Below are 71,596 nucleotides of genomic sequence, written 5' to 3'. Positions count from 1 at the left end.
GTGGGTTTCATCAACCTCTACTCTCACACTCTCCCTCAAACCTCTACTCTCACCATCAAGAAGCAATTGTCTGGTGTATCTTAATCTCCTAGTGCCAGACCTGGTCTCTGCAAATTTAGAGACTGGTTTTTGGAACAGATACATGTACCAGGACTGATTGAATTTGTAGGATTTTAGGTTTAAAAGTCCTTACTGAAATAAAGTTTGATTTCATATTATTTTGGAGTAACTCCAGGCATTCACCATTCAATGTGAATAATTCAATATTATTCTGGAGTAACTCCAAGGCATTCACCATTCAGAGAAAAAGACATTTGTTTTGTTTTGTTAAAAACTGAACTCAGGCTTTATGAAAGACACTGCTGCATTTAGAAATAATTTGCTGCATTTTAGGTATCTAAGAAAGGATGTTGTTTTTGGATGGTTATAGTATATTCTCTCTATTTTTATTGATACCCACAAACTTTTGACTATATATTTTAGTTATGACTAATAACTTTTTTCTTTTTTTTAAGATTTTATTTATTTATTTGACAGAGAGAGATCACAAGTAGGCAGAGAGGCAGGCAGAGAGAGAGGAGGAAGCAGGCTCCCTGCCTAGCAGAGAGCCCGATGTGGGGCTCGATCCCAGGACCCTGGGATTATGACCTGAGCTGAAGGCAGAGGCTATAACGTGCTGAGCCACCCAGGTGCCCCTAATAACTTTTTTTTCTAATTGCAAAAGCAGCATGTCCTCTGTAGAAATTTTGGAAAATTCAGAAAAGCAGGAAAAAGAAACAAAAAGCATAAACAAATAAATCACTCAAAAATCACTCAAAATTCCACCACCTAGAAATAACCATTGTTAACACTTGGTTTAGTTTCTCTTGGGCCAATTTCTATGTACATGCGTGTACAGGCACAAACACCCATATTATATATAATGTATTATACATAACATATATACTTATATACACTATATATTAGTATATATATAATATATGTACATACATATATAATCTTTATAATATATAATCTCTGTCTCTCTCTATATTTAACACATACACACACATATATAATAGTTATCATTTACTGAGTATGCCAGATACTTTGGTTTTCTTTTCATGCATATTGTCTCTTATAATCTTCTCAGTAGCTCTCTGAGAAGATATTATCATTCTCACTTTACAGGTGAGCAAATTGAGGATGACAGTGTTAATTTGTTGGCCTGAGGTCATTAGTTGGTAAATGGTAGATATGAGACACAAATCTAGATCCAGTTCTAAAGTCTATAATCAGCCATTATGCTATAGGACTGCCTGTCCATTTCTATATCTTCAATCAAACTGGAATGACTATAGATATAATTCTTATTATTGGAAAAATAATCTTGTAGAATATGTTTTCTATAACATTTCATATCCTTTACTAACCTAATTTAATGGCTTTATGATATTCCATAAGATTTGAAATAATAAGTGAATGAAATACTGTTTATCATACACTGCTTTGGTAAAAGAGATTTGGTAAACACTCTGATCTTTCAGACTTTCTGTCATCTTATTTTCTTAATCTTTTTTTCATATTCTACATAGTTTTCTCTTTTCTTGTCTATTACTACATGAACTATGTATTCTTTGCTTTTTAAATCCTATTTAATAGGGCACCTGGGTGGCTCAGTCAGTTAAGCAGCTGCTTTCAGCTCAGGTCCTGATTCCAGGGTCCCGGGATCGAGCCCTACATGGGGCTCCCTGCTTGGTGGGGAGCTTGCTTCTCCCTCTCCCTCTGCCACTCCCCTTCTTGTGCTTGCTCTCTCTCTCTCTGTTAAACAAATAAATAAAATCTTAAGAAATATATATCCTGTTTAATGCTTTGGAAGTTATATATCCTGTTTTTTTTTTAAGAAGACTTTTTAAAAAAAGATTTTTATTTATTTACTTGAGAGAGAGAGAGAGAAAACGAGAAAGCACAGAGGGAGAATGAGAGGAAGAAACAGATTTTCGCTGAGGGCAGAGCCTGATGTGGGGCTTGATCCCAGGACCCTGAGATCATGAACTGAGCAGAAGGCAGACGCTCAGCTGAGCCACCCAGGTGCTGGCCCATATATCCTATTTTTACTCTAAAATTGCTTACCTTGGGTGCCTGTGGCTCAGTTGGTTAAGTGTCTGCGTTTGGCTCATGTTATGATCTCAGGGTCCTGAGATCAAGCCCTGCATCCAGCTCTCTACTCAGCAGACAGTATGCTTCTGCCTCTCACTCTCCCTCTGTGCTCTCTCTCTCTCAATTAAATAAATAAAATCTTTAAAATAAAATTGCCTACCTTTGAATTAAAGAAAAAGACTTTCTGGGCACCTGGGTGGCTCAGTTGGTTGGGCGACTGCCTTCGGCTCAGGTCATGATCCTGGAGTCCCGGGATCGAGTCCCGCATCGGGCTCCCAGCTCCATGGGGGGCCTGCTTCTCTCTCTGACCTTCTCCTCACTCATACTCTCTCTCACTGTCTCTCTCTCAAATAAATAAATAAAATATTAAAAAAAGAAAGAAAGAAAGAAAAAGACTTTCTTTTCAATATCACAATGAAATAATAGCCCTTGATTTCTCCAGGGCAAGTTGTGGTATTTAGCACACTTTTATTTCCCCTCATTATTATTTATTTATTTAAAGTAAGATCTACACTCAGCACAGGCCTTGAACTCATGACTCTGAGATTGGGAGTCGCATGCTCTACTCACTGAGACAGCCAGTTACCCCTCCCTTCATTCTTTATCCTCATTCTTTCCCTCCCATGGTCCACCTCTCTCTGCTTGGTTTTAGTTCATGCAATCTGGCCTTTCCCACCTTGATTATTCTTATTGGAAAAAGAATTTTTTTTTCCACATTATTTATTTTCTCTTATGAGAGTCATTTTAGACACTTATTCAACAAAGATTTAGAACTACTTTGTGCTAGGCACTGTTTTTGGTAGTGGGGAAACATCATTAGGGAATTAAATGCTTACATTTTTGTTGATTGGATTTCCTAAATCTGCTCTATGTATCACCCACTTTTGTTCTGATTTTTCAAGAACTCATACTTTTTTTTTTAAGATTTTTAAAATTTATTTGACAAACGAAGATCACAAGTGGTCAGAGAGGCAGGCAGAGAGAGGAGGAAGCAGACTCCCTGCTCAGCAGAGAGCAGGATGCAGGGCTTGATCTCAGGACCCTGGGATCATGACCTGAACTGAAGGCAGAGGCTTAACAACTGAGCCACCCAGGTGCCCCTTTATGGTTTTTTTTTAAAAGTAAACTGTACCCCTAACATGGGACTTGATCTCATGATCCCGAGATCAAGAGTCACAAGCTCAAGTGACTGAGTCCGCCGGGCAGTCCAAATGAAGCAACTTTGAATATAGACCGGTGGTTTTTCTCCATTTGCTCGTCTTAACATAGAGAGGTCTCTGTGTGTGTCCAATTTTGGTTAATCTTTAAGTAAGAATTGCAGTGGGCTCTGTTAAAGATTGAAATGGGTCTGGGTGTATGCCTTGACTGTCTCTCCACCTGCTTTCACCTGGCCTTCAATCCTGAATAAGGGAATGCTCATGGAATTCTATTGGAGTGATAATATATTTTACTGAAATGGAATCTTGAACTGGCCCTTCCTTCTAATTGAGTCCTTTTACATTCTAACTAGCAGAAGTTCCTCAAAGTTTCTGGTATGTGGAAGGCTTTTCCTCTATGTTTTTTCTTTTGATCTTTTCTATGTAAATTTAGAATGAGGTGACTTAGAAGCCCGTGCTCACAAAGCCATTTTATTTAAAAAAAAAAAACCAAACCCACAAAATAACATATTTCCCCCATGTTAAAAGGGCGATTAAAAAAAAATACCTAAGACTCATAATTATATGTGGTTTTGAAATGTTTCAGAAAGGGTCTCCAACCCCATGTGGGAGTCAGGAGAATGGAATCTGATTGTGATAGGTAATTCCACTTGTGGCTTTGAACAAACGATCTGAACGTCAGGTTCTCTAATCTCAGATCTTCTTACGTCATAGTGTTGCAGGGAAAGCACCAGAAAAAAAGGAATGTGGAGCTCTTTGAACTGTTCAAAACAGACACTAAGGGAATCTGAGGATTTTTTGTTATTGTTTGAATGCTACGATGGCTTTGGGCACTTTCAAGCTAGCCCAAAGAATATCTGTTGCAGGGATAGCAAAAGAGGTCTGGCTGCTCTGAAGCCCAGATATGCAAAGCATTTCTGAAGTGTAGCTGGGAAGGAACACTGTTTTGGAAGCGATCATGTGGCGTAAGACCCACAAGAGTGGTAAATGTGGACCCACTTTTCTGTTATTTCAAATTACTATGCACGGCTTATCTGAAATTAATTTGCCTCTGCTTTTCATGAAAGTGAAAGCCTCTGGGTATGAATCATGCCTTAATAAACAACTTTAGTACTTCTGGCCAGCACAGGTAGTGCCTGTTGTCTTTGGGGGTGATTTGAAAGTGTGCAAAAAGAAACATCCGTACGGTTACCTTGGAAGTTTGAAGCAAAGATCTTATTGCCCCAGGGGAAAACTTCCCAGATTCTACCTCTTCACAGCAATGAATTCCTTCTGTATTTTATGATTCAACTTCTTTATGAAATTCTTATAAAATTCAGTATGAAATTTTCCTAATCATGGGGAAAAATACTGTCTTTACTAAGATCCGTGACGCTGCAGCTGTTTCTGCACTATGGAGATAAATGGCTCTCTATGTCATTTGTCTCAGACAAATGACTTCTTTTTTTTTTTTTTCTTTTTTAAGTAATGGACATGAAATGGAGAAATAAGAGTTTCTCCCTTCTGTGCAATGTTGTGCAAATTACACTTGTAACACATCGGCCAACACAGAACAGGGTACCTTGATTTGTTCAACAGTTGATGAATCCCCTCCCATGTACCAGACATTGCATTGGGAACTAGAGATACATCAGGAAACAAGACATAGTTCCTGCCCTCATGTAGCTTCACATCTAATGGGGAATACTAATCAATTATTTTATTTTACTTCCTAAAGATTTTTATTATTTGTGATTTATTGGAGAGATAGAGAGAGCATGAGAGAGGGGGGGGGAGCAGGGGGTGGGGGGAGAGGAGTCGAAGGAGAGGGAGAAGCAGATTCCCTGCTGAGCAAGGAGCCTGACAGAGGACTGGATTCCAGGACCCTGGGATCATGGCCTGAGCTGAAAGCAGATGCTCAACCGACTGAGCCACCCAGGCGCCCTAATCAAATATTTTAATTTGGGTAAGATGTCACGAAGGAAATGTATGGGATACAGAAACACAAATAAAAACAGAAGAGGAAAGATCTGCTTACATAGGGCAGGAAGGGAGTCTTTGAAGTGACACTGACATTAAGTTTTAGAAAGAGAAGGAAGCTGCTATGGGAAAAGCTGGAGGAGAAATATTACACCAGAACAAACAGAATGTGCTAAGGTTCTTGACTTGTGTAAAGAAGTGAAAGGCACAATGGTTGGTGTAACATGATGGTGACATTAACATGAGTCTGGAGAGAAAGAAACGCCATGATAGGATTTATATTTTAAGGTTACCCCACCTATTTTGCTAAGAACAAAAGTAGAGTGACCAGTAGCTTCGACTAGGAAGTAGTGGAGATAGAAAGAAGTAAATGCGGTTCAAATATATTTGTAAGTCAAGCTGATGGGACTTGTGAATAAACTATAGAAGATGAGAAAAAGAGAGGAGTCAAAGAAGATGCCTGGTTTCTGGATTAAGCCACTGGTGAATGGCAGTGTCCTTATAGCTGGAGAAGGTCAGAGAGAAAGGGGTTTGGAAGAAAAAGTAAGAGTTTGCTTTTCAGCCATGATAAATTTGAAGGAAGAAGGTATAGGTATAACAAATTAACAGTTGTGAGTCTGAGCTCAGAGGAGAGGGCTGGGGACAGACGTAAGGAATAATGCCGGAGGGATAGTAGTTTAGTCTTAGAGATGGGTGAGATCTCCTAGGAAGACCGTGTGAAGAGAGAAGAAAAGAGAGCTGAAAATTAAGTCTGGAGAACTGACCAGGTGAATAGCTGGGCTGCTGAAAGAAATACTGAAGGAGATGAAGAGGAGCAAGTGGTTTGAAGAGGAAATTGATGCTTTATCTTTGGAGCTTGAGAAGTTTGGGGTACTGACTGGATTCTTGTCATTTCTGGTGTGGTGTCCCAAAATGTATAGGTCCCCTTGTTAATGTTAATGCTCTATTAATATATTATTTTGTGATTCAGTCTTAGGATAACTGTGAATTTTCAGAATAAACCATTCCTAATCACGCCTGAATTAGAGTTTGGAAGAGGAGAAAAACGCCACTAAGATCCATGACGCTGCAGCTGTTTCTGAATTACGGAGATAAATAGTTCTCTATGTCACCAGTCTTAGACAAGTGGCCATTTCTTTTTTCGTAATGGATGTGAGATGAAGAAAGAATAATTTGTTCAATGTGTGGCAAGCACACTTTACTGATAGCACACAAGCTGAGGAGAATGCAGAGACACGACTCATATATTGAGCACCTACTAGAGCACCTATTGAGCACTGCGTTAGGCTCTGGGGATAACTCAAAGAATAAGGCAGAGAGGACTTGGAGCTTCCAGACTAACAAAGGAGATGAAAAAAATTTAACTTACAAATAAAATAACTACAAAGTGTCGCAAGAGCCATGAATGAAACGAACATGGGAAATAAGTGCAGGGTGCTACTTCAAATCTAGATTTTTAGGGAAATGTGCCTTAAGTAGGTGACATTTACTTCAGTTGACTCTTCAAGAAGGAGGAGTTGGTCCTACCAAAATTAGGGGGTGTGGCTGGCCACTGATGATCCACCAAATTGTTTTGTGCAGTATTTGTTCCTGAAAAGTTACGGTAGGTTGAATAGCTCATATTGGTGTTTCAAGAGTGGCACACCCAGGGCTGGGGAGGTATTGGGAGTGGTCTGCCCTCATGGGGAGAATTTTATCACTAACGTTGCTTCAAATTGAATGCATGTGGTAATAATAAAAAGTAGACTGACATTTAGTCAGTTTACTATGATTTAAAAATTTTTTACAGGCAATGCCCCTGTTGTGGGATGAATGACTGCCCCTCAAAAGATGTGTTCATATCCTAAACCCTGGAACCTACGAACTAGCATCTTATATGGTAAAAGAGTAAATGTTACCTTATGTGAAAAGATAGATCAAGAATTTTGAAAATGTATATCAGATGATCTTTTTAATTGATCTGAATACAGATATTAGACTGAGAAATTAAGTTACCGAGTTCTTAAGATAAATAGGTACATATTTTGATAGAGTTGTAACTGCAGAATTTGATGTTGTGTTGAGAGAAATGTTTCTTATTTCTAAGTTTGCTTACACCCAGGTAACTTAACCTAACTTGAGCTACATACCTGGCCTACATAGACATTTTGTATTTCCATTCCTGTTGTACAAGGAGGCCTCCTGGTAGCTCATGCTGGCCCTCTCAAGACAGGACTACAGTCCTGGGCCTGGTTATAAGTTTTGTTTCAGTACAGACCAGTGTTAAGGACACTCAAACACACTGAGCAAACTCATTAAATCTGGCAAATGACAAAATTCGAGTGTTTAAGAATATTTGCTAATTTAGGGTGCCTGGGTGGCTCAGTCAGTTAATTATCTGCCTTTGGCTCAGGTCATGTGATCCCAGGCAGGGTCCTGGGATTGAGTTCTGCATCAGGCTTTCTGCTCGTTGGAGAGCATGCTTCTCTGTCTCTCTCTCTCTGTGTCTCATGAATAAATAAAAAAATAAAAAATCTTTAAAAAAAAAAGAATATTTACAAATTTGATGAAGAATGAGGAACTTTGTATGCTATTAATCTACTTTCTCACCTTAAAGGCAAGTCCTGTACAATACGAACTTATGTTCAGAATATAGCTAGGTGATGACATCATAGCAAGCAGAATAGTTCTGATGAATGTTTTTATCTTTTTATCTCTGCAGTAGATAGCCTTGAGATGACCTTCAATGAGAGTGTAGTGTTCATACCTTCCTGTTATCCTCTCCCTTTTTCTGTAGATTGAACTCATTTCTTCCTTTAAAAAAAAAAATATATATATATATATATGTGTGTGTGTTTTTATCATTATTTATTTATTTATTTGATAGGGAGAGCGAGAGAGAGCACAAGCAAAGGGTGAGGCAGGCAGAGGGTGAGGGAGAAGTAGGCTCCCTGCTGAGCGAGAAGCCTGGCGGGGGACTCAATCCCAGGACCCTGAGATCATGACCTGAGTCTGAAGACAGAGGCTTAACCGAAAGAACCGCTAGGTGCCCCTTGAGTTCTCCCTCTTGTTCTATGATTGAATCTGAGGGAAGACAATTGTGTTGTGTGCTGCCTTTGGAGAGACCTCCAGTCAACAGCCCGTACGGTACTGAGGTCCTCTGTCCAACAAACCATAAGGAACTGAATCCCGCCAAAAACCACATAAGTGAGCCTGGAAGCAGATGCTCCCAGTAATTTCAAGAGAGCCAGAGGCACCCAGCTAAGCAGCACCTGGATTCCTGATCCTCAGAAATGATGAGATAATAAATGTTTGTTGTTTTGAGGCACTAGGTTTGGGGTAAATTGTTACACAGCTATACATAACTAACACAAAACCAATCACATAACTTTTGAAATGCTAATTTTAAAACATCAAAAGAGAATGGGTGGGGATAAAATTGATATGTTGTAGCTTTCATGGCTATACTATTTATTTTCTTATAGCTTCTTAGGCATTCTAATCACACTGACAAGATTCCTTATTAGTGGTTAATTTCATCTGGTTTATGTGGAGTCTTACCAGTTTTATTCTTAGGGAGTGACCTTTTATACAACTTCTGGATGCATTTAATTATGGACTCCAACAAACTGAGAATACGTCCTGACAACTAAATACTTATTGATTCATTCAAACATAAATTAATTTCATCTACTGGGAACTCAAAAAGGAATCCAAAATGGCAGATTAATTCTCTTGGCCTTTTTTTTTTTTTTTTTTTGGATTCATGTTCATAGGATAATTGGATATTGAACTCATTCATTTTTTAAAAAGATTTTATTATTTATTTGACAGACAGAGATTACAAGTAGGCAGAGAGGCAGGCAGAGAGAGAGAGAGGGGGAAGCAGGCTCCCCGCTGAGCAGAGAGCCCGAAGCAGGGCTCGATTCCAGGACCCTGAGATCATGACCTGAGCCAAAGGCAGAGGCCTTTAACCCACTGAGCCACCCAGGTGCCCCAACTCATTCATTTTTTAAAAATACTTTCCTTTTTTTAATAAAAGGAATAAATGCTCAATGTACAACATTTAGAGAAAACAGAAAAGCAAAAGAGAAGAAAGTAAAAGCCAACTCTGCACGTGCTATTTGAAGAGGACTGCTATTAAGACGGAATGCACTACTGCTTTTAGCTGACATTTGCCTTTTTCTTCAACATAATAAGACTTTTGGTCGCCATTAAAAGTCTGAATTTTAAACAGCTTCTTGGACTGGTGGCTCTTATCTATCGGCTTGTTTAACTTCAGCACCTGTCTCATCCTAAGTTGTTTTTTTCAGAACTACCAGCCACCTTTATCATGAAGTCCCATGAGTTTTCCCCATACAAACTCAGGGTTTTCAGCATCTTCACTTTTCAAACAAAGACATTAGGGAGTGGAGAAGCAGATTGGCAAGCCTCTTCTATGTCTTTTCCAGTGCTGCCTGGAATCAGTTTATTGACCACTTCTTTCAGATCATGTGTTTTCTCCTCTCAGGTCATGATTTCCATCATCTTCCCCTGGATTTGGCAGAACTGTTGGTGCTTAGTGGGAGAGGTCCAAATCTGATAATTTGAGGTTTTCTTTATTTTCATTTTTGTTTTTTAAAGTAGGCTCCAAGCTCAGCGTGGAGCCCAATTTGGGGCTCAAACTCATGACCCTGAAATCAACACCTGAGCTGAGATCAAGAGTCCAATCCTTAACTGATTGAGCCACCTAAGCGCCCCTGATAATTGAGATTTTTAGTAAAACCAACAACAGAATAGATAGAGAAAATAACCATTGGTAGTCTTGACATCAACATGGGCTTCAACCTCAGTCTGCCATTTTTGATCATGGAGCACATTATGTCACTGGTAAAATCCATGCCATGGAAGTTAGTCAGGCAATTTTTGCCCTGAACATCTTCAGTAATTAGCTTGGATTTTCTAAATGCAACTTCATCGTGCTGCAGATCAGCAGGGCTTACTCAAAAACTCCACCCTTGAGGCCATCAAATGCAATTTTCATTCCTTGAGTGCTCTAGACTAGTGTTTTTATTTCTTATATTGAACACAGCTGGTGCTTTCACATCATACTATATTTCTAGAAAATGGATTAGCCACTTTCTTCTTGGCAACCTTTTTGCAGCCTTTCATAAAGTGCTTGCTCTTACCTACTGTCATAGTGCAGCTCAGACAGCCAAAGGGCTATTTGCCTATCATTTCAAAAACTGGGAAAACACTCTATTCTTGGTTAACTTGCTAACTGACTTCTCTGAAACTGAGTTTCTTTAATGAAATATATCTGAGAGTTTATCTTGATATATCTAATATTTAATAATTTGGTATCACTAATATTCGATATTTGACACCACTTACTAATATTATAAACACTATACTCAACAACTTTGTGTATATTATCTTATTTAAACTTCACTACACCTTGTGAGTTAAGCACTAATATTACTTCCTTTTTTCAGCTGAGTAAACTAAGCCTTAGAAAGGTTAAATAATTTGCCCAAGCCAGGTCACTAAGCTAAGCAGTTTCAAAATAGAGATCCCATCTCATTTTTGTCTGACTACAGAACGTAGACTATTCTGCTGTAGTTTCTCCCTCAAACTTTTCCCATAATACTTTTCATAAAAGCAAAATGTCACTTTTTAAAACTTTCATATTTAGAAAAGTTGTCATATTCCAGTTATTAAGAGACTAACCTAATTTACCCATACCTCTGTTCAATTCCTTTGAAAGTTTTTTGAAGTTAGTGTCTCTAGGCAAAAATATTAAGATCTAAAGGAAATATACATGAATAAAATTCTTTCCCTGTTGAAATAAAACAGTGGATGTTACTAGTGATTTGCCTCATTTTGAAACTGGAACTATCATCAGAAAGCCAATTTCCATTTATATAAAACTACATGATATTGTTTCTGATTATAATTTCTGTAAAGTTATAATCAATTGTTACCGTTGAAAAACTCAAATTTTATCAGCTAAATTTCCCGCTGTTGCATACTTTTATTATAATGAAATAAAGGGCTAATCAATCTGGGAAGAATGAGCAGAGATATATAATCATTACATGTTAGAATGGGAAAAATTTGGCCATTCTCCTATTTTAGAGAGGAAAAAACTGAGGTCTGGAGAGTTAAATATTTCTAGATCTCTTAAGTTGTCATAGTACACAAAGTATAAGATTAAAGGTGTATAAAAAGTTATTTCATTTGATAATTAAGACAGTCTTGCAAATATATTTAACCAAGTTCCAAAACTGAATCAATAAGAGAAATGGATTAAAAAAATAAAACAAGGGGTACCTGGCTGGCTCAGTTGGAAGAACGTGTGGCTTTTGATATTGGGAGTCATGAATTTGAGCCCCATATTGGGTATGGAGATTATTTAAGTAAACAAACTTTAAAAAATAAAATGAAATGAAACAAACAAACAACACCCAAATAACAAAAAGCATAATACCTGGTACATAAAAAAATGCCTAATCAATATTTATTCCTTTCATTTTTCAAGTTCCCTCATAGTCTTTGAATGTATATTTTATACACAACAATAATGTGTATATAGAATTTGTTACTTTGCTTTTTGTACTTGAATTACAGTGTCAATATTTTTCCATATCATTATAAAATATGACTATACCCTTTTAAAGTACCTATTGAGTTACAACACTTCTGAGATTCCCAAATGACTGTTAACCAGGGTGAACCTCAAATTGGGAGTCTTCCCTCATTAAGGAATAAAATACAAAAACATATTGCTTTAAAAAATTTTACAAAATTGGGGCGCTTGGGTGGTTCAGTGGGTTGAGGCCTCTGCCTTCAGCTCAGGTCATGATCCCAGGGTCTTGGGATCGAGCCCCACATCGGGCTCTCTGCTCAGCAGGGAGCCTGCTTCCTCCTCTCTCTAACTGCCTCTCTGACTACTTGTAATCTCTGTCTGTCAAATAAATAAAATCTTAAAAAAAAAAATTTACAAAATAATTTAAAAATATCTAACTCTTCCAAAAGGTTATTTCTAGGAATTTGGAGGGGCCTGTGCACTAAAGGGCCCTGAACCTTCATTAGCTTCAGAGTATACCCTGACTCTGTTAATAACAGACACCATCTTCACAGTGGTTGTGATACAACATGAATGTTTTTTCAGAAGTTTACTAAAGTTTTAGAAATGTATATCACAGGGCACCTGGGTGGCTCAGTGGGTTAAAGCCTCTGCCTTTGGCTTGGGTCATGGTCCCAGGGTCCGGGGATTGAGACCCTCATCTCATCGGGCTTTCTGCTCAGCAGGGAGCCTGCTTCCACCTCCCTCTCTCTGCCTGCCTCTCTGCCTACTTGTGAGCTCTGTCCATCAAATAAATGGATAAAATCTTTAAAAAAAAGAAAAAGAAAGAAATGTATATCACTTTGATAGTATTAGAAATTCTTCTATCCAGCCAATCTGGCATCTATTTCAGGCCCTGTTATAAACTTGGTGGCTTTCAATTATAAGCAATTCTCTTAACTAATTCAGGCCTCAAATTCCTTATCTCAAATTCCTTTTCAAAAAGGCTTAGTATCTATCTTAAAAACTTACAAATGAAAACAAAGATAAAATACTTGGTACAGTTCCTGACACATAGTAAATGCTCAATAAATATTAACAACTAGGGTTATAGTAATAGTTAAAACACTAACCTACTTCCTATCACCATTAAAACTTCCCACATTGGGGGTGCCTAGGTGGCTCAGGTAGTTGGGCGTCTGCTTTCAGCGTGGGTGGGGATCCCAGGGTCCTGGGATTGGTCCTGCCTTGGGCTCCCTGCTTAGTGGGAGGCCTCTTCTCCCTGCTCCCTCTGCTGCTCCCTTTTTTGTGCTCTCGCTCTGTCAAATAAATAAATAAATAAAATCTTTAAGAGAAAAAAACAAAAAACAAACTTCCCACATTGACATTAGGTAAAATAAGCTGTAAAATGGATTTCAAAGGATTGTACAGATTCAATTTTTTATTACTTTAATTTTTAAAAATGTTATGAAAAGTAATAACTACATAACAGAACACTTCGAAAATAGAGAAAAGGGGGGGGGGGAAAGCATCCGTAATTTTACCAGACTTGTTATAGTTTCCTGTTGTGTTTTTCTCCCTAGCGCAGATGCTATTTAAAAAATGCCTGAAATAGGGGTGCCTGGGTGGCTCAGTGGGTTAGGGCCTCTGCCTTTGGCTGAGGTCATGATCCCAGGGTCCTAGGATCGAGCCCAGCATCATCGGGCTCTCTGCTTAGCGGGGAGTCTGCTTCCCCGTCTTTCTGTCTGCCTCTCTGCCTGTTTGTGATCTCTGTCTGTCAAATAAATAAATAAAATCTTTAAAAAGCAATGCTTGAAATAAGAATACCCAATTATTCTCTTTTCACAGAGGTTTGATATTATGGTATCATTGTTTTCAAATACATGGCAGATTTCAAACATATTTTATATAAAACTTTTAGAAAAATCAGATGGAAGAAAAGGTACATATTCTCATCCTGTATTTCCATACTTATTTTTAAATATTCCTGTTTTTACAAGGTTATGATGGTAGCATACATAGAATTTAATATTCTGCATTTTTTTCTTATGTCATATCACAAGCCTTTCTCCATGCTGCTACATGCTACTAAGGCAACATTCATAGTAACTAAAGCACCTGAAGCCAAGGTTTCATTTCCTAAAATTCATTCAACTGTATGTGAAGAAAGTAAGGTAGGCTAAGGTGTGGTAAGTCAGAAACTCAGAGTAAAATGCTTTTGGTTTGCCTGCAACTGTAATGTAGAAAAGGGAGAAACAGAAGTTAGAACTCAGGAATTCTTGCCTTCCAACTAAATGTCTAAGTCAGGAAAGGAATCTAAAACCCTATCAACGTAATTCTAACTTGTACATGCACTTTTATTTCTTGTTCAGTAGATGAGAAAGTGGTGGAATACTACTCAATGGGAAAGACTTATTTGTCACAATGTTATTATTGGGGTTTAAGCTCTCAAAATTAGGTAAATGTACTCTCCATCACACCCTAAATGGGTCTTTCCTCAAATTTTAGCAAGGCGAAACAAATCCTTCACTATAAAGAACAAGCCAATATCTGGTCATGGTTGTTTGAATTCCCCGACATATGCTGCTGTAAAAAGGCTTTTACCTTTTAATTCTGCTTTTGTGTTGATATTCACTAATTTAAGAGCACAGATTTTCCCCTTAAAGCTTCTTTGTTCCTTTAATATTGTCCTGCCATAATAAATCAAGCCATTTTATTTATTTATTTATTTGGGATGTTTATTTATTTATTTTCCAAAAGTTTATATTTATTTATTTATTTGGAAGGGAGAGAGAGAGACAGTGAGAGAGGGAATACAAGAAGGGAGGAGTGCGAGAGGGAAAAGCAGGCTTCCCACTGAGCAGGGAGCACTATCCCAGGACCAGGGATCATGACCAGAGCTGAAGGCAGATGCCTAAGCAATGAGCTACCCAGGGACCCCAGAGTTTTATTTTTAAATAATCTTCACACCCAAGGTGGGGCTCAAGCTCACAACCCAAGGTAAAGTGTCACATGTTCACTGACAGAGCCAGCCAGGTACTCCTGTAGCCACATTTTAAAAACTGTAAAATATACACTGAGGAAACAATCCATAGGTCCATTGCCAAATGAATGGATAAACAATATGGGGCATGTACATACAATGGACTATCATTCAGCTTTAAAACTGAAGAAAAATTTGATACATACCACAATACAGTGAACCTGGAAGATGGGTTAAGTGAAATAAGCCAGACACAAAAGATTAGATATTGTATAGTTTGACTTGTATGAGGTATCACAGAGACAGAAAAGAAAATATTGGTTAAAAGGGAATGTGGGGAAGGAGAAAAGGGGAATTATGGTTTAATGGGTGCAGAGTTTCAGTTTGAGATGTAGAAGTCCTGGAGATGGACAGTGGTGATGGTTGCACAACAATGTGAATGTACTTACTGCCACCGAACTGTACACTTAAAAATTGTAAATTATTATATATGTTTTATGCTAAATTAAAAAAATTCCCTCAATGTAACATATACTGAAAATAGTGTATTATATATATATATATATATACTCGGTTTAAGAAGTAATTCTAAAGGGCGCCTGGGTGGCTCAGTGGTTTAAAGCCCCTGCCTTTGGCTTGGATCATGGGATGGAGCCCCACATCGGGCTCTCTGCTCAGCAGGGAGCCTGCTTCCTCCTCTCTGTCTGTCTCTCTGCCTACTTGTGATAGCTGTCTGTCAAATAAATGAATAAAATCTTAAAAAAAAAAAGTAATTCTAAAGCAAATACATGTGTCATTACTATCTAGCTCAAGAAATAAAATATTTTCAAAGGGTACCTCTGTGCCCCTCCCCAACACAACCCTTCTCTTCCTTCCTGAGTAATCACTCTCACTCAAAATGTTCCTAACATTTGCTTTTAAAAAATCAGGCTGTGATGTGATAATGCAGGATAAATTAAACCAACATTACAAGAGCAAGAGTATTTAAATTCCATTATTTTCCATACATGCAAAAATATTTTAACTTAGTAACTTTTAAAGTGCCCTTTCGCTCTTGAAACTTCATATTCTACAATTTTTCTTGGTTTTACAGTTGACCTCACCTGGGTTAACAACAACAACAACAACAACAACATCTCAACAACAACAAAACTACTTCACTGTAGATTGTAGATTTTCATTCCTCCCGCTCTCCCTTGCCTCCAACTACAAAGAAACAATGATTTAAACCCTTTGTGCCCTTTTAGAAAATTACACAGATACCCCATTGTGGAACCCTATAATCCCTTCGTGGAAAGGAAGAGATTAGCATATGAATACAAAGCAAAATGAATCCAGAATACAAAATGATCTATGGGATTGTGAAGCGCTTGTGTTCTTAAAAAAAAAATGTATTTATTTCCTCTTTTTGTATTGCCCCTTTAGTGGTCTCAGGGTTAAGGGAACTGAGCTTCTCCTCTGGTTACCCGGAAAAGGATTTAAAAAAAAAAAAAAAAGCCAGCAGATTCTAGGAGGTGCAAAACCAAACAGATGGCTCCACGAGCCAGTGGAATTGCCAGTGGAATCGCCAGTGGAATCTGCTACACTCGACGTGAGTTTGCTTGCGGGTAAGGAGTGTAGAAAGTGCCGTTCGCAGACTGCGCGGTGAAGGAGAGAAAGCGACAGAAGAGAGAGCCATAGTGCTGACGTTGAAGGCCCGGCCCTGTGAGGTTGCACAGGGTAAGTGGCGTTGGCCAGGAGGCTGTGGCGAAGGGGAAGGAAAGAGGATTTGGGCTAGGGGCGGGGCCTGTGGCCCAGCGTGGCTCCTGATTGCTGGAGCGTCGCTGCCAATCTCGCAGGATCGCTCGGTTAACCAGTGCGCTGGCTAGACGCGCTCAGATATACTGAGTGAGCCCCGAGAAGCAGTCTCAGATCCTGACGGTGCAGCAACCCGCAGCCTCAGCCAGGGAGTCCCAGCCGCTTTCAATGGAGGAGAAGCCCGGCCAGCCACAGCCTCAGCACCATCACAGCCACCACCATCCGCACCATCACCCCCAGCAGCAGCAGCAGCAGCAGCAGCCGCATCACCACCACCATTATTATTTCTACAACCACAGCCACAACCACCATCACCACCACCATCACCAGCAGCCTCACCAATACCTGCAGCATGGAGCCGAGGGCAGCCCCAAGGCCCAGCCGAAGGCGCTGAAACATGAGCAGAAACACGCCCTCCAGCAGCACCAGGAAACGCCGAAGAAGAAAACAGGTCTGGGAGGGAGGACGAGTGGGGGAAGGGGAGTGAGGGTGGGGGGTAGGGGAGATGGGGGTGGGGCTGGATGTGGAAAGCGCGGACGCGGTCGGAGTGGTGTGCGTGTGTGTGTGTGTGTGCACGTCTGTGTCTCTGTGACCTGCGGGTCTGGGGAAGCCCCCTTCCATTCTCCCAAAGCCCGGGCTGGGCCGCGGGGTTTGCAGCGCCCTCTCCTTCCCCTCAGCACGGGAGAGGCCCAACCAGGCCAGTGTGACCTTCCCGGCCCCCGCCCGGGCTGGAGGGAGACCCGGAGGGTCGGCCTTAGAAGTCTAGCCTTACTATTCCTTTCCCGTTTACCTTCCTGAGGCCCCAAAGGAACCTTAATCTGGTGGCTCTGAGTTGGGGTGACCACAGCTCCCCCCACCAGAAGCCTTCGGGGTGTAGCTCAAGAAGGCCTAGCGAATCCCGACTTGGGTGGTGTCGCGAGACCCTTTTGCAGGCGGCGAGGCGAGGGTAGGTGGGCAGAATTGAGGAAGTGTCCTCCCTCACTCGCCACCCCAAGCCCACCTGTGGCCTTGGGGTTCCTGTCTGGGGGGGCGGCCGGGACCCCTCGCCTCTCGAGTCATTTGCACCTCTAGACGCCCCTCTTGGGCAGCGGACCCCGCAGTCTACCCTTACGGCTCCTCGCGAGGCCGGCGCCCCGGGCCCGCTCCCCCCAGAGCCGGCGCGGCTGGAATGTTCTCTCCTCCTCGCGGGGCCGCTTCCTGTCCGCCATGTTGGAAGCCGATTCCTGTCACCGACTCCGGCCCAGGAGCGGAGGGGGAAGGGTGTCGAGGGGGCTCGGCGCGGCGGAGCTGGGGGGCTCGGGATCCCTACCCGCGGCCGCCTTGCCCCCCCGCACTGCGGGGGCGCCGTCGCCCCCGGCCCGTGGCCGCCCCTCCCCCCGTCGCCGGCCGGGTTGTGTAACCCGGTGGCGGCCGCGCGGCCCCGGGCGGGTCCCTGGGGTGAGGGGCGGGGGCGGTTGGGGTGGGGGAGGGAAGCGGCCACGAGGGGAGCGGCCTTCACCGGGCCCCGCGCGCCGGCGGCCGCGTTTCCCGCTCCCGGGTGCGGCGGGAGGCGCGGGCGGTCCGGGAGAGGAGCCGGCCTCGAAGTGGAGCCAGGAGCAGGAGGCCGCGGGCGGCGGCCGCGGCGCTCCTTGGGGCAGGAGGGCTGGGGGGGGGGGTACATTTTGGGTAGAGGCGGTGCCTGAAGGCCGGGTGGGGTACCCAGCGGGAACCAGGCTCCCCGGTCACGAGTTTCTCTGCCACAGGAACCTCGTCTCCTGCCAGGTTCGCTCACGACTCCGCCTCTCAGGCTTTCACTTGGGCCCTTTCCTCCTAACAGCTTATTTTTTTTTTTTTTTTTTTTTTACAAAAAAAGCTTGTTTAGCTTTTTCAAGCCCCCCAGCATTTTTCTGGGCTTGGGTAGTGATTTTTGAGGAGCGAGATTAGAAAAATGATTGGATGGGGTAGCGGGCGAGGTTTTTTTTGACCCCTGTTACTTGTCCTTAAAGGAGAAACGAGGTGGTTCATCCATGCGGTTGGTTCACTACCATCTTGCTTTGGACGAGGCTTTTCCCCTGTAAAAAGGAAAGGTGTTTTCCTATTTTCAAATTGATGCCGAGCCCCAAACTCTTGATTTGAACAATGTTAAATTGAGGGTAAAAGTCATTTTAGACAACATTTGAGAAGAAATGAACTTTAAAAGTTTGTGACTAGGCAGATTTTTACAAATTAAAGGTTCTTTATAAATTGGAAGAGAAATGAAGGGAATGGTAAGAAAATGGATGTTAAACCCAGCATATCAGATGTGATACAAACAGTTACTGAGAGCTGGAGAAAAATTACTGTTCTGTTGAAGATTTAATGTAATTTGAAGACTGAAATTGGAATGCCAGATTTTCCACTTTGGGGGGTAGGGACATCAGGTGTGCAGTAGAAATGAACATATATATGTATTGGGAATTAATCTTAACGGGTTTGGAACAGTTTGAAAACTATCAGAAGGTATACATCACTAAATGTTTTAACCTTAGGTCTTTTTCAATTTAGAGAAAAGAAAATCTTTATTGTGGTTGCTTGGAATATAAAGCAGTATTACTGTTCAGATTGGAAAATTTTATTTAGTTGGTCAGGTATTAATATACCCCACCACTGAACCATTCAGCCCCCGGCGTTCTTCAAAGTAGTATGTCTAATCCAGGAAGAGGATAAAGAGGGGAAACTGGATTTAGCGATTTTGAGAGAATGTAAACAATTTGGGATGAACAGTTTTCCATGTGTGGCCTGGTCACGGTACTGTGGCGTCAATGTGTGTAATGCTAATTTACTAAGAAAACCGAGCATTTTTGAAATGTGTCTGTAATATGTTGAAGTGGGCTTTTATGACCCATTACCCACAAACCTATAAAGAGGAACCCGTTTTCTTTTACCAGAAGAGGGCGCAAGAGAGGGCCAAATGTGTTCAGTAATTTGGGTTTCTAATCCAAAAGCTAGATTTATTAGGACTGAAGTTTTGCAGAGTCCATTTGAAATAGGGTTAGATACTTTAGCATGGCAAACCTGAATAGTGAAAGTGCAAAGAGCCCTTTGATTTCCCTCAGTAATTCTGTGGTATTTGCATTTTTTCTTAAATACCTAAGTTTTTAAAAGAAAATGCCTCTTCTACACTTTGTGTAAGTTTCTATAGAAAAAAATTTTAAAGACTTTATTTGACAGAGAAAGAGAGCGTGATGGGGTTGGGGGGGTGGTGCTGAGGGAGAGGGAGAAGCAGTCTTCCCGCTAGACCAGGGCTCTGAGATCATGACCTGAGCATAAGGCAGATGCTTGACTGAACCACCCAGGTGCTCCTGGAAAAAAACTTCAGTTAAATGAGAAAGGTTTTTGTTACTAAAACTTGGGGGTGGAAGTATGGTGGTTTTTGAGCTGTTATTAAATTGTTAGGTGATTACTGATATTGGAACCACTAAATATTAGTAATTTCAGGAAAAACTATTCCGGTTCACTTAAAAGTCCTGGCTTTGGTCCAGGTTAGTTTGGACATTGGAATTTTTTTTTTCTTAAAACTGCTTACCTTTGAGAAAGTTATGACTAATAGGCCCTAGAGTACAAAACCTTTGTTTAGCCTGTTAGCATGAAATGGTGTATGTAGTGTTTTTGTTTGTTTGGTTTATTTGGTTTTAGTCTAGGGGTACACAGGTAAACTTGGATCTGTTAAAAACAATGAGAGCCTCTATTTAGGAACTTGCTGCTTTTCTAAAGAAAAAAAAAAAAAGAAACTTTCAGAAAACATTCCAAGGAATGGTCTCTTCTTTACTAGTAGTTTCATAGTTAGAATTTTACCACCAAAAATTTGATTTGATTGGCTATCCTAAAATCACTTTCAGCAGTCAAAATTTAAATACAACTCTGCAAAAGAGCTTTAACAAAATAAATTGTTTTGTGGTACAGATTTTGTGCCACTGCATCTTAGGAACGATTATAGTCGTGAGTTATTTTCTGAAAGTTAATACAGTGGGAGAAAATGCTTTTGTTTGTTCATTCGTAGCATCATAATCGTTTTTTCTCTGATACGAAATGAGTGCCTTAAAATTACAGTAAATCCTGTTGTGCATCTTCCCAGATTGTTCTATTCCACATCAAATTATTTTAAAACAATGGTTCTCACACTTGTTTAAAACAAAACAAAAAAACCCCAAAAAACCTTAGATCCCTTATGCTTTTAAAATTCACAAAGAGCTTTTACTGTGGGTTATGTATCTATTGATGTTTACTGTATTGGGAATTAAAACAATTTCAAAACAAGAATATACAGCTCACATTCCTTTTAGCCTTCACAGGCTAAAGACCCACAAGAACGAGTGAATAAAAGTGACAAAAGCAAATTACTTGGTATTGATTGGATGCCCCGCCCCAGTCCCTTGAAAAACTCCCTTAAATGAATTTGTGTGCATCCTTCTGTTACGTATCTGTTTCTAATTACTTGACCTCAAAATACTTTTGGGAACTTTTCATAGAAAGGTAGATAACTAATACCACTGTTTAAACTGGTAAGGAAATGGGAAAAAACTGTTGTTTAGCCTAGTTGAATAACATATAGTAATAAACTGTTTATGGCAGTTGAAAGTCTGAAACTTGAACACCATGACACGTTTTAAAGTTAAATACTTTTTAAGGTGCCTGGGTGGCTCTGTCATTAGATGTCTGTCTTTGGCTCAGGTCATGATGAGGGTTCTGGGAACAAGCCCCACATTAGGCTTCTTGCTCATTGGGAAGCCTGCTTCTTCCTCGCCCACTCGCCTGCTTGTGTTCCTTCTAGCTGTAGCTCTCTGTCAAATAAATAAAATCTTTAAATAAATTAAATAACTTTCATTGTAATTTTGTTAGTAAATAATATTGCATCACTTGTAGGCAGTATTACATAGTAATGGGAAACTATGTTGGGTAAACTGTAGTTCACATTTCCAGTTCTTTACTTTGTGACTTGGGCAAGTTAATTTCTCTGAGAGTCTTCTTACCCAGATGTAAAATGAAAAAAATGTATCTTAAAAGAGTTAGAAACATTGGTACATAGGTATTTTGGTTTCATACATAAATAGTATGATCTAATGTCTGGGAAATATTAAATTCAAGACTACTGTAGAAAAAGTTCACAGGTAGTAGATTTTTCTTCAGCAGAATGCAGTAGAAACTGCTTATGGTGTACCAGCCATTTATGGGTTCATAGAAAGGGATTTTTTTTTTAAGATTTTACTTATTTGAGAGAGAGCAAGAGAGCACGAGCAGCGGGGAGGGGTAGACAGTTAGTTGTCGGAGGGAGAAACCTACTTCATGCTGAACAAGGAGCCTGATGATGTGGGGCTCAATCCCAGGACCCTGAGATCAGGACCTGAGTTAAGGCAGATGTTTAACTGACTGAGCCACCCAGGTGGCCCTAGAAAGAGATTTTTTAATTCTACTCTAATATACAATTAATGTATCAACATAACTTGATTTTTGCCCAGAGGGTAGCTCTGCTCTTAATTGTAAAGGAAATTTTACAACAGCCTGTGAGAACAATGGGAAAGTTGATTCTGAGAGAGTATGGCATACAGCTTAAGAGGTCTTGTTCTTCCTGAACTCAGACTTTGGTTTGAATTCCAGCTTAGTTCAGTCTCTTGCTTGCTAGACTTCATGGGGCTCACAAGTGTTTTCTCGTAGTTGTGAAATAATAACAGATAGTCAAGCTAATGTTCATAGCATAATGTCTTTAAATGTTAGGTACTATTGGTGTGCCTGGGTGGCTCAGTGGGTTAAAGCCTCTGCCTTCAGTTCAGGTCATGATCCCAGGGTCCTGGGATCAAGCCCCTCATTGGGCTCTGTGCTCAGCGGGAAGCCTGCTTCTCTTCCTCTCTATCTCTCTCTCTGCCTACCTCTCTGCATACTTGTGATTTCTGTCTGTCAAATAAAATCTTTTTTAAAAAAGTTAGACTGTTGTAATCTGTATATTGTAATTGTTTTTTTAAAAAAATTTTTTTCCCCCCTCTAGGCTATGGTGAACTAAATGGTAATGCTGGAGAAAGAGAAATATCTTTAAAGAGCCTGGGTTCTGATGAAGCTACCAGCCCTATTTCCAGGGTCCTCAATGGCAACCAACAAGTTGTAGACACTAATCTGAAGCAGACTGTAAAGGCCAGCACCTTTGGGAAAGCAGGAATTAAAACCAGGAATTTCATGCAGAAAAACAGTATGGACAAAAAGAATGGGAAATCTTATGAAAATAAATCTGGAGAGAACCAGTCTGTAGACAAGACTGATACAGTAGCAATTCCAAATGGTGTTGTAACAAATAATTCTGGTTATATTACTAATGGTTATATGGGCAAAGGAGCAGATAACGATGGTAGTGGATCTGAGAGTGGATATACCACTCCTAAAAAAAGGAAAGCTAGGCGCAATAGTGCCAAGGGTTGTGAAAACCTTAATTTAGTTCAGGACAAAATAATGCAACAAGAGACCAGTGTCCCATCCTTAAAACAGGGACTTGAAACTTTCAAGCCTGACTACAGTGAACAAAAGGGAAATCGAGTAGATGGTTCGAAGCCCATTTGGAAGTATGAAACTGGGCCTGGAGGAACAAATCGAGGAAAACCTGCTGTGGGTGATACGCTGCGGAAAGGCTCTGATATTAAACCTGGTGTGAGCAGCAAAAAGTTTGATGATCGGCCCAAAGGAAAGCATGCTTCTGCTGTTACCTCCAAAGAGGACTCGTGGACCCTATTTAAACCACCCCCAGTTTTTCCAGTGGACAATAGCAGCGCTAAAATAGTTCCTAAAATAAGTTATGCAAGCAAAGTTAAGGAAAACCTCAACAAAACTGTACAGAATTCTTCCGTGTCGCCATCTTCATCTTCATCCTCTTCATCATCTACTGGGGAAACTCAGACCCAATCTTCAAGTCGGTTATCCCAGGTCCCTATGTCAGCGCTGAAATCTGTTACTTCGGCCAACTTTTCTAATGGGCCTGTTTTAGCAGGGACTGATGCAAGTGTGTATTCTCCAGGGGGTCAGCCACTGCTAACTACTGCTGCTAATACTCTAACACCCATCTCTTCTGGGACTGATTCAGTTCTCCAGGACATGAGTCTGACTTCAGCAGCTGTTGAACAAATTAAATCTAGCCTTTTTATCTATCCTTCAAATATGCAAACTGTGCTGTTGAGCACAGCACAAGTGGATCTGCCCTCTCAAACAGATCAGCAAAACCTGGGGGATATCTTCCAGAATCAGTGGGGTTTATCATTTATAAATGAGCCCAGTGCTGGCCCTGAGACTGTTATTGGGAAGTCATCAGATCATAAAGTGATGGAGGTGACATTTCAAGGGGAATATCCTGCCACTTTGGTTTCACAGGGTGCTGAAATAATCCCCTCAGGAACTGAGCATCCTGTGTTTCCCAAGGCTTATGAGCTGGAAAAACGGACTAGTCCTCAAGTTCTGGGTAGCATTCTAAAATCTGGGACTACTAGTGAGAGTGGAGCCTTATCCTTGGAACCCAGTCATATAGGTGACCTGCAAAAAGCAGACACCAGTAGTCAAGGTGCTTTAGTGTTTCTCTCAAAGGACTACGAGATAGAAAATCAAAATCCTCTGGCGTCTCCTACGAACACTTTGTTAGGCTCCGCCAAAGAACAGAGATACCAGAGAGGCCTAGAAAGAAATGATAGCTGGGGTTCTTTTGACCTGAGGGCTGCTATTGTATATCACACTAAAGGTAACTCGTTTTTTCTTATATAAAGATTCTTACTGGTCGATTTAACTTATATTTATTAGCTGGTGTATTAAGGGTGAATTTTGGAAATTACTAGGAGATTCTTGAAGAATTTGTGAACTAAGTTGACAATAACAGTGGATAAAGCTGCTGATAAACTAATTCAGAGTCTTTGGCAATAGTACTATTTTGAAGAAAAAAAATTTTTTTAAACTTAAAAGCATTTAAAAAAATATATATATATACACACATATACATATATACACAGTGTATTTGACTTCCTACACTTAGTTCAAAGAGTGAAGAAGGGTGGGGTTGTGCCTAAAGGGATGACATATTTTCTCTTGGGTTGTTTTTTAAATTTTTCTTTGAACAGATGCTCCCTCTCCTTTGCTTTTTATATCATAACGCTTCTTTATTAGTGAGCTCACTTGATAGTTCTAATATGTGTAAAATGTGTAGGAGCAGTGTTTTTGAGGAGGAGTCCAAAAAGATGGAGTGGCAAACTAGTTTTTCTTTTACACAAAGGAATAATGGGTGCTGAATGGTAACTGGAAAGTAATTTTGATAACTGCAACAGCAAGCCCAGTTAGCATTGTAGAACCAGGCACTTGGAGTCTGTACTTTTCATAGCCCTGAAGCCTGTGTTTAAAAAAGGAATCAGATATCTTTCAAGTTCATGCCCATAACTTTTTTTAGAATATGGTTTCTTGGTGTCTTATTTTACTTATTTTTTTTAAAGATTTTATTTATTAATTTGACAGAAATCACAAGTAGACGGAGAGGCAGCCGGGGGGGGGGGGTAGCAGGCTCCCTGCCGAGCAGAGAGCCCGACGCGGGACTTGATCCCAGGACCCTGAGATCATGACCTGAGCCGAAGGCAGGGGCTCAACCCACTGAGCCACCCAGGCGCCCCTGGTGTCTTATTTTAAATTAAAATTAATTTATTTCAGAGAGAGAGCACGGGTAGGGAGGGGCAGAGGGAGAGGGAGATACACAGACTCCCTGCAGGGAGTCCACCTCTGGGCTTAGCAGGACCCTGAGGTCATTATTTGCGCTGAAATCCAGAGTCCGGTGCTTATCTGGCTCTGCCGCTATTTGTGTCTTAAAAATCTGCTGTATGGCATAACTTATTTAAATACCTACAGCAAATAACAAGGCTTAGTGAATGATGTTTACAACCTTGATACTTTTGAGAACAGTAGTTTTCAGTCTTCCATTTCCATATTCCCCTCCTCCCCTAACAGAAATCTATACCCCGTGTGTGCATACACACACCTAAGATATGCTGCACATTCCCATTTTTAGTATTGGCTCATTTAGGCAGTGACCTGGAACTTCAAGGAAGGGGCAGCATAAGTGGGGATGAGGTAATTGCCATATTCTCCCTGGAAGAATCACTGCCTCGGAGATGAATAACAAAGCTATTTATGTGACTTTTAAGCAAATTTGCCGCCTCTGCATACCTTACCTTATCTGCAAACTGGAAGACATTAGTAAAATGAACAGATGTCCATTTACTATTTTTCTTCTTTTTAAAAAATGGGAGTAAGTAGTAGTATTGCCTTATGGGAGTTTAGGAGTAGAAATCCTGGCAGATAAAATTACCTGTCTTCACTTTTTTCTCCAGCACTGCTGTTTGGAAATAAATGAATTGACCAAGAAGTGGGTGTTTTTAGGAAAGTTAAGACAAAAAAAATTGCATAGTTTCTTAAGACTTGTGGTTAATTATAAGTTAAATTCTGCTGGGGGAGTTGGCGTTTCTGGTGGTATCTTCTGTGCCATCGGCCCTCCAGAGACCTTTACTGGGAAAATCTTTACCTGAGTATTTTGTATTGGTGGTCATTATGTGAACCTGAGAGGATATCTGGTTTTCTTCCACAGCCTGTGAAAAAGTCTGGGACAAGTTGTTCCATTAAGTGGCTCCTAGTTTTACATAGATTTTTATTGTGAATTGTAAGCCTTTTTATTTTTTATTTTTTTAAAGATTTTATTTATTTATTTGACAGAGATCACAAGTAGGCAGAGAGGCAGGCAGGCAGGCAGAGAGGAGGAAGCAGGCTCCTTGCTGAGCAGAGAGCCTGACACGGGGTTCGATCCCAGGACCCTGGGATCATGACCCGAGCGGAATATAACCCACTGAACCACCCAGGCGCCCCTTGTAAGCCTTTTTATTTTATTTTATTTTATTTATTTATTTATTTATTTATTTGAGAGACAGACAGTGAGAGATAACATGAGTGAGGAGGTCAGAGGGAGAAGCCGACTCCCAATGGAGCTGGGAGCCCGATGTGGTACTCCATCCCAGGACTCCAGGATCGTGACCTGAGCTGAAGGCAGTTGTCCAACCAACTGAGCCACCCAGGCGCCCCCCTTGTAAGCCTTTTTAAATGGGAGTATTAACTCCAATTTATTTCTAGGTATTCTGTATGCATTTTCCATATAGGTAGGCTAACTAGACATGAAATCAGTGGTATTTAGATGAGCTAAATGCCCCTACATGGATGCAGTTATATTTAATTTTGCTAATATTAACGAATGATTTGCTTTAGTGAAGTGCATCAATTTGAGTTTTGTAGTTGAATATTACTGAGATTAAATTGGTATTGATTGTGTTGTTGCTGCATCCCCCCTCCCCCCAACAATGGATAACATTCAGTTCAGTTAGTTCCTAAAGTGGCAGTTTCTTTGTATTACTGCCAAATGTGGATTGGTTCATTAGGTCACTAATTTCTCTTTTCTTTGAATTTGTTTTGAATTACAGCCTTTTAAAGATCTGAAGTTCTGGCTTGCCTTTTTTTTTTTTTTTTTTTTTTTTTTAAGTTAAACTCTAAAGAAGGTAATCAGTTGTGCTTACTGGAATATCCTTTAAAAGAGCACCTGTATTTTTTTTGGTCCTTTAGCGTAGTCTTCTCTTTAAACGTTCAAAGGCGATCACTTACAAAGTTAGTTAGGCTCAGGAATAGAAGTTCTTATGCATACCTCCTAACTTCAAAAATAAGTTCTTCAACAACTTTATTTGGAAATAGTAGGTAAGAGGGTGCTTAGTAAGTTCAGTAGGAATGGTGCATTTTTTAGATTAAACATTAATTACTTGCAGCCTTGGAAGTATGTTCAGTACATTTGAGGATATGAAATAAAGATAGATACATGAGGCATAAAAAAGGGATTGGTGGGAATTATAACTCTTGGGATTTTTCTTTTAGCTTATGATACATGTTATGCTATTAACTTTTCCTTAAGAAACAGGAGGATTAATCTTTATATTATCTGGAGGAATATTGTACCATTACATAGTAGTATTAATATGTATGGTGAGACATGGGTCCTGTTTTCTATTTTTCTCAAGTGGCACTTAAGGGGTGAACTTTAAAGTGTTACCTTTTTAAATTGGCCATGAAAAAATTTATATTCAAAAGTGGAAACTATAATGAACCCCAAAGTACCCATCGTCCAGCCTGAACATTTAAAAAGCTTAGTCATTCTTATTTAACCTATCTACCTTCAGAGTTTCTTTGGTAGGACTGTCAAGAGCAAATTCCAGGTACCTAACATTTTGCTCATTGATACTTCCATTGTGTTAGAGTGATAGATTTTAATGCACGTACTGGACAGACAGCTGTTGCCTCCTTTAAAGCATTTAGTAGACCCTAACTTTTTGAGGTGAATCTTTGATTTTGAAATGGTCATTTGAAGTTATTTGACTCAGAAAAGTCATTTGAAGCCAAATCTGTTGAAATAAGGTAGGTTGATGTGAGTTGTGTGTTTGGTCAGTGTTTAAACCGGGTTGATATATCTTGCCTAAAACTGTGCTGAAGGTTATCAAGCATTCAGAATGCTTGTATTTTTGTAGTATTCATGAAAAAATAATTTGATATGGTAAATTTTATCCAGCATGTAGAGATGGAAGGGGAGATGAATAAAATAAGGTGTAATTCTTGATGGTTGAAGTGAGTCAGCATGGCAGTTATCTAGTATAAAATATACTTGAGGGGACACCAGGCGCTACAGTATAAAACTTTAAAAATTTGTTTCTCTGTTACTTATAGGTTATTGGCATAAATGATTTGAATTCACTAGATCTGGCCTACACCTTGGAATTAAAATGTATTTTAACTTACTAGGTGGTTCTCACTGCCTGCTGGGATTGAGAACTCGAAATCTAGAGAGCTTTCTTCAGCTTAATCCTTTTTTTCTTTTCTCTGACACAGTTGTGCAGTAATTGTGTGTGTGTGTGTTTTCCTTTCACTTATTATGTACTTACAGGCAAAGTACTTCACTTAGTTATGGAAGATTTTGCAAGATTGAGTCTTTTTCTTTGTAGAGCTTAAGGAGAGGCAAAAGTACACAAGTTTATCAGGCAAGATTTTAAGTGTATTCAGATATAAATAGAAGACTTCAGTGGAAGGAGAATTTTTAATGGAGTAAAGGTGGGAAGAGTAAAGGCAGGGTATGTTTTCATGGAGGCAGCAGCGTTTAATAAGAGTTTTGATGGACGTTTAATAAGAGTTTTGATGGACGGGGGAAGATTTTGTGACTTATGGAAATGCAGATAAGAGGAAAATAAAGAATAGATAAGTTGGAGAATTCTGAGTAAATGTAAACAGTGAAAGGGTTCTGCTTTGGTTATGGTGAGGGGACATAAAGAGAAAGAAGATAAGTTGATGCCAGATCATTAGGTCGGTCTGGAGGCAGGTGGGAAGCCACTGAGTATCAGGGAGATGGGCTTGTGGAATGGAAGTGACTTAAACTGCACGGGAGACGGATGAATGCCAAAATGTTCCTAATTTCTGTGTACTTGAAAAAAATCATTTGTTGTTCTTAAGTCTGTGCTTCTAAATTTATAAAATAGTACATCGGCCTTTGTTTTATTTTACTGAAGAGCTTGAAAAACTGAGTTGGTATTATAGACCTGCATTCAGGTAGATTAATGTGGCACCAATTTGTAAGGCAGGTTGGAAGGCATTTTTCTAATGAGCTCTTAGAATAGTCTAGGCAGAGGAGTAATGAGATTTTCCCATTTGTATTTGTAGTCATATGGATGTTTTGCTTATCTGAAGATAAATACTTAGTTTAAAAAGGGGATTTTAGGTTTGGGAGTGAGGAAGTTGTTCTACAGGGTAGGAGGAGGCAGGAGACAAGTTATGGGTTAATCCATCAAAGGGGGAAAGAGGACTTTTGTTTACAGAAGCATCTGAATACTAAATTTTCTTTTTTAAACACAATGTTGAACAAGTATTTTCACCTTTACTGCATTTTACTATTACTGTTTCGTGATTGCTTATAGCATCACAGCTGTCTTTCTCATAATCTTAACTACAGGTGCCTAAAGATTTGAATTTGGTTTCAGCCCTAGTTGAATTTCTTAGAATGGGGAAGGATCCTTTTGTCCCCCTCTATAATATGGGACATAAAAGAATGTTTGTAACAATTTAACGTGATTGTGAGATCTTTTTTTTCCTAGTGACTTACCATTTTAGCATCTGTATTAAGCTGCTTGATTTTTCATTAAGTCTGCTTTTATGAGTGCAATAGTAATGAATTTACTTTGGTATTAGTCTGAAAGGTAACTTGTAAAGAATTTATAGAAGGTAAAATTTAACTCCCAGATTTTATTAGCTTACCTCCTGAAAGTGAGGAAAGAACCACCCATGCTATAAAAGCAGAAATTGTCTATTACTATCTTAGTAATAGCAGTTTCATTATGCCAAGCAACTTGAATTTGATATTTTACCTTCAGAGTAAACTGGATTAGAATAAGCATAGAAGTAGAAATGAACCAGAACTCAAAAGTTTCTAATGTATATATTTAGACATAATATATACATATATATGTATAATATACTATGTATATATATAATAATAATATAATATGTATATATAATAATATACACATATGTATGTATAGACATAATAATGTATATATTCCAAGTTTCTAATGTATATATTTAGAGGTGGTCCAGACAGTTCTATTTAGTCTGGTTTGGTGTAACTCCAAATTGGGAATATAAGATTGAAATTGATCCAATGAAGAGTTTTAAGTATCTCCTGAAAAGGTGATGACTTCTAACTACTTCAGTCAGTCTAGGGCTTGTGAGTTTGAGCTGCACATTAGGGTGTAGAGGTTACTTTTAAAAAATTTTTTTCTAGGATTTTATTTTTAAGTAATCTTTACCTCCAGCATGGGGCTAGAACTCGCAACCCCAGACCAAGAGTCATGCACTCCACCAACTGAGACAGGCAGATGCCCCTAACATTTTTTAAACAAAGATAAATTTTTAATTCTCTGGTATAATCAAAAATGGAAAAGGAAAGGGTGGGGAGAAGATTCTGACAGTCGTCTTTGCAAAAGAATAGGGAGGTACTATGGAGTGGTTGAGGAAGGAAATCAGAATAGCAAAACAGGGTGAAGCATCAAGTGGTAAATTGACCTGGGGGAGGTTCTCAATTGTGGCAGTCCTCTTTTTTAGCCTTGTATTTGACTGACTTCCTTTTTTGGTGAGGAGACATGCTTTTTATTTTGGTTTTTAGACTTTAAAAACTTAATATTTAGATAGAGTGTGTGCTTGAGTAGGGGCAAAGGGAAAGGGAGACAGAATCTCAAGGAGACTGTCAGCACAGAGCTGGACACAGGGCTCAATCCCATGACCCTGAGATCATGACCAAAGCCAGAATCAGGAATTGGCCGCCCAACTGACTGGGCCATCCAGAGCCACCCAGCCACATGCCCTGAGACATGTGCTTTTTAAAATGTTTAAATATTTTGGGGGTGCATGGGTGGCTCAGTTGGTTAAGTGTCTGCCTTCAGCTCAGGTCATGATCCCAGGGTCCTGCGATCAAGCCCCACATCAGGCTTCCTGCTCGTTGGGGAGCCTGCTTGTCCCTCTCCAACCCTCCTCCCCTGCTTATGCTTGCTCGTTTGCTCTCTCAGATAAATAAATCTTTAAGAAGTTTAAATGTTTTCAGAACATTTTTTAGGATTGTTTATTATTGTTGTTGTTATTGTTATTATTATTATTTTTGTAAAGAGAGGAAGTGTGTGAGGGCAGGGAAGATGGGGAAGGCCAGAGAGAGAAAGAATCTTAAGCAGGCTCTTAGCCCAGCACAGAGCCCAGTGTGGGACTTGATCTCACCACCCTGAGATCATGACCTAAACGCAAACCAAGATTCAGATGCTTAACCAACAGCCACCCAGGAGCCCCTTAAATGTTAATATTAAACGGGGACAATAGTATCATTCAATTTTAAAAGTTTAAAAAAAAAAGGTATCAAGTTTAACCTTTAACCTTAGCTTTAGTCTTTTTCTTCGGAGAATTAAATGCAGAATTTTTTTGTTGGACCGTATGTAGTTGCTGTTTTTGTAAGTTGAAGATGGTTGAATATCGGTTTCAATGGACGTAATACTACTTTGTTATATTTTTGCTTCCTGACTGATTTATGAGTAGTATTTTGTTCAAATATTTACATATAGCACCAAGCTCTGTGAGAAGCAATTGTGATAAGTAGATGAAAAGAGAGTATTCATGTCTTTAAGGAATTCAGTCTAATAGGGAACCATACATGGAAGGAAGTACATGACTAGTGTCAATGCTCTGTAGAAAAATACATAAAATGTGTGTGGAACATAGAGAAACTCCTAAGGGGGGTGGGAGGGTCAGAGAAGGCTAGTCAGGTTTTAAAAAGAAGTGGAAATTGGTTTATTTATTGTACAAGGAAAGTCATAACTTTTTTAGGTGGAGGAAATGAAATAATATTTGAACATGCTAGTCATTCAGAGTGATTCAAGGAAAGTGAGTGATACAAGTTTAAAAATCTTTAATTTAGTTGTCCAGTTTATTTATTGATGTACAGCTGTGTCAAATGCTGGAAATTTTATACAAGTGAACAGATCTAGTCTCTGTAGACCGTGAGAATCCATTGAAATGTTTTGGTCCCTTTCAGATTTATATTTTTAGAGGGAGAGAATGATAGCCATGGTGTAGAAGATAGAAAGTGAGACCCGATTAAGGGTGAGAGAAGCCTCTTAAAAAAAGATTACACGGCAGAAGTGTTCATAAGGTACCACTGCTTGAACAAGGCAGTGACATCTAGCTAGGGGAAAAAGAGAGTGACTAGAAAGTTAACAGTCTTAACTTTGAATAAGAATTGCCGTAGTTGAACACTCCCTCCCTAAATTCTCTAATTTGCATTTCCATAACTACTCACTTTCCTCCTTTTTACATCTTCAGCATAACCTGCCTGGTATCATTCTCTTTTTCTCAAATGTTGGTGTTCTTTCAGTCTCCCTTTCATGCTACTCAAACTCCTCTGAGTAATCTCATCCAATTCTGTCACTGTGTATTAAGCTCAAAACTTCAACTGCTTTTACTCTGAGTTCAAACCACATATATTCAACATCATCACTCTAGTCTTTGTATATAACACTGAATTCATTTTTTTCCAAACCTTGATGATTAGGTTATATGGATCCTGTCTCTAAAATACCCATTTTTTTCCTTTCTATCTCTAATACAACTGTCCTAATTTCTTCACTTTTGCAGTAACATTTACTGGGCTCTTTTTCTGTACAGTAGTCCCACCTTATCCGTGGTTTTGCTTTCCGCGGTTTCAGTTCCCCACGGTCACTGTGGTCTGGAAGCAGATGATCCTTCTGAATCGTCAGAAGGTCAGTAGTAGCCTAATGCTACGTCACAATGCCTATTGTCATTCATCTCACTTCATCTCATCACTAGGCATCTATTCATCTCACATCATCACAAGAAAAATGGTAAGTACAGTACAGTAAGACACTTGAGAGAGAGCACACTCAACATAACTTTTTTTACAGTGTGTTTTATTGTTTTATTGTTAATCTTTTACTCTGCCTAATTTATAAATTAAACTTTATCATAGACATGTATGTATAGGGGAAAACATAGTATATGTAGGGTTTGGTACTATTTGCAGTTTTAGGCATCCGCTGTTGTTGGGGGAAGGGTCTTGGAACCTCTCTCCATAAGGGGGATGACTGTGCTATCACTTCACCCATACTCTGCAGTTACCTCAATTATTACTGATAATTTAGTATGATAATCTCAGATATTTTCAGTGGCTTCCCTTCAGCTGTATGGTTTAAATAGGAAATTTTCCTTTGTATGTGCTTTTGTGCTATCCCCTGAGTAGCAGAATAGGGGTCGGTCTCTCCTTGCAATTCTAGTTACTTGATTCTGTCTTGTAAACAAAAACAGCCATGGCTAATATATAAAATGAGTGTGACTCTGTTTTAAGAAAACTTGACTTGCAAAAACAGGCAATGGGTAGAAATCAAGTTTGCTGACCCCTGCTTTAGCATACCTCCTACTTGAATATGACCCAGGTTTGTTTGCATGTTGATACTTCTATCTAGAAAAGCTGTTTCTTCTACTAAGCTCACGGAGCTAGAGCCTTTCTGGTTTCACATCTATATCCCTAAACCCTAAATAGTAGTTTTTAAACTACTATTTGAAATTTAGAACTTCTAAGTTATTGGACATCTACTACAGGGAGCATTGTGATAGGGAGCTATGTAGGAAGTAGAAGTGTAGTCTGCTTTAGAAAATTGAATTGAATATTAAATTTTCTTTCCTGATGAGGTTGTGTAACTAAATATTTGAAAAATTTTATATGATAAAATTTAACATTTGGATGGTGGCAGTCTTAATTGCAGAATTTTAACAAAATCACCTACTTTGGTATATTTTCAAAGCAGAAACCATGACTTCCTATGGCCATTTCTCAATAACTATTTGCATAATTGGGTGCTGGGATCCAACTTTAAAAAGAACTGGGAAGTAAAAGATTTTGGGGGAGATGATGAGGGCAGTATTAGAAGTAGACTGTGTTACGACACTGTATAGTTGAATGTGCCTTACTTTGTTCCGCTTCTCTTATGGTAGTTAAAACACTGGTTTTGTATTTAGAATCTGCATGGGGAGTTTTGTAACTTCAAAAAGGTCAAAAATACCATTTTTTCTTTTCCTATATATTCTCTATTACTAGGTTCTTGTTAATCATGCAAACAATATTTGATTTAGTCCCTTCTTTCTAATCTTCAGTTAAGTTCCATAGAAACTTAAAATTCTAATCAAGGACATCAAGTTGCTACTAGTTATAGAAGTATTTAATATTAAATAACTAGAAGGAGAGTTGCATTAATTTCTCGTTCAGCATTTAGATAACGTTGATTTATTTCTTGCTACAAGCTTGGTTGGCCATGGCTAATTTTTTAGCTAGGTCATACATCCCTTTACCTTCCTCAAAAAGCATAATCAAATTCACTGCTCCAGAGCCCGTATTTCAGTGTAATAAGACTTTCTTACCAGAAGTCATGTAAAATCTATGTTTAAAACCTAAAACTGAATCAGGACTAAGCTAAGGAAATGATTTCAATCCATTAAAGAGCTTGGGTGGTTTCAAACAGTTGTATTTTGTCTTTAAAATTTAAAAGTACTGAAGTACTTCTCTGGACTCTTGAGTGTAGTCCCTCCCCATCTCCTGCACCAAAAAATGATGGCAGGGTAAGAGGCAGGTTGAGGTTCGTGATGGGGGAGGAGAAAAGGAAATGTTAAAGCATAGGTGGGTCAAAAGGGAAAGTTTCGGTTTTTTCAACATAATATAACTAAATACACATTTATCTTTACATTAAACAGACTTAACAGTAGTGAGCACTGAGTAATCAATACATACAGAACTCAGGAATTTATTTGTTGGAAAATGGATTTCTGTACTTTGACTAAAAGAAAAAAACATTTGTGTTGGATTAATGTTTTTGAAGTCTGGTCAACCAAGGAAAGGCTGATCTTTGGACTTCTTAAAATAAGCCATTCTGAAGTACAGAAATGTTTAGGATAACGGCTCTAAAGACCATTTCAACTATTCCTAATTGTCTGAAACTAATAGAAATTAGAGAGATAGATACGAGTGTCATGACTAGAATAACCTTCCTGCTTTATCTTCTTTTTTCCAGATTAAATTGATCACAATTCTCTCCCCTTAGACCTAGGAGATCTTTGGATGGGTATCTGTCTAGTGATTTTTTTTTTTTTTTTTAATTATTTATTTGACAGCGAAAGTGAGCACAAGCAAGGGGAGGGGCGGGGGTGAGGGAGAAGCAGACTCTCCACTGAGCAGGGACCCCAGTGGCAGGGGCTTGATCTCAAAACTTGAGATCATGACCTTAGCCCAAGGAAGACGCTTAACCAACTGAACCACCCAGGTGCCCCTGTCCAGAGATTGAAAGCCCATAGCGTCCTTCTATGCTCTTGGACCAAGTGATAACTAGTGTATTACTTCCCAGGTTTTGTTTAATCAGGCATTTATTTTTTTTTAAGATTTTATTTATTTATTTGACAGAGATCACAAGTAAGCAATGAAGCAGGCAGAGAAAGAGGGAAAAGCAGGCTCCAATCCCAGGACCCTGAGATCATGACCTGAGCTGAAGGCAGAGGTTTTAACCCACTGAGCCACCCAGGCACCCCTAATTGGGCATTTATTGTGATACCTTGAATGCAGTGTTATCTGTATAATTAGTTTGAATAATTAACCTATTTTTCCAAACATAAAATTCTGACAAATTTTCAAAACTTAAGAGTGAATTTGGTGAGGGATAGAGGGGAGCAGGACGACTGTGATCTACCCTTCTCTGCCTCTATCCATAAACATAAAACAAAAAAATAATAATTTGAGATTTTACACTTTTAGCCCTGGAGAGAGATTATGTTGTACCTTACTATGACCCATGTCCAGATATATTCTATCTTACTGAGCTCCTGTTTTATTTTTCTTTAACTATATTTGGCCACTGATAAATTGTATGGAATACAATTACACAAAATCCAGTTATACAGAAGAAAATCTCCTTTTTGTCTTCAGATTAACAGTTGTATGGCCATGGGAAGAACACTTATTCCATAGTCATAGTTAGGTTCATTCCTGTTACTCTGTAGTCTTTGTTTACATTGTAAGCCGAATAGAATATTTCCTTTCAAGATACTGTAATTTCTATTTTCCTGTTCTTTGGTTCTTGTGATACAGTAGTCATCTATTGTCTTACTCATCAAACCTTCAAATAAAAGCCCTCTGTGAAGCTTTCTGGAATGCTTTCAGATAGAATTTTTCTCTGTATGTCACTCTAGTTTGGTCATTTGCATATTTTCTTCACTAAGTTATCAAAGTAAGCATGTTGTGATCACATTTCAGTGGAATTAGAGCAGATGAGGATTTGTTTACTAATAAATGGGTATGGATTGGCATTTTGACCTTATGGATTAAAAATAAGAGTAGGTGTGGTTTGAAGAACACAATCACTTCCCTACAGCAAAGAGTTAAGTAAAATTTTAATAAGGCCTGTTAAGCATCATGTTTAATCAAATTTGAGGGCTTTATTCAGAAGACTTTTGGGTACCATTAGGTTATGATGGATTGCCAAAAAATACTTCATTTTTTAAATAACAGTGAGCTGTTACAAAAAGTGCCACTTTATGTCATGCTTCAGCGTATCTTCACTATTTGTATAGATAGAATTGCTCTCTTGGTAGTTTAATTTCAGTCAGTAATTCACTTTTTTTTTCTAAGATTTTATTTATTTGACAAAAAGAGAGCACAAACCGAGAGGGAGAAGCAGGCTCCCTGCTGAGCAGAGAGCCTGAAGCAGGGCTTGATCCGAGACCCTGGGATCATGCCTGAGCTGAAGTCCGGCACTTAACCAACTGAGCTGTCCAGGCGCCCCTATAATTCACTTTATATTATCAACTTAAGGCAATCTGAAAGACACTTCATGAGAATTCCAAGAAAATAAGAATGTGTTGTCTTATTTAGTAGAACTATGCCATTTCAACCCTACCTCTAGCCCAGTCTAGGTTTTTTAGGTTTAAAGTGAAAATTATAGCTTTAAGCTTTGCTCTACAAAACTTAGTGTATAAAATAATGTTGTGGGTTTGTTTTTTTTTTTTCTTTGCAGAAATGGAATCTGTTTGGAATTTGCAGAAGCAAGGTAAGAATGGTTAGGTTACCTAAAATGTTAGTACTAATGACTTACAGCATATGTTATGTTTGGGTAGGAATAACATAAACAGTGACCCACCAAGGAAATAGGCTTTACATTTTGAATTATTTAATAACTGCAATTAAAATACATTTGCTACCATACCAGGATTGCTAAACATGGGATAACACTGTAAAAGAAAAGAGTATATGAAAATACTCTTCACCTGCTAGGTGAAGAACATGAATTTTTGCCCCCTCTGATTATGAAAGTAAGACAACATAAATATTTTTAATGTAGGAAACCAACATGAGTAAGTGTTTCCACTTATAGCCAGTCTTTATCTGTATTTGTGTGGTAGACAAGTGGTGTTCTAAGAACTGAAGTTCATAGTTCAGAAAAATACTGGCTGTTTTAGAAGCCTTATTTGGGCTGTATATTCTCTGAAATAGTAGATGGTTAAAAATCTAAAGAACAGCAAAGTAGCTTCCTTCATGAACCACATGTATAAGATGTGAATAGCAGGAAGGCAAAGGAACTGAATAATCCACATCTGGATTGTTTGGAATTTTCAAAAAAAATCAAATTGGGTTATCCTAATTGTGTGCTTTCCTAAATATGTTAAAATGTGGTAGCTGTGGAATACCTGAAATAAGGTAAGTTTCAGTCTGGAGACCTAGTCACTAATAGATTTGGGCTTTTAGAACCCTGTAACTAGCTTTGCGCAGTGGCAGTATCGTAGCCAATGAGGTTTATCCGAGGCGCGATTATTGCTAATAGAACCCTGTAACTGAATTTCATCCATTTCCCATCCACTTTGCTAGCTAATATAAGTGAGAAAGGTCACTGTGTAAGCTAGAAGGTGGCAAGATTAAATGTACATTTCCTTGGGGGCACGTGGCTAGCTCAGTTGGAAGAGCATGGGGCTCTTGATCTCAGGGGTGTGAATTAGAGCCCCACGTTGGGTGTAGAGATAACTTAAAATAAAAATCTTAAAAAAAAAAAGAAAAAAAGGTAGGTTTCCTTGATTTCCAAGGATTGCTCCTCCTCCCATCTCTCTCATACTTAGGTCAGGTTTTACTTGTCTAACACAGCTGTGAAGATAACTAGCAAGCTCCTGAATTATTTTGAGTTGCTTTCTGTGTCCCTTTTTATTCAAAGGCAAACGAGAAAAAGTTAGACTAGAAAATATACTCTGCAAAATTAGACTTCCTGTATTTACTCTAAAATGGCTATTACTTACTAAGAGCTAGCATTATCTTCATGGCAGGTTGCTAGGGGATGGCTATTACAGTCCTAGAAGGGATTTTATCTCTGCACTAAATTAGATTGACTATTAGGCTCAGGTGAGCTTGAGATCTTTAAAGTTATATTTAGGTCTTTTTACTTTTCCATTAGGTGACAAATTTTACTGGTTTCCTATTTTGTATTAAAAGCATGTATTACTTTTAAAAGTTCTTAGATAGGGGAAATGGTATGTAATAAAATTAATGCCTCTCTAGTAGATGGGGAGCATACAGCTAAATAATTAGAATTTAGAATAGCACCTGAATCTCAGCTTATGCACATTGCAGAGAATAAAGACTGGGGGTGCTATGGGAAATTTGGAGGAAGAAAGAAGTCATAATTAGGACTGAATTGATAGTTTTCCAATCTTAACTGGAAATTTTTGGTGTTCCTTATTAGACAGTCCATATTGGTTAAAGTTAATTTTGACTTCATTTCACTGAGAACAAAAGTTAATAAATCTGGGACGGCTGGGTGGCTCAGTCATTAAGCATCTGCTTTTGGCTCAGGTCCTGATCCCAGGGTCCTGGGATTGAGCCCTGCATTAGGCTCCCTGCTCAGCGGGAAGCCTGCTCCTCTCCCTCTCCCATTCCTTCTGCTTGTGTTCCCTCTCTCGGTCATAAATCAGTAAAATCTTTAAAAATAATAATAAATGAATCCAAGTGTTTATTTTAGTATTGGATTATGAACGATTTAAGCTTTTATAATTGGGAGAAACACATAAATCCTTTTTATTTATTTATTTTTTTAAGATTTTATTTATTTATTTGACAGATCACAAGCAGGCAGAGAGGGGAAGGGAAGCAGGATCCTCCCCACTGAGCTGAGCAGATGTGGGGCTGGATCCCAGGACCCTGGGACCATGACCTGAGCTGAAGGCAGAGGCTTTAACCCACTGAGCCACCCAGGCATCCCCACTTAAATCCTTTTTAACTGAACTCAGCCCCTCTCTAATCTGTAGGAATTGAAGCCCTCACTGGCTAGAGGGCACTTGCTAGAAATCCTTTGGGATGCCGAACTATTGGGTCCTGGAAAAGTAGATCATATGTGTGTCAATACAAAGAAGCGGTCTTAGTTTTTTCTTATTATTATCTCTTTTTTTTTTTTTTAAGAGGGGGGAAGAGGCAGAGGGGGAAAGAGACTTTTTTTTTTTTGTAAGATTTTATTTATTATTTGTGAGAGAGAGTGAGCACAAACAGGAGGAGAGGCAGATGGAGGGAGAAGCAAGTTCCCCCTGAGCAGGGAGCCCAATGCAGGGCTCAATCCCAGGATCCTGGGATTTTGACCTGAGCCCAAGGCAGACGCTTAACCGAGCCACCCAGGTGCCACAAGAGAGAGAACTTTAAGCAGGCTCCACACCCAGCGCAGAGAGCCCAAGGTGGAGCCCAAAACAGGGCTCAGTCTTAACCCTGAGATCATGACCTGAGCCAGAATTGAGTCGGACACTTAACTGACTGAGCCACCCAGGTGCCCAAAGAAGTGGTCTTTAAATTGTGTTTTCGTAAAAAAGGAGGCAGCTAAAATGATGATGGCTATTTGGAATATGGGTGGGCTTTTTGGCATTCATCAGACCTTATTTTTATTTATGTATCTATTTCTTAACCTTCTCTCCAGATCCCAAAAGGATAATCACTTACAATGAAGCCATGGATAGTCCAGATCAATGAAGGACCAGACTGCCTATTTGTAACCTTTCTGCAGCATTAGAGCCACCGTTCATGGGGGACACAAGGCTTTTATGCTCCTAGATCTTCAACGCAGCAGAGGAACCATAAGTAGAATCACAGGATAATATATACAAATATATATATATACATATATATATATAGTTATTTAAAAAAAAAAGGCAACTGAAAGTAATTAGACTTCTTAAGGAATCAAATTTATTTCAAGAGACTACACAAGGTTATTTAATCTCCGGTACTGAATAGTTTTTTGTTTTTTTTGGTTTTTTTCTTCTGTTAGTTTTTGTTTTTAAGTGTGAATGCAAGTGATTAATGAATACAGACTTATTAACAAGCGTGGTTCTAAAGTTCCTGCTGTCATCAACTTGGGCAACAAATGACCCACTGGAAAGGCAAATCCACTTAAAAGATCTCTGTATCTTGTTCTGTGACTAAAGTGATACACTAATCACGGGGAACCCAGAATGATTCACCATTTTACCCCACTCCTCCCTTGATCTTTTGGTTATACTTTGAGCCCTGCGAGAATGCTGGATAAAAATGCCTTGAAGTTTGCAGGGGTGTATTTTTTTCTTTTCTTTTTTTTTTTTTTTTTTTTTTTTTTTAGCGAATATGATTTGCATGTCTTGCCAGGAGTTGAACAGCCTCTATGGGGATGTTGGGGAAATATTTTCTTTTCCTTTTATTTTTTGTGGGGTGGGAATAGGGGAGGGCATTGAAGTTCTATAATTCTGGAATAGTTGGTGGTACACAGTTCACTTGGCTTTGGTTACATATTGGACTTCAACAAGTGAAGAACCCATGAGTGTCATTTAAGGAAAAGTTACAGAGCAAACAATTGGCTTTAGATATTTAATATGAGAAAATATTCCTTTGCCCATATTTTAATGTAATTGTGTAAGTGGGAGCAAAAATATATTCTGCTTTTCAACTGTAGGTGCTCCAGACTTGCTCTCTGTCACTAACACTAAATGTACTGTTTTCCTTGTTTTTCATTGAACATCTAAAGAGAAACTTCTGTACCTTTCTGTAAATTCTCTTTTAATTTCTCAGAAATATCTAAAAGGGGAAGAAAAATTTCCATGAAAATTATAAAACTTTTCATGTTTTTAGCCAGTGAGGAGGTAATAAACCCTGCCTATAGAAGGTGTTTTCATGCAAACTATACTTCTGAGCTTATTAGCTTCTAATTATATCTTAATAAATATATTTTATTACTAGAGCAAAATGGGTTTTTTAAGGAAAATAATGTGAAATTCTGGAAATTTTCTTTTGGGCAGAGAAGAGCATTAGCCCTGTCTTATCATCACATTGCCATCCTGTTGCACTGCAGCTTGTATATAGCATGCTGAAATAAATTTTTTTGTGTGTGTGCAGAAACTAAGGGTCCAATTTAAGATTGGGTGATGTTAGTGGCATAAAAACAAGTTCTCTGGCCTGACATAGCATCACATTACATACACACACATACACACACACACACACACACACACACAGAAATTAGTATATCCATGTATGTCAAATACAGGTTAAAATAGCAGGGCATTTATATAGAGAGGTGTAGTCTTCTAATAAAAGTAGACTGGATCCCTTTGGGGGAGAAGGTACCTACTTTTGCTCAAACCCTTTGCTTAAGAAATGTCCAGTTTTGAGCGACTGTAGTATGGATGAGTTTTCTTGTTTTGTTGATTATTTGAGACTTTTAACAAGTAGTTTGTGAAAGAAGCTGTTGGGCTCAACATAGAGTAGAGAAAATATCTTTAGTCTGGATTTCTGCCCTGCTTAGATTTTTAAAAGTATAAGCATGGATTGCCAATTCCACTTGATGTAAACAAAACTTTTTATACATAATATATATATATAATAACTTATTGTATCAGTCCAGGTTCAGAAACTTGTGGTAGGCCAGTTCCAGATAGTTTCATTTCACCTGTAAACTGTATCACTTTTACTGATATTGTAATTTTCAAATGTATAATATGTTTACAGATGTGCCCTGCATTTAGTCTGCCTTGTTCCTATTTTGATTTTTGTTGAGTCTCCTGCCTGCTTGCCAAAAGCTAGGATGCTTCAGGCCCATGTACAATTGAAAGCAGAGGCATCCTTGAGCTTTAAAGCATTGAACAAACTGGAAATTGCAACATACCACATACTGAAGTGAAAGAAGTCTGTGTTTCTGTGTTTTTTTTTTTTTTTTGAATAAAAATTTTCAAAAAGTTAAAAAAAAAAAAGAAATAAGGTTGATTAAAGGACAAAAAGGCTCCAGTTTGTTTTATAGGTTTTAAAGTTCTGCTGTGTGTTCAATTGCCTTGTGTAACCACTTGTCGCCTTAGGGCCAGATTCCCCCTGCACCTCCCCCCTTCTTTTTTAAATGTCCATTTTGCTTGCCTGGAATTTAAAAGCTCTTCTGTCTCACAACTCACAAGAAACTTTCTGGGTTTGTGACATAGAGGTTGAATGAATATATATATTTGAAAAGAAAAAAAAAAACCACCAGCCCCTGTCTGAATTGAGCTTTGTAATTGAGAAGCAACGCTTAAAAAAATACCTTTAGAATAATCTCTTGTTGCTTTCCTACTTCCCTTCCATATAGCCCTCAGGCCTCCATGTTTAGAGAAGCCAAAAAGAATGTATCCCTTATCTGTTTGTCCAAAGGTTTTTGAGAGTCTCACTTCTGAATGAAACAATGCAACATTTCACCTTGATTTTCTCCACTGAAATTTCCTTAATTATATGGTTAGAGGTATATAGTTAGGAATGTCTCTTTCTGGGAACCCTAGTGCCCCATCATATTAAGTCAGTATTTTTGGGCATTGGGTTAATGGACTTAATTGCCTAGGTACAAGCAGGACTTTGGGACAAATCTCCTTTGTGCTGTTTGGTAACACTTGCCGCAATCTTTCTCCTTAGGTCCTCACACAATTCCCTTACAGAGCACTTATTAAAAAAAATCTTAAGAGTTGATCTGTTTTCTGATTATTTTTGTGTAAGCTTCTAAACAAACTTCAGCTGTGATTAATTTAGCACATTTAAATAACATTAATGTGTTATTGTTTGGTATAAAGAATTTTCCTTCAACTCAGAGTATTAGTACTGTAGCATAAACCAAATACAGTCTAGAGGGGATTTTTAACATCCCTCCATTATAAAGACTGAAAAAGGAGTGTGTGTGTGTGTGTGTATGTAGTGTGTGTGTGTGTGTGTGTGAGGGACAGGGAGATAGTAAAATTAGTAAATGAATGTGTGTAAGACATTAGTATTCAGAGAATGAACTTGTATTTATTTTGTGCCATTTGTTTTCATTACACAGAATAAAAGTCAGGTGGTTTTAATCCTTAAAAGGGTAGTATTTGAAAAATGGCACTAAGAATGAAATCATGACCTATTTTTTTAATAGCTATGAAGATACTAATTATGGGTGAAGATTTCTTTTTAAATCTGTCTTGATTGTAGGCTTCTGTGTCACATACCACTCTTATTGTAGATGTCTAGAATAATTCCCCTTCCCCACAAAAGACAGGGTGTATTTATCTTTCTCTTTATTCACCCCCACTTTGCTGAACTGAAGTTAATTGCATAGCCTTTCCTGACTTTCTTAGTAATGAACTTTGACGTAAAGTATATTTACAGCATCTGTAGTTAGCCCCGCCGCCTCCTTTCTGGGAGGGGATAGACAATAATTAGGAATTTGTTAATGCCAGTTGTTTTTTCTTCGAATAATGGCTGGAGATGGTATCTCCATTTTAGAATTTTGCTGTTGTTCTTAATCACCTGCTTATCTACTCATTGAGAATTTGCAAAAACTTTATAAAGGAAAAAAAGTGCTGCATTGGTTTTTCAAATAACAGTTTCTAGGGAAAATATTGCAAACCTCAGTTATGAGTATTGTCCACAGTACAAAATGTGTTTCGTCACAAAACATTACCATAGCAGTGGTAGATTCATACTTGGTTTAGTCTTGTTGCTAACCCAACTGGAGGCCTCTAATGGTTTATCTTGAAAACTTTGAAACGCAAAAAGCCATTTAGTGTGAAATTTGATGTCCTATCCAATGGCCACAGGCAAGGAAAACTGGAAGAGGACTTATTTTAAATTGTTAAGTAAGGAGGGAGTCATTTTGTCAAGGCTATTTTCAGAGAAAAAGGTTTGAAAGTCCCATTTCCAAGGATTAGGAGTATAGTTACACCACTGGGCCATATCCTTGATACATGATCCTTGTGTACCTATGCTAACTGCAAAATAGACTAGTAGAACAGGTACATATTAGGGACAGCTTTTATAATCAGGTCTGTTACATGACGATGTTGTACTAGTTGACTTAGATTCTGACTGGCAGTGTCCATTGATAATCCAGAACTGAACTGCTTCATTTTGAAAGGCGTAAGATTTGCTCATCTTTTCCTCCCCAAAGTATTGATACTTGTTTAAAAGGGAGGGTCAGAGGACAAATATGTATAATAGCTGCTCCAAGTTTGCAGATGCATAGGTTATCATTAGTTCTTAATACTGATGTTATTTTTATTAATGTGATTAATCAGCAGAGCGCCAGGATTATTTTATGGTGAGAAAGATGGGCTTATGCTTTGAGTATCTTAAAATGTTCTTTTTAAGTACACTTAAAAATCTTTTCAGATACGTGAGAGCCAGGACCACCCTGGGTTGGTTTAAAGAATGATAAGTCATTGGCTCCCCTCAAGTGCGCTGCTTTACTGAGTTTTAAATTAAATTTCACACTGTTTTGCCACTCAATAAGAATAAATAGAATTTTAAGTTGTCTGGGTAATAGAAACACCCAGTGAAGCATGAATGGTATGTTGCTTTTGCATTACTGGGAGTGTCAAATGGCAGTTATGGGCAAGAAACCTATGGAACAGCCATCCTCACGTGTTGGGATTGCTGATTCAGACTTCCCTATTTACCCATAAAATTTTGCTTTTGTCCAGAGTTCTAAAGCCATTTTATAATACTGCAGTATCCCTTTTCTATAGCCTTACTAAAATAGCTACAAACATATTCCAGTTTATTTTCACTTTCATTGTATATCAAAGTTTATACAGACCAAGAAACCAACTTGAGGTAAATTACATAGCTTTCCATATACCCTTTTTTTTCCTCAGGTGCTAAACAAAGGCTCCCAAAAAATGGATACTGCTTTAGTAATGTCTTTTATTCTTAAACATTTCTTTTGCTAGATGTAAAGATTTGGTGTTAAAAATGGTTTTAATATGTAAATATGAGTGAATGCCTTTAGTTTGCCCCTGTTTGTCTATTATTAGTCTATTTCATTTATCCTCTCTAGAGGAGGATCCTTTCATAATCTTGAATACATTTCATTAGGAGTTGTTGCATTTCTTAGAGTGAAAATACAACTGTTTTCTGTCTTGGATTAATCCTGCTGCTGCTATGAGAAACTGAAAATCAAGAATGTGATGCACTTTTTACATTACTATATACCATACCTTTATAAGTTGCTTTGAATACCTTTCCTGTAGCACAGCCACTAACAAAAGTGAATGAATTGAAATTTTTTCTTCAGGAGGGAATCAGTACAAATAAACTATTTATGGTATTGGCCTGTGAAGGGCAATAACTTAGGAAAATAAAAATTGTTAGTATTACACTTTTTGGCCTTAAAATGTCTTCTACTACTGAAAATCTTTTAAATCTTAGTTTTGTTCCTCTTATTCCCTCTCTCTGCCTCAAAAAGAGGGTTTGGGAAGAACGGTTTAAAGGAAGTATCATTGGTTTGTTGCTGATTTATCTTGTAGAAAGAAAAACAATTGTCTACTATATAAGCTGGGGAGTTTTTGTTTGTATACAGAGGGGAAATAATGCCATCCAGAGCCAATCAGATTTAGTGTAATCAAATTAATCAAAACTCAACTATTCTGCTTCTCCTAGTATGTTTTTACTTAGCAAAGATAACTTGAGTAGGAATGCTACTTGACAAGAGGAAAAGTCATTTCTCAAGCACATACCCAAACTTGAAGGAGACTTAACCCAAAATAATGGAGGAGAAAACACCAAATGGGGTGGAGGAATATGAGAAAGATAAGTGGTCCAAAGCTATCTGGTTATATTTTGATGTTGCCAATATTACCAAGCCAAATTTTTAATTTGCTTATTTAATATGTTTGTTGGCCAGAGATCTATTTTTATATCAATGTGCCTTGCATGTATATTTTAAAAAGTTTGGAAAGGCCATGTAGTAATGCTTGAGATAGTTGATGGTTCTTAACCACCTCACTAATTTTTATGCAGTATGAAATGCTCATTCTATCGCCCAACTGGTGCTCTCTGTTTAAAGTTATAGATCTTGTCACAAACTGGAACTATTTTATAAACTGGGGAAGTGATTTAATTTACTTTTTTTGTTGTTTCTTTTTTTGTTCTTAATCTGTTAGTGGCTGTTCTGTAGTGGGAAATAGTAAAAGGATTCTTCACTCCCGTTCCCTACCCCCTCAGCACCTTCTTCAAGTAATGTGATGACACCATTTCTTGTGTGCTTTGAAAAAAGTTTCAGCTTGCTGTCTCCTTTAGTGTTATTAAAAAAAAGTGTTATAAAAAGCATTGTTTGCAAAATCTAGGGAGATAACGGAGTCCACTTTAATTTGGAATTCTTTGTGAGCTATTATCCAAGTTACTGGCTCTTTCCAACTAAAAATTTTTATTGTTAAAGCACCTTGGCTTAGAAAATTTTAAGTATATATGTCTGCAACAATTGTCTCAAAATAATGAACTGTGCAATTCTTGTCATTAAAAAAAAAAAAAAAAAAAAAAAAAAATCTGAACTCTCCCTAATGTGACTTGTTAGTTTCTCTGTATTTCCTGCCAGTGTAAATGTGAAAAGCTTTGCTTGCATTACGTTTTAGAAATGCATTTTGCACACTCGAATTTTGCTGAAGCTCCATGAAAAGGTTAGATCTTAGATGAATAAAGCTATGCACATGTTTTGAAAGTTTAATTTGTGTGTCATTACCAAAAGTGACCTATCCTTATTACCTTGCTGTTCTTAGCTTTACCATCATTAGAAACGCGGCTCAAAGTAATAGTTCTGGGCTAGCTCATCAGTAGAATTAGAAGAGCGGAAAACTGGCACCTAATTTAATAACCTTCAGTTTAAATGAGAGCTGGACTTGTATCTACTAAAGGGCTTTTCTTGAAACAGGGCAGTTTTATCAGCTTTACAAACTTTTGGATGCTCTTACTTCCTCATGGAAACTTTGGTTTATTTGATCAAATAGAAATGGGAGGTAACTCAAATAGGAGGGGAGGACCTTTGCCACATGGAGTTCTTTGACAATTCTGTGTCTTAAGCCTGGTTTGAAGGTAGGATAACCATTTTCCCTTTATTGCTTTAATATATGTTTGGTTTTTCTGAATGAATGACTTAAGATTAGAATCATTCAGCTGTTTAAATATCAAAGCACAGGTTGTTTTAAAGATAATGTGTATCTTTTAAAAATTGCCCAAGCTGATTAGAATAACGTTTAGAAACTGGGCGAATTTGGTTAAACTGCTGCAGTCTGCATGTACTAAATAGCTTTACTTCACATGGATGTGTACTTTTAACGATTGTGTAGATGTACTGGCCAGGTTTGTCAAATCTTTTAAAAGATTGTTTTGTAATCTCCTTAGAACTTTTATAGAAGAGGCTAAATAAGTAGAAGATGATAATGGTATTTTCCCCATGCTCCTACATATAAAAGAAATATTTCTGATTTGTACTTTTTTTCCCCTATGTTGAAAGGAGGGTTACTTCTCTATCATCAAGTATGCTCTTGAAGTATGTTGTTGACTTTGAAAAGAGCAAAACCCTTCCTTCTGAAAGTGACAGTCAAAAACTAAATCTATTAGTCAAGATTGGTAATGTAGTCCATCGTGCCTGGCCTTAAAAGGCAGAAATGAGGGAGTGTAGCATCATCTTAGATGGCCGTGGCTGGTGGGGCTATTCCTCAGCATCTGTCATAGTTCACTTATGTTTAGTCTTAGAGCATGTTGAAGGAGCGAAGTAATTTCTGTGTCTTGTGTGCACCAGCACTTAGGAGTTGTGTTACCTCTTCTTAATCTGCGGAAAGGATAATTAGTGGACTACAATTATGTTGGAGGATGTTTTTCCTTCCCTCTCCCAATTAAAAAAAATTTTTTTTTCAGTGTTTGTTTTGCCCAGTCAGAAAGATAGGCCTTTTCTAGATAAAAGAACAATGGCCAGAAATTTACCCTTTTGCTAATGCTTAGGTATTTGCCATAGCTGTTTCTGATGTCCTGGGTTCTGAGGAAGCGTCAGTTACACGATGATCTTCCTTTATTGATGTCTTACTCCATGTTCAGTGTTTTAAAAATAATATAAATTACAAACACTCTACATCCATACCCAGATTTACTTATTTTATCAGAAAAACTTGAGAAATTTGTAGATCAAATTAAGAGACAATTAAGTGTACATTGTTGAATAAAAAATTTTAAAGTTTCTGAGGTGTTTGTGTTATCTTTTGTGTGCTTTAAGTTTTTTAAAAATCTGAAAAGTAAGATGGTGAGACATAATGATGATACTTTTTCAAAGGGTCAGATGTACAAATTAAATCTTAAGTGTACCATGGTCATATGTCATTGTATTAAGACAAATCATACAGGTTACCCAAGTGCTTAGAATTGGCATATTTGTTTAAAAATGAGCCGTGGGAATAGCTATCCTACTTTTTTGCATGACCATTGAACCTTGTGTTCTTAACAATTGAAATAAGCCAAAACTGAGCTCAGCAATTAAGCAACTACAAGAAGTGGCCAAAATCTTGGATTTATTCGCAACTTTATGTAGAAATCCATGGCAATGCATATTTGAGAAATTTCCCAAGTTTGTATAGCATTGATTTGTCACAAGTTGAAAAAAAAATCAGTGCTAACATCAACATATTAGAGTAGGGAACGAGGGGAGGAAATGTAAAAGAACATTTATGGAAAGTGTGTCTGCCACTATATAGACAGGTACATTTCATATGCTTTTATGTTTGAGTTGGAATAATTTCCTTGGCCTGGTGAGTGACTTGCAAGGATACAAAAGGGAATTTGGGGTTTCACTGAAGTTTGTCTTTACAAATTCTCAGTCCCATAGGTGTGATTTATATAAAAGGATGGTGGGATACCTGGGGGGCTCAGTTGGTTAAGCCTCTGACTCTTGGCCCAGGACTTGATCTCACAGTCGGGAGTCTGAGCTCCCTGCTGGGCGTGGAGCCTACTTAAAGGGGCACCTAGTGGTGTGGTTAAGCTGCTGTTTCCGCTCAGGACCCCGAGTTGAGACTGAGCCCTACACAGTAAGCTTGGAGTCTGCTCAGGTTTCTCTTTCCTTCTGTCCCTCCCTCACTTTTTTTCAAGTCTTTGAAAAAAAGAAGTATGGTAGTTAATTCAGTCTACACACTTTTTCTTTTTTAATGACATTTATTGTGGATTTCAGCAGCTAACATAAAACTCATTCTAGATTGCTTAGCAAGGTTTCTCTTACTTGGAGCTTTTAATCCACTACTGTTGGATACGGCGAATTGATTGAATCTGCGAAGTCTGGGCGTGAGAACCCCATTCTCTCCAGTGTTTATAGTCTCCTCCATGATGGTCACATTCCAAGATATATTGATAACCACGGTATCCAGGATACTGGTAGCAGACCCAGCTAGAAAATCCAAAGCACATTAGATTATTAAAGCTAGTTAGGAACACGGTCAGTACCCTAAAACCTGAGTGTCTTTTCCTCAGCACAATTGGTACTGAGTGCTTTTCACCTTGGAAAACAACAGTCATCCTGAATGTACCAGGCACTATTTGTGAGCATAATATGGCGACCGCTAGTCGAAAATCAACTTTGATTATGAGAAAACGTAAAAGGGTGCCTGGTTGGCTCAGTTGGTTAAGCGTCTAACTTTTGATTTTAGCTCAGGTCATGAGCTCAGGGTCTTGGAGATGGAGTAACCTAGTCAGTGGGGAATCGGCTTCCCTCTGCCCCACCCCCTGCTTATGAGCATGCATTCTCAAATAAACGAATCTTTTTATTTTTTTAGAGGTTTTATTTATTTGACGGAGATCACAAGAAGGCAGAGAGGAGGAAGCAGGCTCCCCGCAAGCAGAGAGCCCAACGTGGGGCTCGATCCCAGGACCCTGAGATCATGACCGGAGCCAAAGGCAGAGGCTTTAACCCACTGAGCCACCCAGGTGTCCCTAAATGAATCTTTAAAAAAAAAAAAAAAAAAAAAAGATCTCTGCCTACTTGTGATCTCTGTCAAATTAATACATAAAATCTTTTAAAAAATAAAAAATAAAAGAGTAGTCAACGTAATTCCATAGAGAAATATTTGAGAGGGAAAAAAACTGACCTTAAGTGAGAGTTGGTACCAACAACTTGAAATTTGAAAATTAATAACTAGAACGTGCCAGTCAAATTAGTATACTAGTGTATGAAATCTGATAAGATGTACCATTGATGTATTAATATTTACAAGATCTACATTTGCAAGAGTTACTTTGAAATGAAATGTGCCCCAACCCTGTTCCTGTTTTTGCACTTACGCCCCACATTGTATCTTCATGGACCCAACTTCGTTGTTGAACCAACCCATGGCTTGCAAGGAGGGGTAGTCATCACAGATCTCCCACTGGCGTCCAATGAAGTTTTCCTTCTCAAAGATGGTAATCTTAGACTCCTTATGATTCTGTAAAACAGAAATTTTTAAGAAATCATTTGGTAGCAGTGTTAACGACTGTCTTCTTAATTCTTTATCTTTTTCCAAATTCAAGATACTTCTGGTTTACAGATGGGAGTACATGATCATTGATTGTAAAAATATTTCAGGCAATATAGAAGTAAGAACTACTCAGTTCTGTCTGGTCAAATGTAATAACCATAACATTTTAAATGTACAAATAACAGGTAATACTATGGGGCAACAAAAGGTTGACAAAGAAAATAGAGCAGGAAAAAAATACTTGAAACACACAGCCAACCAAGGGATTAATATTCACTAATGTGAGAAAAGATCACAAATGAATAGAAAAAGTAAGCTATGTTGTGCTTGTGTGCATGTACTGTGTTGGAAACAACCTAAAGTCCAGTAGGGGATATGAATACTATACAAGCATTAAGGCAGAGACTAACGTGTATGGAGTACAAAGACAGGCAAAACTAACTCTCACTAGTCACCCTACTGCACTTTTGAAGATCCTGGGCTCTTGAGTATCCACTTCCTGCCACTCCTAGCTTAATGAAAATACCTTCTCCTAGGGAAGAACCAAATGGCAGATTTAGAAACAGAGGGACCAGTGTTTTTCTTTCCTCTTTTTACTGTTATCCTTCCTGCTGCATTTCAGCATAACTGATGAGAAGCAGCAGTGTCAGTCCATATGCATCCTCTCTTGCCCCAAACCCCCACATGCACAGAGGTGAAAAATGCAGAGACTCACAGCTGAACAGATGGGGCGGAAGGACATGAGGCGCTCAATGTGGTAGGCATTACTCCCGCTCCAGGCGTCCCAGCGAGGGTATTCTCCTCTCTCCAGGATAAACTGTTGCCCACAGAAGCTGGTATGCTCATAACCAACCCAGCTGCCAAAGACAAGTTGTGGCATTTGTTCATGGTGTTCGGAGCCTACGTGGCCTCAGGAAGAAGGCATCTTTTGTTTTAGATGTAAAATATCAAGCCAGGTCCAACAGAGCCAAGTCACAAGAGGTGGGAAATGAGCTGGCGGCTACAGGAATATGTATATGGGATTGTCCACTGAAAGGGTTTGCCTCGCTGACCTGAGTCATGTGTATGAGCAAAGTCAGTCTAAAATGTTATTTCCTGGGGCGCCTGGGTAGCTCAGTGGGTTAAGGCCTCTGCTTTCGGCTCGGGTCATGATCCCAGGGTCCTGGGATCGAGCCCCACATCGGGTTCTCTGCTCGGCAGGGAGCCTGCTTCCTCCTCTCTCTCTGTATATCTCTCTGCCTACTTGTGATCTCTGTCTGTCAAATAAATAAATCTTTAAAAATAAATAAATAAAATAAAATGTTATTTCCTTTCTCTCCAGGTTACCTTATTCTCTACTTGGAGCTCCAGGTCAGGATCTAGTGACTGACTATTGCTTTGGTTCCAGCCAAACCCATTGGCTTCTTCCTAAAGAAGCAAAGGGATGAACAGGCAGCTGATGGGCTACTAGTCTCTTGTTTCCTTTTAGCTTTGTGGGTTCTCGCTCCTGCTGTCACACCCCTATTCCTCATTTACTAAAACACCTTCGATCAATTTTTCACAGCCAAACTTCAGTTACTGGTGACGCCTTAAAGTATTTTACTCCCTTTAAAGGGTTAGCTCAATTTGGTGGCCCACAACTTGTGCAAAGCCCATTTTGCTTTGGCCAAAGGAGAGTCCTTTCCATGTGTTTTCAGGCCAATGGTAAAGGCCTCAACTATCCTGCCAGAGTCAGAAAACAAAACAAAGAAACAAAACAAGAAACTCCTCAAAAATTAGCTGGGACCTAATATGACTCTCACGTCCTGGGGTTTAGTTCCTTTTTACACAGAGAACTTAGGGAATTAGCTGGAAAGAGGTTGCAGTTTGACGCTTTCCTCTATTTTCTGTAGGCAAGACAAACTGAAGGATCCTGTGGCTATTCTGGGAGAACAGGTATCAGCCTGTGGGCTCTAGAGACCCGGATCTGATTACTGGCACTGCCCCTCCCCATGGTCTACATTTCTTTAATGCACCCCCCCCCCACCACCACCAAAGTGAGTACCAAGCGACTAGGAACCTCGTGTTCCTTCTAGCTTTGAGTTACGAAATTACACACACAGTGATTGCTTTTGAGATTACTGCCATATGGGGGCCTCTTTCCCAGAACAGATTAGAATCTGGCGGGGGGAGACATCTTTCTTCCCTGATCCCCACCTTTATGGCCCCATTTCTACAAAGACCACAAACAAGGGCCCTGAGGTCCTGCTGAGGTCCATACTCACGCGCCACATTCCACCTTGAGAGACCGGACGTTATCAAAACTGCGCTCAGAGACATTTGGGCAGGAGCTGGTGAACTCCATCCTCTTTCCCTGGAAATTCTCCTGGTCGTAGATGGTTATCTGAATGGAATTGAACGGGGAAACAGAGTTAAAACGTGGTACATCAGGAAGAACAGAAGCTCTTGAACCTGGCTAGAGGACAAACTCCCAAAGCTGTGAACTGACCCTCAGAGTTGACCCAGTGAAGAAGGTAGGAGTGTTGAGGAAAACAGCGAAAAGCTGAGGATCAGCCATTTCGGGTAATGGTTACCATCAGCCTCAGGTTGGGAGTCGGGAGACCTGGGTTGGGATCTGGTGGCAAATCTGTCATTTCCGGACCCCAGCTTCTCCACGGCAGCATATTCCACTCTGGGCTGCTCTATTTTTTAAATTCTTTTTTTATTATTTTACTTTCAAGAAATCTCTACACCCAACGTGGGGCTCCAACTCACACCTCCAAGATCAAGTTGTGCACGTTCCACCAATTGAGTCATCCAGGCACCCCTGGGCTGCTCTGTTTTAAGATGATTTTCAGAGCACCTGGATGGCTCAGTTGGTAAGCATCTGCCTTCGGCTCAGGTCATGACCCCAGGGCCCCCGGGATCGGGCCCCCTGCTCAGCAGGGAGCCTGCTTCTCCCTCTACCTCTGCCTGATGCTCCCTGTGCTTGTGCTCTCTCTCTCTCTCTCTCTCTCTGTGTCAAATAAATAAAATCTTTTTTTTTTTAAAGATTATTTTAGTAGTGTGGAGGAGAGGTGACCTAGAATAGAGGTATCATCTTCCATACACCGAGGGCTTCCAGGATCATCCTTCTGTCGGAATGGGGCATTCTGAAAGATCCTTCCTGAGACAACATCTGGATGTTGGGTCAACCCTTCCCCTAAAACTGCTCTCTTATTGGTCGGTCACTGTCCTGTGGAAAAGCACAACCCTAGGACCTGCTCACAGCGCCTCTCATCCCCTGCCTTGGGGGACTGCTCACTATTCTGCCTGACGGGGGTGAACTTACCTTCCATGGCCCCACGGACCCCGGCATGGGGTTGGTTTGAGCCATCTTGGTGGTCGGAAGGGTTTCTGGAAGACAAGACACCCTTTGGTGACATGGCCTCTGGGGGACAGGAGGTGAAGTGACAGCAAAGAAGGAAGGAAAGGGGGCTTCAAGTCCAGTAGATAGAGTTGGCCTGGGGTCCTGGTGTTGCCTTCCATGAGCTGAGCCTCCGTCATTTCCCCCGGCAGAGCTTCCACGTGCAGTTTCGAGGGGATTCCAGGTAACAGTGCAGGTCACGTGCGGCCCAGGCCGCGTGACCTCTTGGTTTATGTGGCTGTTGCGCTCTTGCCTGCCTCCAGGTACCCGCTGTGGGTGGCAGCACTGCCTCTGTCTCACCCACCCCAGGATAAAGTCCTTGGTGACTGACCCTCCAGTCCACACGCAGCATGGGGTCCCCTCTCCACCCGGCTCCTCACAGCCCGTTGCCAGCTGGCCGCGCGCGACCCAACTGCCATGGCCTCCCCGGGAGAGATACATGGCTGCTCTTGCTCTGTGGTGACTTGCTTTCTTTCCTGGGGTCCAGCACCTCCCTCTGTCTCTCTGTTGAAGGTGGCCTGGGGGAACACCTCAGGGGCAGGGCCTGGGTCTCCTGACGGAACGGATGCAGCACCCTGTTGGGCCCAAGTCCGGGCAGTTCGGGGTCGAGGGAGAGGAGGGGTGGTGTTGGAAAAGCCTTACTGAAGGGAAGCGCGCAAGCAAAGGGGGCTGATACTAGTGAAAACAGTGGCTCTATGCCAGGCCCTGTTCGAGATGCTGGGTATGCATTTAATACACTCAAGCTCGATACCAGGCCTGTGAGGAAAGTGCTGTCATCCTCTCCATTTTACAGGTGAGGATGCTGAGGCCCATCGAGGTCAGGTAGACAGGAAAGATGGTAGCCAGAGGAAAGGCAGGAAGGATGGGAGGGAGGGAAAGACAGAAGAAGGCAGGCAGCTTTCTTGGCCCCAAACAGCCATCTGTAGCTCTTCTTTCTGGCTGGTCTCAGGCCCAGGGGCTGATGCGTGTGCCACGCTCTGCAATGCATCTTTCCATTCTGCACCTCCGACCCCCCAGACTTCTCCCTCTGCCCTGGGAGCCTGTTCATTTCTGGGATCGCCATGCACCCTCTCAGCCCTGATGGCGAGGCCAGGGCTCACTGCCATAAAAATACTCCTCTCCAGGCGCCAAGGGAAGGCTGCCTCCCCCAGAGTTCCCCACTCTTCTCCAGCCAGGCCAGGGCACCCTGTGGGGCCTTACTCACCCAGCTCCTGCTGCACGGTCTGGGTCTCCATCTGGTGCCACTTCCTCTGCCGCTCTGCTCTTTATAGCCCTGTGGCTGAGGGCCTCTGGCTCTGTCAGCACTCTGCTTTCCCTCAGCTTTTGTTCCCCCTGATCCCCAGAGCTTTGGTGGCTCAGCCTGCTGGGCAGGCATCCCTCAGGCTTTTGTTTCAACTGGGGAAACAGAAATCCAAAGAGGCGCTGCTGCTGTGGGTGAGGCTGGCGGCGGGAGACCTTGGCCCCAGCCGTGGTCTTGATCTCAGAGACGAGGTGAGGACAGGTGTCTGTGTGAGCGCCGGGCCCCTACCCTTCTTCAAGGTCCTCATGCTGCCCTGGGACCTTCCTCGGACCCATGTCACGGCCGACACATCAAAATGCACCTCATTTCCCACCCACGATGTACATTTTTTGCTCTGAAGAAAGGGGAAAGGACCATAAAAATTCTGAACTTTATTAGGACCCAAAAAAGGGGGGGGGGTTCGCTGTGTTCTCAGGAATCTTTATTATACTATATTTATACAGAAATCTGATGAAACTGATGAATCACAGACCTGTACCCCTGAAACAAATAATAAATTATATGTTAATGATTGAATTTAAATTAAAAAAAAAAGAAATCTGTAAGAATTGAATTCAATGAGGGCCGATCAGTGGACATGAATCTCTCTGTGGTGATTGTGTTAAATATTCATTTTAATTTTGCAGTTTTATTTTAAAATTTGGGGGCCAGTGAGTCTTTTGGGGTTCTTAGTATATGGTTTTAGGACCTTGGAAATCTCACAGGCCCAAGGTACTATATGACTCCAGTACCCAAAAAGCTCCAATGATCTCTCCCGGGAAGTTCAGAATATTTGGGGAGAGGAGGGCAGAGGAATCATGGGTTTCCCCAGGAGCCCCAAGGGGTAAATGTGTTGCTCAATTTTCACAGCTGCTGTGAGAAACAGGGGTGAGGAGGGCTTTGAGGCAGGCAAACATGGGTTCAGATCCCAGCTTTACCGGCTAGGTGATTCTGGGCAAGTCCATCTGCCTCTCTCAACCCTGCAAAAGGAGATAATACCGACCTGACGCGTTCTAGGTTCATTACCGCTTGTCGCTCTCCTCTTTTTCTGGTGACAGATACTGTAGAAAATTCCATAGCAGCTTGGAGAGAGGAAGAAACTTTTCCCAGGAAAGTTCTCCCAATCTCTCTCTGCCAATCAGGTCCAGCCTGTGACTCAAGATTGGTTGGAGAACCAAAACCCAGGGGGCGAGTTCTTATAGAGTCACAAGTATTTGCAGATTTGGGCAGACTATTCCAAACATCTAGGTCCAAGGCTGAGCACAGAATGCCACCCTGGATGTTTTTGCTGCTTGATTAATTGGTGATGTCTGGATCAATGGCTGGCAAGGGACAGAGTTGCATGATCCCCAGATCATGGTAGACACTGGCTGGTGGCCGTGCAAGGGATTAAGGGACCAGCAGTCCAAGACTGGTGGTTCTTCCTTACCTTTCCCTCTGTTCCTGCACAGAATTGGGGTCTTAGGAAAACACCTGTCGGGTCATTTGTTCACTCAGTTGTTCCCTGCCCCCTGGACTGGCAATGTGCTCTCGTGGCATCCCGTACCTCTCCCCCTAAGTGCATTGGTGACGCTGTAGAAAATACTTTAAAAACTAGAAATACTGGGCTCCAAGGAGGGCAACTGAGACACTGGGGGCTCAGGTAAAGAACAAAACTTCTCACAGTATATTTGTCTGTACTTTTTGAGTTTTGAACAATGGGAACACAGTTATTATCAAAAAATCACTCAAGCTATTTTTGAAAAGAAAAAAGCTGAATTGCTTAATTTTCTGGCTCTTCCACTGGACTTCGTGCTCTGGGAAGGCAGTGACTTCCTCTGTCTTGTCATTGTATCTTCCGTTCTGGGCATAACTCCTAGCTCGGAATAGGTATGTTTTGAGTGAATGGATGTATAAATGAATGACATCCAATGATAAATGAGGCTTTGTACCCCCGGGGGGCACAGAGGTAACCATGAGATAGTCCTGACCCTCATGACAGCTGACCTGCTTGGGTTGTGTTTGTGCTCTAAGTAAATACTCTCAGCGTCTTCATTTGGGACTTGATGTCCCATTTAAGTATCAGTACAACAAAGACTGATGGAGCCAAGTTTTACTTTTTCCAGAAAAGTAGGGCTCTTATGTTTGATCGAAAAGCCCAAACACACACATACAAAACTATAGTGTGAGTAGGGGAGGGGGGCGGGAGTCAGGGTTTTTGTGCCACCCATTTACGAGTATCGATCCAATATGGCGGGAGTCATGAGCAGCCCCAGGCTGTCCTCCTCCCACTTTCCTCAACGAAGCCTGAGGAAGCAGATCTCCAGCTAATCGTTATGCTTCCCGGATATCACCTCCATATTGGCAACCAAGTTCTCTCTCCGGCGTAGATTAGGAAAATACTGTCTACTGAACTCACTGCCGTTGGACGGAGGGAGAGCAAGGCCTCAGGGTAGCATCAGGCACTCAGAGCTCAATAAATGCCAACTACGTTATCGATGATCCCAAGTCAGACATCATCTTGTGCCAGATTCTCACAGACACAAGTGGGAGCAGCCAGCAAAGAACTTAGAAAAATGCATCAGATGAATGTTTTCTTTGAATTTGGAGAAGACCACCTTCGTTCAGTTTTTCTTTTTTCCCAATAACTTTGTTAATATAGGGTTTTTGTTGTTGTTGTCGCGTGTGTTTGTTTGATTTTAGCAGTACATTCTGTCAAATTCTCTGAGGCCCCTGCTCTACTGGGGACATGGATGGTGAACCGTGTTCTCGGCCCACCTACTTGTGAAGTAGGGGCAGCTGTCGGTCCAGCGGGATGGGCTGTTGAGTCGAAGGTGAGGAAGGCCCTTCAGGGGAACGAGACAGCCCTCCAAATGTCACCTGCTCCGTTTAAACTGCAAGCTCCTCAAGACTAGGGTGGCAGCCTACACATGGAAGACACTCAGTAGAATCTTCTGGATGGCTTGGACCTCTGGCCTTGCCTCTGGGCCCAGGGAGCCTCTCAGGATGAGGCCCAGTGCAGGAGGGGTGAGGTCATGGGGCCAGGGCAGCCCCTGGACTCAGCACTTTGTGGCAAGAGCATAATGGGGCTGACCAGGCGGCTGAGCAGCACTTCTGTTGTTTGGAAATAAGCAGGATGGGTACAAAGCAAAGGGCTCAGTCAGCGTTCATCCAGCACCTACCTCCCCCACAAGGGGCTGCTTCTGGGGGACCCATTTTGCCCTTGCCCTAGCGGGAGAGATAGGGGGCCTCGCTGGGCCTGGGAAGGCACAAGGGCTGGCAGAGAATGTGGGGGGCGTCCTGAGCCTCCCATTCTTTCTGAGCACTTGCTTGGGGCCCGTTCCTCTGCATCCAGGAGCAAAGGACACCCACCTGCTTGGGACACTGTTGTCCTGAGGGCCAGCCTCCCTCTCGGGCTCCCTCGGTAGGTAGCTGGCTCGAAGGCATTTCAGCTGGGTTTGGTCTCACTGAATTTCATGACACTGTGGCTGAAGTCCTGTCTTCTCAACCGAAACCCCACAAAACTTAGAAAACAGATACAAGGATGGGCCTTACCCTGCGGGCGACCACCAAGCCCGCTCTGTTCCCCACAGCCCAGTGGCCCAACCTGGTCTCACTGAGGAAGGCAAGGGTTAGCAAATCAAAATATAGGATACCCACTTAACTATGAATTTCCGATAAACAATGAATGTGTTGTTGTATATAAATAGGTCCCGAACGTTTTTGTATACTAAAAGCTTATTTGTTGTTTATCTGAAATTCAAATGTCCTGCCCTTTCTCTGCCAATCTTAGTATTCCTCCACCTTTGTCTGGGCCGTCCTGGGATGCCTGTCTCCCTCTCTGCTTCTCCCGTCCTCTGGAGAAGTCAGTGCAAAAAGCCACTGTCTTCAGGAAGCCTTCCCTAGCATACCCCGGTCCACATCCCGTAACAAAGAGGAGAATGGAAGATAATTTTTTTTTTAAGATTTTATTTATTTGACACAGAGAGAGAAAGAGAGAGAGAGCGCACAAGCAGGGGGAGTGGAAGAGGGAGAAGCAGGCTTCTTGCTGAGCAGGGAGCCTGATGCAGGGCTCGATCCCAGACTCCGAGATCATGACCTGAGCCAAAAGCAGACACTTAACCAACTGAGCCACCCAGGCACCCCGAGAATACGTTTTTAAGTGTTTTCCCAAATGCTTTCTTATATAATCTTCCCAAATAACCATGTGAGATACTCTTAACTAACTCTTCTTACTGTAGGAGAAACAGACTCAGAGAGGGCATGTTCCTTACCCAAGGTCACATAGCTAGGAAGTGGCAGAGGCAAATTTCAAACTCAGTTCTCTGGTGCCAAAATCTTTATTCTTTACCACGTGGCTTTTGGAGTCCTTGCCTTTCACTTGGGTGAACAAGCGTGGATCACAGGGAATAACCATAGAAGCAACTTTGTTTTCACCACTCTGCTCCTGTATGCTTTTTTCTTTGCTTTGTTTTGTTTTGTTTGTTCGTTTTCCCCCACTTCCCCCTCGTGTACATTTTTTTTCGGGGCATTAGTTTGTCTCCCTTGTCTCAGATGGAAACTTGGGCAGTATCTTGAGTTTTCTGATCACTTTCAGGTCATACAAACTTGGAGGGTGACTTTCAATCACAAAAGCCTCACTTTTCCAGTATTAGAACATTTAGTCATAATCCAAACTTCAATCTCCTTTCAAAGATATGTCTTTTTCTCCCGGCCACCCTAGCTAGGACCTGCCTTAGACAGAAAGCCTGCAACAAGGGGACAGACACTTGTTTCCTTCTTCCCCTTACTCATGGGTTTCTGATCCTCCCAGGGCTGGAGGGAAGGGGAGAGGAAGAAGAGCAGTCCTGTAGCAAAATGCTTCACACTCTGTACCTGGAAACTCTTCCAAGCTGCCTGGCTTGTGGGTGCTGAGTGGATCGCAGGAGAGCCCCCACCGAGGGCCCTAGACTCACTCTGACGAGGACCCATCAATCCTCCAAGCCATCTGTTGGAATAAACCTAGTCCGGCCCCATCCCAGTTCCTTCTGAGGCACCACCCACCTCTGGTCTGCGGGAACCCCGTGTGCTTTGCCAGGACAAATTCTTTCCCTCACTCCTCAGCAGTTGCCCAGCCCAACGTCTAACTTTCAGATTTCCAACAAGAGGGACACAGAGCAGTCTTTCCCCAGGGGCCTGGGAGCCTTTTCCTTCTCTTGAAGTGAAACTCTTTCCACTCCTTCCCCCGAAGGGGGGTGGGGTTCACAGCACAAGCTTTGTCCATAAACTTTCTCCAAGTTCTGCCTCTCATCTCTCCAATTCTATATATACTTGGGATAAGAAGGGAGGGTTAAGAGCCATCAGATCAGTTCTTAAACACCTCCTTTGAAATTTCTACAAAGTGGCCTCTCCCTTATGTGTGACATAAACAGAAACCCGGAATGGGGTTTCTGATATCTATCACTTTAACACCTCAGCCAAATGTCCATGCTTTCGTCTTGTTCTGTCTCCTCGTGCTGCTCACCCACTATACTCCCTTTTCTCCCAGTAGGACACCTTACGTTCTGTTTCCATCAGCCACGGCCTTTCTCCACTGCCAGTCCCTGGAACCTACAGTACCTGCAACCCCAACAGGCTCGCTTCTTCACCGCCTGCCCCGGATCCTCACTGATACCTGTCCTGGATAACACCTTTTCTATCTTCTTAAGAACTTCACTTATGGGGCACCTGGGTGGCTTAGTCCATTAAGTGTCTACCTTTGGCTCAGGGGGTTCTGGGATCGAGTCCTGCGTCAGGCTCCCTGCCCAGCCGAGATCCCACTTCTCCCTCTGCCCCCTCCCCCAACCCCCCCATACGCTCTCTTTCTCTTTCTGTTTCTCTCTCAAATAGATAAATAAAATCTTTAAAAGAATAATTTGCATATTTTATTACATAAGTAGAGGTAACTTAAATCATATATTAATGAAAGATGTATAATAAATGTTTTTTTACAAACTCAGCAGTCCTACTGCCTAGAGGCTCCCTCTGTCAACTATTTTCATTTTTCTTTTGGTACTCACTGATTTTAGATGTTTTATATTGATTTCCTATCTTGGCAGATCGGATTTTAGCTCTTTTCCCCTCCCCATCCTCCTGTAGATATATTATAAATTTTGCTTAAATCAATATTCAGTGAATCTGTTTCTGTAACTTTGTAAATATTGTTTTTTACTGGACCAAATAACACATGATAATATTTTTTTCTTTTTTCTTTTTTTTAAGATTTTATTTATTTATTTGACAGAGATCACAAGTAGACAGAGAGGCAGACAGAGAGAGAGAGAGGAGAAAGCAGGCTCCTAGCTGAGCAGAGAGCCTGATGCGGGACTCGATCCCAGGACCATGAGATCATGACCTGAGCAGAAGGCAAAGGCTTAACCCACTGAGCCACCCAGGCACCGCAACATTTTTTTTCTAAAGTAGGCTCCACACTCAGCATGGAGCCCAACGTAGGGCTTGAACTCACAACCCTGAGAGCAAGACCTGAGTTGAGATCAAAAGTCGTTGCTTAAATGACTAAGCCACTCAGGCACCCCACATCTCCTGTTTTGAACTATTTTTTGCTTTTCCTGGAGCTAAAAATTAACTTTTTTTTTCATAGGTCCAGTTTTCCAGTGTTTTTATTAAATACCTCTTCATATAATATTCTTCATGGTCAACCTTGTCAGATCATCTGTTGGCTCCATCTTTTCCCCCCAGAAAACTCTGTCTGGAAGCCTCTGTCGTTCTTCTCCAGTCTGAAGAAAGTTTTTCTTTCTCTCTTGCTTACTTTCTTTCTTTCTTTCCTTCTTTCTTCTTTCTTTCAGGTCTATATATTTATTTGAGGGGGGAGGGGCAGAGGGAAAGGGAGAGAGAGAGAATCTCAAGCAGATTCCTCACTGAGTGCAGAGCCCAATGCAGGGCTGGATCTCACGACCCTGAGATCATGATCTGAGCCGAAATCAAGAGCAGAGGCTTAACTGCGCCCCCCAGGTGCCCCTGAAGAAATTCTTTCTATGCTGCTGCACGGGTCCTACCCAGAGACTTCTCTTGGCAAACATCCTGGGAATCCCCTGTGGATTTCCTGGAGGGAAACCCCTCCAGGGTTGAATTCCATATCTTCCTCTCATAGTTTACTTTTTTGTTTTTATTTTACTTTTTTAAAAAGTAAGCCCCACCCAACGTGGGGGCTCAAACTGACAACCCCGAGATCAAGAAGTCATATGTTTGGGGCGCCTAGGTGGCTCAGTGGGTTAAGCCGCTGCCTTTGGCTCAGGTCATGATCTCAGGGTCCTGGGATCGAGTCCCGCATCGGGCTCTCTGCTTGGCAGGAAGCCTGCTTCCTCCTCTCTCTCTGCCTGCCTCTCTGCCTGCTTGTGATTTCTGTCTGTCAAATAAATAAATCAAATCTTTAAAAAAAAAAAAAAGAAGTCATATGTTCTACTGACTGAGCCAACCAGGTGCCCCTCAGCATTCACCTTTTTGATTTGGTAAAGCACCTTCATTAATAGCATCCTGAGAAATGGTGCATGGAGATGAATGTTTTAAGATCAAAATGCATAAAAATGTATTTTTGTGTAGTCACGTTTGACTGAAGGTTTGGCTGAGTATACAGGACTAGTTCTCTACAAATTGAGATTTTCTCTTTGTCTTTTATGTGTGGTGTCTTTTTGATTCCTGATCCTTTGTATGAGACTTCTTATTTTCTTTCTAGAAGCTTTCTGAGTTTTTTGGGGTTTTTTGTTTGTTTGTTTTTTTTAATCCCCAGTAAGATGAACTTCTTGAGGCTTTGCCTGGGTGAACATCTTTTTCCTTTATTTTTTCTGGGCATTTGGTAGACTCAACCTTCAAGAAATGTATCTCCTTCAGTGGGAAATTTTCCTGCATTGTTTCTCTGATCATTTTTTTTTCTTTTTCTGTTTTTAAAGATTTTTTTAAAATTTATTTGACAGAGACACAGCGAGAGAGGGAATACACAAAGGGTGAGTGGGAAAGGGAGAAGCAGGCTCCCCGCTGAACAAGGAGCCCAATGTGGGACTCTATCTTAGGAACCCGGGACCGCAACCTGAGCCAAAGACAGATGCCCAGCAACTGAGCCACCCAGGCACCCTCTTTGATCATTTTCTGACCTCCGTTTAAAATCTCTTTGTCGGGGCATCTGGGTGGCTCAGTGGGTTAAGTCTCTGCCTTCAGCTCAGGTCATGATCTCAGGGTCCTGGGATCAAGTCCCGCATCGGGCTCTCTGCTCAGCAGGGAGACTGCTTTCCCCCCTCTCTCTGCCTGCCTCTCTGCCTACTTGTGATCTCTCTTTCTCTGTCAAATAAATAAATAAAGTCTTTTAAAAAAATGTTTAGAAGATTTAAAAAAATAAAAAATAAAATAAAATAAATTCTCTTTGTCTGCAAGTTCTACTGGTTGGACGTTTGACCTCCTGAACTGATACTCAGGCTTCCTTACATTTCGTTTTATTTTTCTCTTTGTCTTTTTGTTCTGACATTGAAGAGATGTCCTTAATTTCAGCTTTTGCTCTGATACTAGTTTTCCCCCGGTGCTCTAGCAAATCATCACAAGACCCTGGCTTCCACTGACACAAATTTCAGATCTCCCAGCTCTGTAGGCAGAGCTGCATTTCTTCCATAGGCTCTGGGGGAGAATCGGGTGCTCTGCCTTTTCCAGCTTCTGGAGCCTGCCTGCATATCTTGGCGCTGGGTTCCTCCCTCTAACTTCAGAGCCAGCAGCATCCCTTCTTCAAATTTCTCTCCTTCTCTCTCTTTCTGACTCTCCCTGCCTGCCTCTCTCACAAGGACATCCCCAGATAACCCAGCCTTCTCTCTCCACCTCAAATTTCTTTCTCATATCTGCAATTCCCTTTGCCCTGTAGGGTCATGCTCTTATGTTCTGGGGGCTAGAGTGTGAACCTTTTTGGAGGTCTGTTATTTTGTCTACCGCAAATGCTTTGACTGAAGCTATTATTTTAATTATCACGCTTTTAATGTCCAAGAGCCAATTTTGTTCCCTCTGATTGTTTCATTTTAAAAGCATTCTAGTCTTGTTTCATAGCTGTAATATTTTTGTTGATCTCTCTGAGGATATTGTTCCTTCTTTGAAGTTTTCTTTGTCCTACATGATCTCTATTCCCTTTGAGTTCCTTTAGTTCTGTTCTCTTGTTTTGATTTTTCAAATGTTTTGATTTTTCTTGTTTTGATTTGCTTTTCTCAAATGTGTTATGTTCTGTGGATGTCCTTTATTATTCCAGAAAAATCTGGCTGGAAGCTGATTGGGAAAGCCTGATTCAAAGTGCTGGATGCCTGGGTGAAGATGGTCAACAGGAAGTTCCATTATAGGACAAGAGGTAGTCCGCCTGTTTTGTTGTTGTTGTTGTTGTTGGGATCAGTATCTGTAGGTATTTTCCTTGGGATGGTTCAGTTTCTGCTGAGAATGGTTATGTCTCTGGCTGTTAGTTTTCTGGAGCTGGGTGGAAGGGGACAGGTGCTAGCCCAGACTCTCACTTCCTCTTCCTGGTCTTAGATCAGCAGCTCACCTCTCCCCTCCTCCGTGCCCGGTGTGCTGTCTCCAGGTGCCCCTCTGATTCAAAGTCCACACAGTCTTATCTCCAGGAGGGTTTTAACCAAGCAGTGGGTGGAAAGGTAGGGGTACTGAAAGCTAATGACTCTTTCTACAGATCTTCACGAAGTCCTTTTAGGGCTCTTTGAGTAACCCAACCTGCCCCGGGGTAGTTGGCACCCCAATTCCAGGCCCTTTTCGATGTTCCAATGGATGATCCTCACTGCTCTCTTTTAAATTAGACTGTCTTTTCTGTTGTCCTGGCTGGGATATTTACCATTCACTTTTTTTTTTTTTTTAAGTAGGCTCCTTGCCCAACATGGGAATCCAATTCAAAACACTGAGATCAAGGGTGTTGTGTTCTACTGACTGAGCCAACCAGGCGTCCCCATTCTATTTATCTCTCTATCTCTCTATTTATCTCTCTATCTCTCTATTTATCTATCTGTCTATTAGGCTCCAGCCCAACAGGGCTTAAACTCACAAACTTCAGATGAAGACCTGAGCTGAGACCAAGAGTCAGATGCTGAACAAACTGAGCCACCCAAGTGCCCTCCCCCACTTTTATTTTTAAGTAAACTTTTACAAATATCAGAATATGGGGTGCCTGAAAAAAAAAGAATATGGGGCACCTGGGTGGCTCACTGGGTTAAGCCGCTGCCTTTGGCTTGGGTCATGATCTCAGGGTCCTGAGATGGAGCCTCGCATCGGGCTCTCTGCTCAGCAGGGAGCCTGCTTCCCCCTCTCTCTCTGCCTGCCTCTCTGCCTGTTTGTGATCTCTGTCTGTCAAATAAATAAATTTTTAAAAAATCTTAAAAAAATAAAAATGTTTTAGATTTACAAAATTATTACGAGGATAGTAGAGAGAATTCTCATTCGCTCCCCGTACCCAGTTCTCCCTATTATTAATATCTTATAACAGTTTAGTACATTTGTCACAATTAATGAACTGGCAATAGTACATTATTATTAACTAAAGTCTATACTTAACAGAGATTTCCTCAGTTTTTCCCTAATGTCTTTTTTCTGTTCCAAGATTCCAGCATGAACACCATTTTCTATTTTATTTCTCGTGTCTCCTTGGCTCCTTTTGTTTGTGACAGTTCCTCAGACACTCTTTGGTTTTGATGACCTAGACAATTTTGAGGAGTACAGGTCAGATATCTTTACAGAATGACCCTCAATTAAGATTTGTCTGATGGGAGGCCCCTGGGTGGCTCAGTTCATGAAGGGTCTGCCTTCAGCTCAGGTCATGATCGCAGGGTCCTGAGACTGAGCCCTGCATCAGGCTCCCTGCTCAGTCAGGAGCCTGCTTCTCCCTCTGTCTGCTGCTCCTCCTGCTTGTGCTCTGCTCTCTGTCAAATAAATAAGCAAAACCTTAAAAATAATAAAAAAAAATTTTTGTCTGATGTTGTTCTCATGATCAGAATGAACTGTTGTGGGGAGGAGGACCCACAGAGGTAAAGGGCCATTCTCATCATATCCTTTCAGGGATGTTTACTATCAAATGAGTTATCACTATTGATATGAATCTTGATTACTTGGCTCGAGGTAGTGTTTGTCAGGTTTCTTTACTTGTAAAGTTTTTTCTTTTTTCTTTTCCATACTGTACTGTTTGGAAGAAAGTCACTGTGCACAGCCCACATGTAAGGAGTGGTGACTTATTTTTTTTAAGATTATTTATTTATTTGCCAGAGAGAGAGAGAGAGAGAGAAAGGGAACACAAGCAGGGGGAACAGCAGGCAGAGGGAGAAGCAGGCTCCTTGTTGAGAAAGGAGTCCGGTGCAGGACTCGAACCCAGGACCCTGGGATCCTGACCTGAGCTGAAGGCAGACACTTATCCCACTGAACCATCCAGGCATCTTGGGAGCAGTGACTTGTGCTCCACCTCCTCAAAAGCTCCCACTCGCTTTTTGTCTTAATGGTTTAATTAGATATCCAATATCTATAAAGAACTTTATCAGACTCAACACCCAAAGAACAAATAATCCAATCAAGAAAAGGGCAGAAGATATGAACAGACAGTTTTCCAAAGAAGATGTGCAAATGGCCAACAGACACCTGAAAAAATGCTCAACCTCACTTGCCATCAGGGAAATACAAATCAAAAACCACAGTGAGATACCACCTCACATGGTCAGAATGGCTAAAATCAAGTCAGGAAATGACAGATGTTGGCGAGGATATGGAGAAAGGGGAAGCTTCCTACATTACTGGTGGGAATGCAAGTTGGTGCAGTCACTCTGGAAAACAGTATGGAGGTTCCTCAAAGGGTTAAAAATAGAGCTACCCTACGACCCAGCAATTGCACTACTAGGTATTTATCCAAAGGATACAAACATAGTGATTCAAAGGGGCACATGCACCCCAATTTTATAGGAGCAATGTCCACAATAGCCAAACTATGCTATGGAAAGAGCCAGATGTCCACTGACAGCCAAATGGATAAAGAAGATGTGAGATAGATATAGATATAGATATAGATATAGATATAGATATGCAATTAAATGCTACTCAGCCATCAAAAGGGATGAAAACTTCCCCATCTGCAGCAATGTGGATGGAACTAGAGGGTATTTTGCTAAGCAAAATAAGTCAGAGAAAGACAAATATCATATGACTTCACTTATATGTGGAATTTAAGAAACAAAACTGATGAACGTAGGGGGAGGGAAGAAAAAACAAGAGGAAAGCAGAGAGGGAGACAAACAGTAAGAGACTCTTAACTCTAGTAAACTAAGAGTTGCTGGAGGGGAGGTGGGTGGGGGAATGAGATATCAAGTGCTGGGCATTAAGGAGAACACTTAATGGAATGAGCACTTGGTGTTATATGCAATTGATGAATCTCTAAATTCTACCTCTGAAGTTAACAATACAGTATATATTAATCAAATTAAATTTAAATTTAAAAATTTGTAAAGGTCTAATTAGAAGTTACTACGTCTTCTAGTTTCATCAGTGATGGAGTTTGGGGCACCTGGATGGCTCAGTTGGTTAAGTGTCTAACCCTTGATCTTGGCTCATCATGATCTCAGAATCCTGGGATTGGCTCCATGCTCATTGGCTTCTTCTCCCTCTCCCTCTGCCCATCCCTCTGCTTGAGTTCTCTCTCTCTTCCTCAATTAAATAAATAAATCTTTTTTTTTTTTTTTAATGACAGATTTTATGTTTCTGTTTTTTAGTATCCGTGTTGTCTTACTGATTCTTTCCCCTCAACCTATAAATAGGCTTCAGGATTCATCTCAAACAAAACCCCAAACCCACTCAAGACTCTTCTTCCCCTTCTGGACATCACCCCCTCCCCACATCATGGCCAGAGGTCTTAAAGAAATAGTGACTATTTCAATCTCACTTTCTTTTTTTCTTTTTTTTAAGATTTTATTTATTTATTTGACAGACAGAGATTACAAGTAGGCAGAGAGGCAGGCAGAGAGAGAGAGAAGCAGGCTCCCCGCTGAGCAGAGAGCCCAATGTGGGGCTCAATCCCAGGACCCTGAGATCATGACCTGAGCGGAAGGCAGAGGCTTAACCCATTGAGCTACCCAGGCGCCCCACCTCTCACTTTCAATAACAGCAATCTTATTTCTGTCCTTGCCACTCTTCCAAAACTGCTTTGGCCAAGGAGATCAGGGACTTCCATATTGCCACACCCAGTGGACTCTTTTTTTCTCTACAATATCTGTCACACTAAGCATGTCCTTCTTTAGAAACACTCTTTTCCCTTGACTTCTGACTCAACACTTTCTGCTGCTCCTCCTGAATCTTCTTGGTCCCTTCTGTTGCCCCTTCCTGCTCCTCGCTCCATTGTCATCGTCTTCTTCTTCTTCTTCTTCTTTTAAAGATTTGATTTATTTATTTGACAGAGAGAGAGATCACAAGTAGGCAGAGAGGCAGGCAGGGAGAGAGGGGAAGCTGGCTCCCTGTTGAGCAGAGAGCCTGATGCGGGGCTGAATGCCAGGACCCTGAGATCATGACCTGAGCCAAAGGCAGAGGCTTAACTCACTGAGCCACCCAGGCGTCCCTCTTTTTTTTATTATTATTATTTTTATTAACATATAATGTATTATTTGCCCCTGTGAATCACCAGCTTACACATTTCACAGCACTCACCATAACACATACTCTGACCACCACTCCCCAGCAACCCTCTGTTTCCAGAGATTAAGAGTCTCTTATGGTTTGTCTCCCTCCCGATCCCATCTTGTTTCATTTTTCCCTTCCCTACCTCCCACAAACCCCTGCTCTGTCTATCCAATTCCTCATATCAGAGAGATCATATGATAATTGTCATTCTCTGATTGACTTATTTCTTATGACCCTCTTTTCTCATTCTACACGTCCCTTGGTTAATCTCATCTATTCCTAAGACTTCAACAACCACTTTATGAGGATAACTCTCAAATCTATATTTCAAATTCAGACATCTCTCTTGTTATTAGTTTCCTAGGGCTACTGTCCAAGTTCCCATGACCTTGGCTTATCACAGCATACACTTAACTTTCCCTGAGTTCTTTAAGCAAGAGGTCTTAAATCTAAGTGTCACTAGGGTTGATTCTGTCTGGAGCCTCTGAAGCAGACACTGTCCCATGCCCCTCTCATGGCTTCTCGTAGTTGCCAGCAGTTCTTAACATTTCTTGGGGTATAGATTCATCACCCCAGACCCTACCTCTGTCCTCACATGGTGTTCTCCATGTGTCTCTCTGTGTCTTCCCATGGCCTCTGAAGGACACCAATCACTGGATTTAGGGCCCCTTCTAATCCAATAAGATCTCATCTTAATTTATATAATTTCATCTACAATGACCCTATTTCCAAATAAGGTCACATTCTGAGATTCTAGGTGGCCATGAGTTTGGGGGAGACACTTGTCATTATTTAATTCCAGTTTTGAGTATTTAGCTACCTCCTGGACATCTCCAGTGAGATGGTTTCCAATCAGTTCCTCAAGCCCAATATAGCCAAGCTGTTCAGATTATCTCTCCTGTCACTCCCCCATCCTCAACCTGATCTTCCTCTGATTTTCCCTATCTCGGAGACGGCACCACCCTCCACAGTTACCCAAGTGAAAAACTAGAGAGTCAATCTTGACTTCTCTCTTTCTCACCCTCATAGCCAGTCTTTGAATGAATCTTGATAATCCTACCTCCCCAGTAGCTCTATAAATCCTTGCTTCTGCATCCACACTCTATTAGTTACCATAAGTTTATCTGCAAGTAATAGAAAACCCTAATAATGCAAACTTATGCTGGGACAAGAATAAAATTATTTCGTTTACTTAACAAACAATAATGCAGTAAGGTAATCTTCAGGCTTGGTGGATCCAATAATGTTTCAATGGCCTGGGTTTTTTCCATCTCTGTTCTACTGATTTTAGTGTTGGCTTCATTCTAAGCCTTGTTGCTTTCATGATTGTTGGATGTTTTCCAGTAGCAATTGGGGCTGTGTGCTTCATTGTTCACATCCATCAGGAGAGAGAGAGAAAGAGTAGCTTCCTGTGGCTTTCCAAAAAGCAAGGAAGAAATTTTCCAGTAGCTTCCAACAGCCAAACCTCATGAATTACCAGCCATAATTAACAAGAGTTAACATTTTGTCATATTTGCTTCTGATCTTTTTTCTTTTTGAAATAAATCTTATTGGTAGAATGGAAGATTTCTTTGTGCTTCTCCCTAGTCTTATTCCCCCTTCCCCTCCTCAGAGGCAACCACTATCCTCAAGTTGTTATGTGTGCCCTCCATCTCTGTTTGTATATTTTTACTATGTATTTAGAAAACATATGTATAGTTCTTGAGTGCATTTTGCAAAAAAACACATTAAAATGTACATGTAAATGTACATGACACAAATTCTGCAAATCACTTTCTTCTTTCAACATTATATTTTTGAAATCTGTCCGTGTTGATATGGGCAGATCACGTTCGCTCATTCTGTGGACTGTATAATAGCCATAGTAAATGTACAATAATTTGCAATCTTACTTTGTGTCTTTGTGTCTTGATTTTCTGTGCCTCTTCCCACCACTCGTATCTTCTGACCGAATTCTTTAAATTCTCTTTTTTTCTCCATTGGTTTGAAAGGTATGCATTCTATTTCTGGTGTTTTTACAATTACACTTTTATCTTAGAAATGTCCAGCTCCTCTATCCTTCTGAATAAGATAAAGATCTTAACTCTAAACTTCCCATTCCCATCCTCTATGTTATTGTTCAGTTCCTTATTTTATTTTGCTTTTTTAGTAATTGTTATATATTTAGATTTGCTAATTTATTTACTACCATTCCTTCTTGCATTTTATTCTTTCCTCCTGGATTTTTCTTCCTTGTTACTAAAGTAATCCTTCAATAGTTCTTTCAGCAAATTTCTTTTTTTTTTTTTTTGAAGATTTTATTTATTTAATTTGAAAGAGAATGAGCATGAAAGGAAGGAAGGTCAGA

General features: G+C 40.5%; 2 protein-coding genes and 2 pseudogenes across 2 annotated transcripts; 2 read left to right on the top strand and 2 right to left on the bottom strand.

Moving 5' to 3' along the window:
• Window positions 1–9,463: 9,463 nt before the first annotated feature.
• On the bottom strand, window positions 9,464–10,448 carry LOC123389179 (annotated as a pseudogene).
• A 6,172-nt stretch (window positions 10,449–16,620) lies between these two features.
• Window positions 16,621–47,217, top strand: NUFIP2 (nuclear FMR1 interacting protein 2). Its single transcript, XM_045070303.1, has 4 exons — window positions 16,621–17,012; window positions 22,560–24,284; window positions 37,258–37,290; window positions 40,183–47,217. Exons 1-4 carry the CDS (start codon window positions 16,730–16,732, stop codon window positions 40,233–40,235), a joined length of 2,094 nt encoding a protein of 697 aa, XP_044926238.1. The 5' UTR covers window positions 16,621–16,729; the 3' UTR covers window positions 40,236–47,217.
• LOC123389214 lies at window positions 37,998–38,175 on the top strand (annotated as a pseudogene).
• A 2,481-nt stretch (window positions 47,218–49,698) lies between the features above and the next one.
• Window positions 49,699–55,582, bottom strand: CRYBA1 (crystallin beta A1). The gene is made up of 6 exons (XM_004746944.2): window positions 55,552–55,582; window positions 54,273–54,337; window positions 53,227–53,345; window positions 51,699–51,840; window positions 50,808–50,950; window positions 49,699–49,917 (listed from the first exon to the last, which is right to left on the bottom strand). Exons 1-6 carry the CDS (start codon window positions 55,580–55,582, stop codon window positions 49,770–49,772), a joined length of 648 nt encoding a protein of 215 aa, XP_004747001.1. The 3' UTR covers window positions 49,699–49,769.
• Window positions 55,583–71,596: the final 16,014 nt, after the last annotated feature.

The sequence above is a fragment of the Mustela putorius genome, unplaced genomic scaffold (assembly GCF_011764305.1).
Source record: "Mustela putorius furo isolate JIRA1106 unplaced genomic scaffold, ASM1176430v1.1 tig00003962_pilon_pilon_pilon, whole genome shotgun sequence".
Lineage (NCBI taxonomy): Eukaryota > Metazoa > Chordata > Mammalia > Carnivora > Mustelidae > Mustela > Mustela putorius.
Note: the sequence above shows the minus strand (reverse complement) of the source record. Positions and strands in the feature narration are given on the sequence as shown.

Excerpts from the sequence above, each read along its gene's own strand:
- NUFIP2 (XM_045070303.1), top strand. The coding sequence starts at position 16,730 with ATGGAGGAGAAGCCCGGCCAGCCACAGCCTCAGCACCATCACAGCCAC. Across the intron at positions 17,013-22,559 it reads AACGCCGAAGAAGAAAACAG|GCTATGGTGAACTAAATGGT; the intron begins GTCTGGGAGGGA and ends TCCCCCCTCTAG. Across the intron at positions 37,291-40,182 it reads TTGGAATTTGCAGAAGCAAG|ATCCCAAAAGGATAATCACT; the intron begins GTAAGAATGGTT and ends CCTTCTCTCCAG.
- CRYBA1 (XM_004746944.2), bottom strand. The coding sequence starts at position 55,582 with ATGGAGACCCAGACCGTGCAGCAGGAGCTGG. Across the intron at positions 54,338-55,551 it reads GACCGTGCAGCAGGAGCTGG|AAACCCTTCCGACCACCAAG; the intron begins GTGAGTAAGGCC and ends CTTGTCTTCCAG. Across the intron at positions 51,841-53,226 it reads CTCAAGGTGGAATGTGGCGC|CTGGGTTGGTTATGAGCATA; the intron begins GTGAGTATGGAC and ends TGTCTTTGGCAG.